We start from the raw sequence: 69,857 nt of genomic DNA, 5'->3' as shown, positions 1-69,857 counted from the left end.
TTTTGATAGCTGCAACTGAAAAGGACTTGAGCATGATGATTTGTTTTCGGGCCTAGGGAAGAGGAAGATATAGAATTTCCATACAGAAGTGTATTTATAAAGTCAACCGCCAAAATTTCAATTACAAGGCATCTTTTATTGACCTTGATATGAAACCGTGGAATAAGACGGAACGCAATTATGAATTGGACCAGAAGATACTAGATAGTCGGCTGCAATGCTCACCTTATGAACAGAGAGCATCAAAACGAGAATTCTGCGTACATTGAAGCTTATATAGCTGCACATTCAGATCAATCTAACACCGTGGAAGATGCTTCTGATGCTAGAGATCCTGCTGGTAACATGTCTTTGTTTCAGGACTCTTTTTCTGCATCTCCATCTTTATTTGTATTACTGTATACATACGGGGATGCACGTTGATCTTCTCCTCTCCTTTCCATCCCCCCCACCGCCCCAACAACCCCCCCGCCCCCCCTTTTTTTCAGCCCTCTTCACCCTTCATTGGTCCTTGGTTCAATAATGAGGGCATTGAGTTAGAACTTAGAAGTCTGGCTGAGGGTTGCGTCGAAATTGCCTTTCGAAAATCAGCCCAAAAATGGGATTATTTACATCTCTGTCTTTTCTCTCATTTGGCATGAGTCACATGGCATATATTTCTGATTTGACGCCTATATTTGAAAATCATTCTAGCTTATAGGACTTAAATTAGTTGGTGGCTAGAACAACTCTTGCAGGATCTCTTTCCTTCTCAAGTTCTCTCGGCCTATCTTGTACCTGTACTTATCATTAAATTCTTGGGGGGTTGGTACATCATTTAAACTTTCTCTAAGAAATTTTCGAGTATATTTATCGTATTCGGTTTCCTTTATAGAATTTCTTGACCTACGCATGAAGTAAAAAAACGTAGTGTCCCCCATACTGAACTGACTGCCATTATTAGTATCAAACCAATAGCGATTCATATAAGCTAAATTTTCAAATCGATAATTAGGCCAAAGAAAAAATTTGCATTTTATGACTTGATCTCTATATTGACCACAATATTCTCCCTCTCCCTATAGTTTTGTGAGGCCCTTGAGATACTGATATCGATGTTGTAGTTATTTTGTCATGGCTTATTTTCATGCATATCAGCTGCAGGTATGTGTGAGTGGGAAGGACACTTCTTTGATCATCCTTTTTTTAGGTTTTTAGTATAGAGGGCAAAACAGAATTGGAGTTTGTTGATGCCTTTCTACTTTCGCAAGGCGGTGAATCTTGTCTATTCGGCAGTTGCTAAAACCACAGAGAACTATGCCTCGAGGTTTATGGATGGTTAGTCTTAGACATAATGGAACCTATTCGTAAATGCTAATTTATTTTTTCAACTCTACAGCCTGCCGCTCCTCTCTGACCACCATTGTTCGCACACTCTTTTCAGTTAAAACCGCCTAAAATTCGTTGATTTCAGCTTCCAAGTCAAAATAACTAGCCAACCCAACAATTTTCAAAATTCCTCTTGTATGCCACATCTCCTTTCCTTTTAGGCATTTTGATTGTTTGAGGTGCATACGAAATACGCCTGTAAATGGGTGCTACTAAATGACTCAAGGGGTATTAAGCTAACCAATCACAGTTTTATCTCCTTACTGCAGTTATGAGAGCTTAAAAGAAGTCACAAGGAGAAAAAGACATCAAACTCTTCCTCTGCAACAAGGAAAGTGACTTATCAACTACTTGACACCCTTTCCCTCTTGAATCCATATGCCCTATTTACTCATACAGCTGGATTCTTGAGTAACCTTGTGGAAGTGTTGGGTGATACTAATCAGCAAGAAGATTTATTTACCCTTTTGCTGGTGAAACTTATCAGAAAAAGGAAGAAGTGAGGAATGGGACAATTGACAAAGCCAAATATGAGCCCAGGTTTTGCAGATTTACACAATGTTTGGAGTGCTTTTCCTATGTCGCATTTGTGCCACCATGGGGCTTATTCAAGCAATGACATGGTGCTGATGAGCCCTACCCTGCTACCACCACATCAACTTGATACGATGAGCAAATTATAAACTTCTACTAATGACATGGCATCCTAAGCTACGTTCTCTAAGTAAACATTTCGAAATGTGCTTGTAATCCCTCGTTTCTTTTCCATTTCAAATGGTAACAGAAAAAGGTGGCGCCCTCTTGTTCGACAAAGCCAACCCAAACATCGATTTGGTAGAAGTTCACGAAAAACCTAGTTCAATCAAATAGAAAACTTCATTGGATTATGTCTTCACCCATCCAAACCCTCTTTATCTAAACCCTAGACTGAAGGTTTAGGACAATGCACTCCATGAGTAAATTCCATAGTGCTCAAGATTCCACACCCTTCTCTCCTCAATATTTATAAGCTCATGCTTCTTTGTGTTGGTATTATGGAATGCAAAGAAAGCGTGTGATAGCATAGAATTATAGAAAGACATACTGATGCCAGGAAGAGTTTAAGAGATGAACAACATAAACTGTTAAAACAGTTGATACCAAATTCCCGGCATATGCTTGTAAGTTGGAGGTATAATTTACCTGACCAGGCCCATGGTACGTAACTTCACCACCGCGTTCCGTTCAGTAAACATCATAAGGAGCGTTAAATCAAAATTCAAGTAGTCTTCTGACCAGTACCCAACGTATAAACCGGGTGGTGTTGTAAAACAATCACGGAGTCAGAAAGGTCTTGGTTTATTTCGACTAATGCCTTCCTCTCCTTAACTATGGACTTCTGCCAAGACCATGCTTCAGATTAAGGAACTAGCACATTGTGCATGTCATAGCGGTCACACCTGTAATAACCCAATACTAAGTATCACAAGATGCAAATAAACCAAAGGTAAAAATCATGCATCGCGGCAATTTTTAACCTTCTTTTCTGTCTACAGCTTATCGAAGTGGCCTCCCATTCTTTGAAATTTGAGACTCGACTACATTGCAACGAGACACTAAAGGGACTAGATTTATACAATCTCTGTGAATTTTTTCCGGTAGTGCATGTTTGAATTGAGGCCAAACTGAGATTTGGCACAACAATCATGCTCTTATATACTCCACCAAGCAAGGGATGTCTCAAGCTGGAGAACAATGCATAAGAGCACAAATTACCAAATCAATATCAGCGAACCCATTGCAATATATATCGAAACAAGAATTGATCTTTATATTGCTTACCAAAGAAAATTATCAAACCCAGTCATTGATTGGTTGTAACTCAAATAATTATCATAATTATCTTTATATTAGAACAAAAATTGAACTTCAGGAACACCGCAGTAAGTAGTATCTTTTAACCGTAAAGACCCACTAACATTCAATGAAACAGAAAACGAAAAGGCGAAAATCTAAAACAATCTTAAGAAATTAAAGGGAGACTGGGGTGAGAATTCGCAACCAAAATTAGAGGAAACCCGTTTCTTCTTGAGTACGTAATTGGAGCGGAAATAGTTCCTTGATAAATACTATCGAATCCAAAAATTGGACAAAGGACTGAACATAGTAATCGAAATTGAAAACTAGTGTAATTAAAATATTGGGAAAGGAGAGAGTTACCAGTTCCTCGTGTGGAAGAAGATGGCGCTAATGTTGTGAAGATCGCGATATCCATACGACAGCGTTGAATATGACAGGGAAACGGGTTTGATGGTTTTCATTCAGTGTATCTGAACCTATTTTAAGAAACAAATATAGACAGAAATACATCAAGATCAAGTATCAATCTGAATCCAATTGACATGAATTTTAACATGGTGTACTCCTATAATGATTTCTACAAAATGACTGTCTCAGATCATTGAAAATTGAAGCATACAGGTAGAAATTCTCTAGGAATTGAAGACGCCAGGTTAAGGGAAGGAGACGGGTTCGATATTTTTCATTCAGTGTGGCTAGACCTATTTTAAGAAACACAAATAAACACAAATGCATCAATATCAGGTATAATCTGTATTCGATTAACATGATTTTATATATAATTTATGATTTTAGTAATTTATACATAATAAACATCTCAAATTGTTGAAATATAAAAAATATAGGTAGAGATCCTTATGTTTAGTCACCCAAGAGCTCTTTGAACTATCGTCTCTTTAAAACGACGATGTTTTGAGGCACTTCGCATTGTGAAGATGAGAAGTCTGTTGAATTTTATTTTTACTCTTAAAAAAATCCCTTTTTTATCTGCCGCCTATCTATAAAGCAAAAGCAAGTAGCGGCCGCTCCATAGAACAGTTGCTATGGTCCAAGTCCAAGAGTCATTTCTTTGAGGTATACTTCTCATGCCTCTACTCTTTCTCTTTGATTAGTTTTATGGGTTTTACCCAGTTTCAAAAGCGTTTCTGATTTCAATTGATCTGTTGATTGCTGGATTAGAGTGGGTTTCTCTGTGATGATTAAAATGATGACGAGTCTGATCTCTATTTATCCATTCCGTTCACCCATGACGACAATGAGGCATTTGTCTGAGAGAAAATCCCCTCTTTTCTTTAGCCTAGTGTGTATGGCAACCTTAATGAACAGTTACATTGAGTTTTATTTCTTTACTCGTCTGGCAAGTCGTTGAACGTTATCCTTAAATGTGTTTGGTTAATACAGTGGGATCTACGATTTTAGATTGAGCTTATCTGTTGTTTTAATAAATCATATTGGAGGGTAATGTTTACCCACTTTTCGGTGGATGAGGAGATTTATTTTCATTCAAGTGGGTCGTTCTAACCCAGCTTGCACCCATACAGAAAAATCTGATCCTAAAAGATTGTCGCAATGCACTGTGCCTGCATACACGTATAGTGCATGATGACATGGTTGTTTGGATGTTGGGTGGGTATGGACTATGGACTCTGATTTTGTTCACTCACTTGGCATGTCGGGGAATGAAACTCCCTCTTGTGGCTGGTTAAATTAGTAGGACTTGCCTTAACATTTTAATCAATTGGTTCTGTTCATTCTCTTGTCAAGTGGTTGGACAAAATCAATTTTAGTGCATCTCACATGAAGCCATAGTTTTATCTTTCATGAAAGTATTATGAACTTTGAATTTCGAATTTGAAGATAGTTTAGATCACGTTTGCTGGTTTTATCCATTTTCAATCACTCAGACTGAAAATGGCTCCAAACTCTAAGCCTATCGCTTGTTTTATCAACTTGTCAGGTGAATGAGGAAATTTGTTTTCATTCAAGTGTTCTAAACAAGCTTGTTGAGTGCATTGCGATTCTGATTTTTTTTTTTTGTTTCTTAGCCATATTGGAGCAACATGAGACCGACCCTGTTATTGTGCTTGTGTATATAAGCAAAAAATACTTTCTCGATGTGTTTACATGTTTAGTGCATGATGACATGGTTGTTTGGAAGTTGGATGCTTATCGACTCTAATTTTGTTTACCCACTTGACATGTCGTTGAATGAAACTAACTTTTGTGGTTGGTTAAAATAGTAGGGCTTGCCTTGACATTTTAATCATTTGATTATGTTCATTCTTGTGCAAGTGGGTGAACAAAATCCGTTTTAGTGCATCTCATATCAACGGCCATAGTTTTCTCTTACAAAATCCGTTTTAGTGCATCTCATACCCACGGCCATAGTTTTCTCTTGCATTAAACTATTATGAATTTTGAAATTCAAATTTGAGGAATTGAGATCAGGTCATAGTAGCTTGTTTCATCTATTTTCGATCTTTAGAAGGAAAAAGGCTCCAAACTGTAAGCCTATCACTTCTAATGGATTATATTGTTTGGTGTCCTTTGGTCTTTATGATAGAATGTAGATTTAAGCATGTTAAAGAATCTACAGTCGTCTTGTCAAATCTGACATATCGAGGCAAACCCACTCTCATAGATAGGAAGGATAGAATGGCATTTGGCATCATTGTTGTTTAAGTATCATGTTTTAGAAATCAAAATGTAACATAGGAGTTTCTTCAACACAGATGTCATCTTGGGGATGTCAAGTTCTATTTAAAGGTGCTTATATTGCAATTGAAGACTTAGATACTTGGCATCTCCAAAATCTGAACTACTTGTAAAAAAAATCTGAACTTCATCTGGAAAATTACGACTACTTTTACTGAAACTTAGCACCAACATATTTGTCCTTTGACTTTCCAAGTGGGATGACTATTAAAATGGGAATCTCCAATAGTCCTTTTTCTTCGATCGATGCTATGACATGGGACACATGTATATATATAACAACATGGTATATTGCTTTTGCTATGCCAAGTTTTACACCCAAGTTTATATGTCAAAAAATCCCCATGGAGACTGACATTTAAATGGGAGAGAAACAAACTATCGTTTCTTTACCATAAATAAGGGTGTCAAACAAAAAATGAAATCTTCAAATTTGGAGATTGCGAAATCTTTCTCGGACTTAGGAGCAGCTCCAACACTGCCATCATGATCAGCTTAGAGTGGATAAAGACAAAGTAACCAATGGAGTGCTAGATCACCTGTTTCTTTACCATAAATAAGGGTGTCAAACAACATATGAATTCTTCAAATTTGGAGATTGTGAAAACTTTCTCGGACTTAGGAGCAGCTCCAACACTGCCATCATGATCAGCTTAGAGTGGATAAACACAAAGTAACCAATGGAGTGCTAGATCACTCCAACGACCGGCCAACTTGAAAGAGAAATCTGTGTTGCCATTTGGAATATGAATTCTGCTGCCTAATTTGGCAGTTCAAAAATTGGTATGCCAGATGATAAAGTTCAACATTATTTTGTTTGGCCATTCCAAAGTTAAACCTTGAAGTTTGAATTTGGGGGATTGTTGGAAATGGGGGTTAAAAACCTGTGGTAATATAAGGAATTTGGCACTTCATTTAAAGTCTATTTTGCAAAGCTTGTTCTTCATTGTATTATGCAATGCAGGTTACAATGCTTAACAAAAGCAAATACTTTAAAACTCTACGAAGTCCATTTTGCTGAATGCCAAAAGTTATTTTAGCGTGAGGATGCAATGTTGGTTGTCAAAATCATTCTCATTGGACATCTTCAAGAAATTAATTTGCAAGTCCTTTTTAGCCTTTTAAAATTTGTTAGTTAAGAACTCATGCAAGCATCGCCTGTTCCTTACTGATGTAGAACCTTATTTAGCCTTACTTAAGAACAGCTCCAAATGAGGACAAACTGCGAATTCTGCCAATTGTTGAGGTAAGTGTAACTAATGGGATTTATTAGGTTGGAGGACAAGAAATTCTTGCAATGAGAGTTGTGTCGAATGACCTCTGTCCTCATTTGGGCTATGTGTAACTTCCAAAATAGGATGCCCATATCCCTCTGATTATCTTAGTGGGTGAATTTGAATTTTGAAGACATTGGTTGGTGTTTGTTTCGACGAACAAATTGGAAGAGTATGGATTCAAGGGATGTTTATGGAGGTAATGTAATTGCATCCTTTACACTTGCTTTGTATGAGCACTTCCATGTTTGTGCATTGGATGGTTTTGTTCCCTCTATTAGCCGTTGTTGGCTTACGCAAGTGAAATAACATCTGATTCTGGGATTATGTCTCATCTGCCTCTTTATGCCAGTTAGCATTGAATGGAACATAGAGTGCCTGAGGATTTGTCTATCAGTAACAAACCAAATTCTTTTGTGTCTCATACTGGGAAAAGCCTTGCATTAACCATTGGTCTGGCCCTTGGCTGCTAACGAAATTACCTTGAGCGGAAAGATTACTCATAGTTACCAGTGAATGGAGAGTCCTAAAATGACATTTATGGTTTGTGAATTAAGTGCAGGTTTGAATTCCAAAGCAGTGGAATTTACTCAGTTTTGATTCTTTTGGCTATTTGGTTATGCAGAAATACGTCTCTCGTTGCCAATCTAGCCTTTGTACTGTCTTATGTGATTCAGTTTTACAGGGGAGCAATATGGTAGCTTGTATTGGAGACTAGAAATCGATTCTCTAATATCCCCCTCTCTGAAGATTTGTTTACTGAAGGAGAGGATAAAAGTTCACGTGTCTCAAATGTACCTGTCCATTGCTGCAAATTTGAAAGCTTTGACTATGGAGGGATATGCATGAATATATGTCCAAGTTGCGTTGCCCGATGCTAGGGGTTGAAGTGCAAGCACACTTGGTTAGCTTTCTCTGCTTATATCACCGAAAGCAGTGATTGGTCTCTTACCTGTAATTTTTACTCTATTTGTTGTTGGCAAAGTTTTCAGAGACGAAAACGTTGGGCAAGGCTGTTGACGTCTCATGAGGCAAAGCGTTGATTCGAATATTTCTGTATACTTTCCACATGTTCCTCTCTGCCTTTCCATTGCAATTCGTGTCAATATTTGTGTGAATGAAGAATTCATGTTGGTATTAAGCATCCAATATCATGCGCCTCCTGTGTTTTTCTGTGCTATGATCTCTCTCATGGGACCGTAGATTTGTGGTTCGGCAACTACTGTTTTGTGGTTTTTTTGCAAGCTGTTGGATGTGAACAGCTCCTTATGTTACGCCGGTAAAGGAATAAACAAAAACTTAGTATGTTATGCTACTATAGCTCGGATTCATTATGTTCTGTTTCGATGGAATTGGAGTTGGGACCTGTGCTGCGCCTGAAAACGACACTTTTTGAGGTCAAATTTGGAGACAAGCCAAGACACCACATGCTACTATAGCTCGGATTCATTATGTTCTGTTTCGATGGAATTGGAGTTGGGACCTGTGCTGCGCCTGAAAACGACACTTTTTGAGGTCAAATTTGGAGACAAGCCAAGACACCACTTGGGCCGTTTTGAGGCCAAATCCCGAGCCGTGGCAAACTTACAACCACTTGAGCTTCTTAGTCGAGCTAAGACTTAACTCATGCGGTACACAATGTGAAAATTCTAAACCTGACGAGCACACAAAAACAACGGTGTGCCTTTCTTCTCAATTCTTTCCTAAGCGCGGCTGAAACTCGAGAGTTTGCTACTTTCATACTATGTCTTAGTTTTGAAATCCTCCGGGTGCTTTCAATTCTTATAGGACCAATGCATCAAAGCTTTGCTCTAAAAATATAGGCCGGTGTTGAATTGTCTAATACATGGTTCTGTTCGTAAATTTTGTCTCCATTAGCGGACGATGGAATTGGTTCTCGAGATTTAATCAAAGTGCTCGTAAGTTATAAATATCGAAAAAAGATTCGAACTTTGTCAATTGTCGGTTCACCTGTCTTTTGTTTTTTTGATCCGCGTCGGTTCACCTGTCCAAAAAGCAAAAATAGAAAGAGTAGTACTCCTTCCTACTACAAAACAAAGTAGTAAAAGAAATGAGGCACCAGAATGATCGTCCATTTTGCTTTCTCTATGTACTATAACTATAAGCATCAGGAACAGTAGTCATCCTGACCAACGGCCTCGATTAATTATGACAACTGGTATTTGACTATAACACTCCACGAGGAAAAAATATCCAATGCCCCTGGGATACTGTCAGTTCTCTTTTCAATCGCACATTTTTGTGGAGCTCAAGATTAAGTACGAAGATTCCACAACAATGTATGGTGGAAAGAAGCTTGGGGCACCGCTACGTGGTGTCCCAAAGACATTGAATAATCTCTCATCAAATTTACGGTTTGCAAGAAAGGCTAGAGTTTTGGCGTGTACCGGTGTACCCTGCTTTCCTCCGTGGAGGCAGGAGTTCAAGCCCTGCAAAAGGCACGGATGGAGTTCAGGACTATGAATAGCTTTTGAACTCCTATAAACTCTATAAACTAATCCCCTAAGAGCATCTCCAATCCATCCAAAATAGAGGATGGATGTAACACATTGAGGGGAGATTTTGTAATTTATTCCATTTTTTCTTCACTTTTTGTACTTTTTGGGAGAATCTTTGAGGGACCCATCGTCCTTTTTAGAGTTTTGGAGGAATTTTGTACTCCAAATTTACTTTTGCTCCTCCATTTTTAGAGGACCAAATTTACTTTTGGAGGACCAAACTCTAAAAAGGACGGTGGGTCCCTCAAAAATTTTAGAGCATCTCCAATCCACCTCTATTTTTTCAAAATAGAGGATGGATGTGACACATTGAGGGGAAATTTTATAGTTTATTCTCTTTTTTCTTCACTTTTTGTACTTTTTGGGAGAATTTTTGAGGGATCCACCGTCCTTTTTAGAGTTTGGTCATCCAAAAGTAAATTTGGTCCTCTAAAAATGGAGGACCAAAAGTAAATTTGGAGTACAAAATTCCTCCAAACTCTAAAAAGGACGATGGGTCCCTCAAAGATTCTCTCAAAAAGTACAAAAAGTGAAGAAAAAATGGAATAAATTACAAAATCTCCCCTCAATGTGTTACATCCATCCTCTATTTTGGAGGAAATGGAGATGGATTGGAGATGCTCTAAGAGTATCCACAGTGGAATAATCAAAATCAAAATGTTGGTAAGGTTAGCAATATTTGTTCAAAAAAGTACTCACATTGGAATAACCAAACTTAATAACCTCTTAGCAACTCATCAAAATTTGGCCTTTGAATAATCAAAAACTAGCAACATTTTGCCAATAACCAAATTTTTCTCTCTCAATCAAGTACACCATCATTACACAAAAATATTCTCTCTCTCTCAACAATGTTTTCAAAAAATAATTTTAAAAAATTGTATTTTTCAAAATTTTTTGTATTTTTCAAAAACCTTTTTTTTTATTTACGAAATACTGTTTTTTTTAAAATTTTAAAAACTGTAAGTAAATAAAGTGTGTGTTTTTAAAAAACAGTTTTTGAAATTTCAAAACTATTTACAAAACTGTTTTTTTGGTAAACGGTTTTTGAAATTTCAAAACTCTTTTTACACAAAATCTGTTTTAAAAAACTCTATTTATAGAAAACTGTTTGTTTAAATACAATTCTTTCAAAATTTCTCAAAATTGTATTTATAGTTTTTAAGTGAACAAAGTGCGTTTTTTGAAAAACTGTTTTTTGTTTTCAAAAACTTTTTTTTATACAACTATTTTTAACATAAACTGTTTTTTTCTTCAAAAACTGTTTTTTCAAAAAATATGCGCGAAATGAAGGGAAAAAATTTGGAGGGCTCATTGATTTTGATTATGTGCAAGAAATAACCAATGTGGGATTTAACATTGCTAATTTTAACAATCTCTAAATGGATAATCAAAATTTGATATGACATATTTTGATTATTCATATTTGTTTATTTCACTGATACTCTAACTCCCCGCTGATGATGTATAAAGTATAAACTGTGAAAAAAAAGAAAAGGGAAAAGGGAAATAGAAAGGTTAAAGCTGTGCATGCCGCCACGTGCGCGGACTAAAAACTCTCTTCGTTCCAACCCCGTAGTCCAAGGAAAGGAATCAATTCTTAAAGATTCTTCCGCCAAGCCAACGTTGGAAAATCGCCCACCAATAAAAAAAAGTCCGTGGAAAGTTCCGGGTAAAAGCTCCACGTGTCCGGCTTATAACTTTCCGCAGTTGGACCCACACGCTGCCCTCAGCACAAATACAACATGTGAGAGAGCGTCATTCCAATGCAATGCCGGAAAAATGGCGAAACGGAAAGTCAAAACCAACCTCTCCAAGTTATCCTATTTGATTTGCACCATACGTACATCGGGTTGTATAAGAATAAGGGTCATTATTTAGCCCGAACATCCCACGGTCCGTCCAAAGCCCGCACAATCCGTTGGGCTTTTACCCAGTTCGAGCCCGTCCGCTAGCCTAGTTCGTAATTTTCAATGGATGGGCTTGGGCCTAAGTATTTTTGTTTGACCCATGCGTGAGGCCCACCCGACAACTCGTCTATTATACTAATTTATTATGCTTCATTTTAGTCCACTACCACCAACTATTCTAATTTATTATGCTCCACTAAGCAAATAAAGAAAAAAAGTTCACTTACTGAGAGAGAGAGACAAAATTCTAGTCTTGAAAAACTAGAGAGGTGTGTGGGGTGCTCTATACATTTGTGGTTGGCTATAGAAGCCTCGTCGACTGGAGGAGTTCTTTTTATGCTCTCAATACTATAATATATAAGATATACATATACATACAATATATAATGTGTATGATTGTAATGAGTGTGAGGTGCTAATATTATATACATTTTTTTATCGTACTAATATAATGTACTTTTTTTTTTGTGAGGCTCGACCCATGAGCCCGCCCGAACTTTGGCTCGCCAGCCCGGCAATTGGGCCAGCCTATAGGCGGGCTTGGGCTTCAACTTAAGAAATACAGCCCGACCCGCAAAAAGAAAAAACCCACTCAGCCCATCCCGCGAGCAAGCTTGGGTAGTGACTTAACGGGCTGGGCCGGCCCGGCCCAACCCGATAATGACCCTTATATAAGACTCATTTTGAATTTATTTAAAATATATTTTTTCTAAGTTTCATATAAATGATCAAAATTACTTAATTTATTTAAAAAAAAATTTAAGGAATTTTTTTTAAAAATTAACTCAGTCAAATGTCGGTAAAAATTTATCAAATATTTGTTCATTCTTTCATTAAGAAGTTGAGTAAATAAGACCCCGTTCCGCTTTCTCCCAAAACTTTCTTTTTGCAAAAAGAATGTAATTTCAAATTTAAATATAACGAAAATGAAAAATGATTTTTCAATTTTTTTTTGCACCGTTTAAAAGATTTCAATAAGACCTATCAAAAAATATCCATATTAGTAAAAAAATTATTTGCGTAAACACATGATTTTTGACCTTAAAATTACCTTATTTTTCTCAAAACCTTCTTTTTTTAAAAGTGAAACAGCTCCTAATTGATCAAGTCATTATCGATATCTTACTAAGTTAATTTTTCTATAAAGACCCTTCAAAAATACTTCAATAAATTTAACGGTTCCAATTATTTGTGTTAGATTTCGGAATGAGTCTCGCACAACCCAGTTTACAGCCAACGGTGCACCCATAGTCCGCGAAAGGCACCTCCCGTCCCCATGTAAAGACAAAATTCAGCTCATATGCCACGAATCTTCTCTTTCTTCCACACGCTCCTATATATATACACCTCTCTCTCTTCACATGTATACAACCCGACCAAACAGATCTAAAGTCTAACCTAACCTCTGGGTCTTCGTCTTCCTTCTCCTGCCAGCAGTTAAATCCAAAAATGGCAGCCACTAGATTGCTTCGCAGCGGTAGGCCTCTGGGTCTTCGTCTTCCTTCTCCTCCTTCTTCTTCCTACTCGACATCGTCATCGAAGAGTAAGATTTTTATGAACCTAAGCAGAGGGGATGAGATCAGAGAGAAGAGAATCGGCGGCGAGAAGAAATCGTCAGGGACTGTAAAGGCAGTGGCTGTTGCCGAGAGAATCAATTCTGTTTTGGAACCACAAACGAAGAACATCGAAGGCGTGGATTTGGCTTGGCTCCTCCTGAGGAAGGTTACTAATGCGGCGCTTGTTATCCTTCAAGTGGCTACCAAACCAAGGCCACGGGTATTGAACCCACAGATGTTCATTGAGAGAGTACGTTCCAGCCTTTTCACATTCTCGTTCGTTAATTCTTTTGTCTCTGTGAAATGATTTTCACATTTTCCTTTTTATCGTTATAATTATTTCCATATGTATAACTGCCTTGGGACAAAAAAAAATTCACTGTTTTTTTGTTTTTCTTTTTTTAGCAAGCAAAAATATCAATTTTTGGGGCTACTTGTAAAGACGTCACAAATCCAGGGATGTTGTCAGGCACCCTCGGTCAAGCGGGTGCCGAGCGCATCCGGCCGCTCATCTCATGTATTATGTCTTTTACATAAAGACATTAATGGATTATTGTCTGCACATGCGTGAGAATCTCGTGTCAAGATCTTGAAGGTGCATAATTGCATATTTAGTAGAAAATGATTTTAGCATTCTTTTTTTATTAAGTGCACTTATTCATATAAAATTACAAAATTGCCCTTTCACATGTGAGGAAACAATTCAAAACTAACTATATATATAAAGAATCGATATTAAACACTTATATATATATATATATATATGTGTGTGTGTGTGTGTGTGTGTGTGTAATAAAAAAAGGCCAGCTAATTAACATCGTTTCCCATATTCAATTCCTGCTAAAAAGTTGGTACAATTTTCATAGAATTTACAGTACTATCAAAAATATATTTTCCTACTTTGTCTTTTTATATGAAAGACTAATACATTTACGTCATTTTCCAAAAAAAAAAAAAAACATGCACATGCATGGAACACATGCAAGACGAATATACGAATAATATCTCTCTCTTTTTTCAAAATTCTGCAGGCCTTAATTGACTGCCGATTCTTCGCACTATTTGCTGTTGCCGGATCCTTACTTGGCTCAGTATTGTGCTTCCTAGAGGTAAAGATTCATAATTTTATTTCTACCTCTTGTTAATTGAACGAAGAAAAATTAATTTCCGTGTTATTTTTCCATTCGAAGAACTATACATCCCAACTGACTTCACAACACGATTAATTTGCAGGGTTTCTTCCTCGTTATACAGTCGTATGTCTACTACTTTAACATGTTATCGCAAAACTTGGATCAAGGACATGTGGTGCAGCTACTAATTGAAGCTATAGGTATGCCTGTGATCTCTCTCTCTCTCTCTCTCTCTCTCTCTCTCTCTCTCTCTCTCTCTCTCTCTCTCTCTCTCATGGTATATATGTGCTCAACTAACCTTTTGTGATTCTACATATCCAATGCATGAAATTAATAACAAAAATGGATACTTATTTTTTATGCAGATATGTTCCTGGTAGGAACAGCACTGCTTGTTTTTGGAATGGGCTTGCATGTCATGTTTGTGGGAACGAATCATCTACAAACCAAAGGCCCACAACTCCCCGGATCAAACTTGTTTGGGCTCTTCCATCTCAAGGTGATCACCCTGGTCAACTAGGCTCTTGTTTTTTCATAAACGAAAAACAAAAAATTGACAACTTTACCAAATAGAGCCCTAATGTTTAGCTTTGCTATTTATTGAATGATTAATTAGAGAATAAACAAGTGTTACTCTAAAGAACAAAATGCAATTGCACAAATGATTCTAAACTCTCTGAATGTAATAATTTTCAGACACTTCCGAGATGGGCGTGCATGCAATCGATAACGCAAGCAAAGTCGAAAATCGGGCACGCCGTGGTTATGATACTGCAAGTGGGAGTGTTGGAGAAATTCAGGAGTATTCCTTTGGTTACGGGGTTGGATCTGGCTTGCTTCGCGGGCGCCGTGTTTGTTTCTTCAGCTTGTGTTTTCCTACTATCCCGGTTATCCGTTGGCGGTACCGTGCCCACATAGGTAGCCAAGAAATCTCCAACGTTTACATCGATAACTGACCAAGGAAGCATATTATATATACATACCGATCTGAAATGGCGAAGGACGGGAAGCTACTCAACGTCAAGGAAAGCAAGCAAGTCTTTTACTAACGTACGTGGCAAAATACGAGGATGACCTGTCTGGTCTGATCGTTTAACGGCTCTTTCTAAAGGAAGCATTGTACACACTTATAGAATTAGAGAAGAATAAAAAATATAAATCAAAAAAAGCTATACATAGAGAGAGCTTTCTAAGAAAAGCAAGAAAGAAAGCCAAAAATCACCCGATAAAGTTTGTTCATTTCTTGTTTTTGTTTTTATCATATTCTTTCGTAGTATTTGTATTGCGCGCGTTCGTAAGGATCAAATTTCTTTTTTCTTTTTTATTTTGCTCGGCGAGATCCAATTTCTTTGTATCTTATAGATAGATATTTTGATTTGTACGCAAATAAGATGTCTGAAAGTAATTACTTGCCTATTGTGAAAATCTGTCTGGAATTGTTTTCCAGATACACGAATAAAGTTGGGTGTAAATTAAATTGCGAGTGAACCTGAGGTGTTACTTGTTTAAATGATGGGAAGGCATTAAAAAGGTGGGGTGACATTAACAATAACCGGAATGTTTAGAAGGAAAGTGATTTTCACATTCTCTTTTTATACGCTTGCATTCCTCTTTTGTTCTTATGCATGTAAAATTATTAAACTATCTTTTATTCTATGTTCACTTTCTATATGCGAGGGTTAATTTGATAATTTTGTAAACAAGAATTACAGAATCAAGAATATTATGTATTTTCACTATCAAATACATACTGTGAAAATACATAAAAGGATTCGCATAAAAACTACCTGGATACATGTAGTTATATAAGATAAGAGTAATTAAGATCCAAGCCCTTAGTAGAAGAGATAATAAATCCAGCCAGCAATTCAAGAGCAAAGCAAGCTCTTGGGAAAAAAAAGTCTCTATCTTTGGAGCCTCTTTCTAAAGTAATATTCAAACTATCTTACGTAGATGGGGTAAGTCTAAATTTTTTCAGTGCGTACTTGGTTGAGAGAGGACCTCCTCCTCAAATAGCCTAAACGTCATCTACCCATCATAAATAAGTTCAGCAAATAATTTCTAGATCTAACCACATTCATTTATTCCAGAGGCACCACCGCAAACACTTGCACGTGATGTTTGCTAACTAATACCCTGTGTGACATAATCACTTAATGAATTTTTCTTACAAATTTTACATAAATAAAGACAATAAAAGAAGTGCAGATAGATAATAATAAAAAAGTGTGTGGAAATCGTTCATTAAAAACTATAATCAACAGTAACAAATGAAGTGGCCGGCCTTTTCAGCAGTACTTATTGGGGACCAAAATGAAAGCATCATCAAGAATGAGCATGATCTAAGTCTTCATGAAACGACCCAGAGTTATAGCTTAAGCGGTACAAGCGAGCGCTTAGGTGCCGGTGTCAATGTGTGAGATCTTAGGTTCGAATAGATGCAACGACGTTGGCATGTGCCGTAGAAATTTTACTCTGCCACGGAGTAATATTTTAACATCCTACTGTCCCCAAAAAAAAAAGAAAAAGAAGCAGCGCTTCGTGGAACGATTCGGAAACTTCAGAGTGCTTTGAGGTTTTCTTGTTCGTCATTTGCCAAGTCGTCGATCAACTGCTTTCCCGTCAGGTAAGAGAAAGTCCTAGGCTCTGTTTGGAAACTACTCCTTTAGGATCATCTCCAATCCGGTCCATGTTCGTCAAGTTAGTCCTGTTTTCTTTCTATTCAGGATCAATTTTGATAATTCAAACAGTTCACATAATTGTGTTAATTTCAGTTGTTTAATTCATTTGCTTTTTCGTGGATTCACACCAAACGCTGTATTCTTAAGTACTAAAAGCCGGGGGAACATGCGATTCGTGTGCAAATTTAATTTTGACAAAACATGCACGATAGCTTCCTGCTTATTGTTTGTTTTGATTGAATTTTGACAAAATATTGACAAGATATGCACAATAATTGCCCGCGTATTGTTTGTTTGTTTGATTGAATTTTGACGAAGTAGGCAAACTTCGACTGGTACACATCGCGTCTGTCTATTCGGCTCTTACATAAAATTGGAAAGACCAATCTTCTCTCCAAACAATAAGATGACTTGACTAGCAAAGACACAAAAACATGACCCGTTTGTTTTCGAATCTGTCTTTTATTTTACGTTTTCTTTCCTTTTTTTTTTTTTTTTTGGAACGCCTTTATTTTAAGTTTTCAATTTTTTTTTTCAAAAAAAAACAGAAAACTCATTTGGGGATTGCTTGGCAGTATTAAAAAAGAAAACCGTAAATCCAAGTAAATGGACTATTAAGGAGGTGAGTAGTGATCTCTTTCCCTCACTTTTAACGTGAATGAATATTGTAAAATACGTGCTCATTTAATTTTATTACTTGTTTCTGCAACACGGTGAAGACAACAAGGAGAATAATGTAATTTCTCAAAGCTTTTTCTTTTATGGTTGAATTTGTGCAATTAAGAACAGAGGGAGTATATCATCTAATCATGTACTTAATTAGGGGTGCAAAAAAGCTAAGCCGAGCTAAGTTTTGCAGTGTTCGAACTTGACTTGTTTATTAAACGAGCCGAGTCTATACAAACGAGCCGAGTTGAGCTTTTGAGTGTTGAGCTCAGATCGTTTATACACGAGCCTAAAATTCAAACTCAAGCTCGACTTGACCTCAAGCCTTGTTTCGTTTGTAGCCCTACATATAACTAGCAATGTTCGGTCTGATTTTGGTAAGGATACGTTTAGTAGGCCTAAAGATTACGTAGCTGCATTGTGCAGAGAGAGTTTGTGGTTCAATTGAGAGAGAGTGTGTGTGTTAATACCTTTGCTGATAAATTGGGTTGAAACTCGGATATTCCCGTTCCACTAAAGTTCTTATTTTTTTATTTTACGAGACAGGTCATTTTTTCAAAATATATCACATTTAATTCAAAAAATAAATACTTCCTGTTAGCGGAACGGAGCCTCAAAATAAAATTCAATCAAAGGATCGAATATATCAATGGTTCCCCATAGCAGATGCGGAGGAAAGCAGCATCAAGCAAATACATTGGCTAAAGCTCCGTGCATTTCTCTATCTTCTACCCGTTCCTAACTTTTATGTCTTTGTCTAAAAGATTTGATACACACAAATTTACCACATCGCGCGGTTAGAGTTATTTTCCTCAATGTTACCAACCTATGCATAGCACGAGTTTTATGCTAGTGATCAGTGAAAGAATACCATATAATTGGCCATACTGGTTGAAAATTTGATCGGCAATTTTTTTTTAAATAAATCATTGACGGAATTACGACGATTAAAAGAGACTCGAGCTTAAAAAGGCATCACGATGGAAATTAACCTAACATCCCAACGAGGTTGGCACCTCAGGCCCTGACAAAATTACACGTCAATGCCATCTGAAGTTACAAATGTCTGATTGACTATTGGTTTCATTGAAATATCCTGGATAAGCATATCTGTTAAACAAGTGTAATTCAAAGTAAGCTCAAAATAAGTCAATAGCCATCAACTGAAATGCCGCTAAATAAGTTACAGTCTCCATTTTGCCAACTGATCGGTTCAGTTCGACAATAAAATCATAGCAATGTAAAATAGGAATAATAATTAACTAAATGAGAAGTACTACCATACACACACCTCTCTAAAAGTGTTTCGAATTCGTGACATTGTGTATAAAAATTCATTATATTTTGTATTGACATTTATAAGATTTGTAAAAAAAATTCATAATTGTTTAAAAAATTCATAATCAATGCCTTGACGAAGATACCCTCACGTACGGAATTTCTCGCGAGCCAATCGCAGTAAATTGAGTGGGCTAAATTGAAAATGAAATTATTGGATGACATGCATGTCCCCTTTCTCTTCCAATAAGCACGACGTCGGCCGTGTTAATTTGTTTGAGAGCTTTATTTTGATATTTCGACTTCTGATTTTAAGTAAGCAGGCTTTTACCAAATATAATTCCAGTTGCAATGATAAACCTCCACACTTATTACTCCCTTCGTCTCATAATATTTGTTCAATCCGCAAAAACAATTTTTGCAAGAAAAATTTAAAAAAAAAAAATCAATCGTTTACTAGATAACGATGAGTACTTTTAATTTATGAAAAAAAGTTTTATCTTGAAAGAAATGCATTAATTTTTTAGTCCTCTTTTTACAGACCGGACAAATATTTTGAAATGAAAGGAGTATTACAGAGACTCTTCTTGTTAACGACACCACTAAAATTAATAATTGGGTGAGTCTCTTGTCCACTCAAAAGCTCTCTGCCCCTTTGGCTCTCGCCAGGAGGAAACTCCCTGAGCATTTATCTTCTGGGTTTGTCCGTCTTCTTTGGCAGGCTTATCAAGTTGATGGTTTGGAAACAGGTTTCAAAATTTGGAAAGGCACATTTGGGAGGCACGCGACTTTCTTTGCCACTCTTTGGTCATTAGTGAGGTGGAGGATTTGATCAAGACTAGGATAGCTATATGGATGAATGTTAAGTTCAATATAAAGGTATACTCTATGAAGGATTTTAAAATCTTTTTACATGGAATTCGTAAGCTGAAACTATAGGTTGATGTTGAAGTGTTGTACCGTTCAACTTTCGGTTGGATGCTTTTTTATCTTTTTTCGTTTTCTTTTTCTTTTTTCACTCTTTCCGTAGGTGAGCATTTGTATGCTCATCTGCATGCCCCGTCCTCGATGTACCCCTTTTTAGTTTTATAAAATGTTTCGATTTGCCGAGAAAAAAAAAAGTAGTATAAAAGGGAATCGAGAAGCGTAGATTCCTTTATAAGCTTGTGATTTTGAGTAAACTTTGCATCGATCACACCGAACATGTCCTCTAATTGATCTCTAGTATCCCATGCACCCATCCTCTTTTAATTGTAGTCATGGCAGCTTAAACTAATGTTTGATCAGTTTGAGCTGATGTTGAAATTTCCAGGGACTTCTTCTTCTTCTTCTAGCTTGTGACATGGCTGATGATTCAGCAATTGTAAGAACAGGTGCAGGATTAGAGTCATGCACGTGAATTGCAAGCCTAGGCGCGCGGGTGATTCTCGTCAGCATTCGACTTCACCGGTATGTCTTAAACGAGCAACAGTATTGCATGTCGCTAAATTTCGATCCCGGGCCTTAGATCATGTCGTTGTATAGTTAGATGCTTATACTCATGAATGTTCTGAAAAATTCAAAATAATGGAGCAAAATCGTGACAAGAGTCGACTACGGTCTTTTTCTCACATCATATTGGTCTTCTTGAGTTTGTGGCTTTTCTTTGTGCATTCACAGAGAAATGTGGTGAATCTTGGAACACCACGGCCTTCTCCACCTTCTCAACTGCCGCCACCGCCTCCTCCACCTCCCCCGCTGCCTCCGCCTTTTTCGTTTTCTTCGCCGCCTCCACATCGACGCTCCAGCCCACCGGCTGAACAAAAGATCAATTTGCCGAACTATGAACTTTATGATCATCTGGTTGAAAAAGCCATGGCGGAGGAAGATAAGTCCCTGCGAGAGGCATTTGAAAAATCCATGAGGCATAGGGAGGCCTTAAAAGATGCCGTTGACGCTGTCCGCATGGTACTTTTATTATTCTTTATTTTGGTTTAATCTTTTGTTTTTAGTTTCTTCGCTATTTATTTATTTATGGATAAATTCATAAGGTTAATTTGCAAATAATCCTACAATAGAGCCTATGGGTTTCTGAAATGGGCAAATTGAGTAGGAGGACATACTATAAGGGTTTTTGCTATAATAAGGATATAAATATTTTTTCGTAAAGTCTATTAGACATTCTGTCCATGATTTACAAAAAAACCTCTCTATGATTGATTGGCGTTGACCAAGGTTGACCAGCATAAACCACAGTTGACCTGCGTTGACCAAGGTTGACCGGCATAAACCACAGTTGACCTGCGTTGACCAAGGTTAACCGGCGTTGAAAGTGTCTAAAACCCTAGAGTACAATATATGAAAGTGCCTAAAATCCTAGGGTACCCTATGAAAGTGTCTAAACCGCTAAAATCCTATAATAGGAAAGTGCACCCTAAAACCCTATGAAAGTGCAACAAGCTCGAAAAACACGAAAAAAAAACATTTTGTATTAGCCAAACAAGGTCATTGTCTCATTTAAGACAATTTAAATGAAAAAATACATTTTTTGTGCTTGTCTCATTAATGGCAATTTTTTCTTATCACAGACTCTAGACTCTAAAATATTTTTATTAATAGACTCTACACATCACAGAAACTTAAACTAAACTAAAGCTCCTATGTAGTTGTTTCATTTGGACTTTAGACTAAAATGTTGTTCTGAAAATTAAATTCCCCACTGTCTTGACCTTGCTCCAGTGTCCGTGTGTGCACAGGTTCATCAGTGCACTCACCAAAGACCCAAACTAAGCGGGAGAGTCACCTCCATTTTAGAAATCAAATCTCTAAAAAAATCAATAGGTCTTCTTCAAGATTCTCTCATATAAAGTACGAAAAGTTAAAGAAAAATGGGAGTAAATCACAAAATCTTCCTTCAATATAGAGATTTGGAGCATTATAGAGCTTGATCGGAGTTTCTCTTCAAGGAATAGATTTGAGCGATCATATATCGCGCGGTTTAAAGACTGATCCTTGATCATATAATTATAGATCTTCATGTTTTCTAAAAGATTATAAATGAATATCAAGGGTATGTTTATGTGGAATTTGTTCATGAACTTGAATAGATTTCAACAAGCAGCTCAATATTTTGTTTGGTGAGAGACAAAATTGGGTTAGTTGTGTATTTCTGAGAAGACTCTGAGATTTCCTGTATAGATATAACGGTCCGTTTGATTAGCGAGATAATGGTAAAAAATGCAAAAAAGAAATTTTTTGTTTTTTTTTGTGTTTACTTAGCAAAAATATCCTAGAAAGTAGTAGAAAGTGAATTTTCCAATACAATCCTCTGAAGCATGAAAACTTACTTCACTTTTTCTCACAAAATATGCAGAAAAATTTGATTTTCTTGAGAAAATCAACAACAATTACTCTAAAACTTCCTCAACACCACTTACTCTAAAACTTCCTTCTTTATGATCATCTTCCTTTTTCTATTCTTGAAAAACTTCCATTGTAATCAAACGGATGTGAGGGAAAAAAAATTCTCTTCTTTTACTTCACTTTCTATCATTTTTACTTTTCATTTTATTTTTCTTGCTAATCAAACAGAACCTAAATTCAAACACTGAGAAGAAAAAAAATGTGTAAAATATCTGTCCACAATCCTTTCTTTTCTTTTCTACCCATGACCCATTACAGGAAACTAACTGTAAAGTCTTTGACTAACCTACAGAGAGAAAGGAAAGATTTTGAGGAAGCACTAGCAATGAAAGCAAAAGAAGTTGAGAACATGAGACAGCAGGTCAAAGAAATCGCGATCAATCTCTGCATTGCCTTGGACGAGAAATTATCTCTACATATCGAAATCGCAAAGTCCAACCAGATGGATCAAGAGTCTGAACAGAACATGCTCTCTGCTCTGGAAGAGTTGGAAGAGTGTAAGATGGAACGCGACGATCTGCAGGAGCAGGCCTCCAACATGATCACGCCTCTGTCTTTCTCCCTCCACGAGATCGAAAGAGCGACTGGCAACTTTGACCCGTCGATGAAGATTGGTCAAGGGGGTTATGGACCTGTTTACAGAGGTTTCCTTCGTCACACTCATGTGGCTATAAAGACTTTGATCTCTCAAAGCATGCAAGGCCGCTCAGAATTTCAACAAGAGGTATACTGGGTTTTTTAGACTGTAGTTTCTTTTTGTTGAAAATTATAAGTTCGAATAGAAGAGCTGAATTGATTTTGTTATCATGGAAGCAGGAGTTGGATTCTAACTAGTTATCCATATACTTTTATGCACAAAGTTATTATCTACCGATAAGGGTATCGATTGAGACATCGAGTGTAGTCCTCCCTCCACAAGATACCAGGTAGTTACCGGCCTATGCCCTAGATAGCCTCAAGGGTCCTTTGAGCCCAGGGCTTCCTCATACTTATCACATTCTCTTCCTACATGCCCATTCCACACATACTAGGTCAATACCAGAACCGGCCTAATCCCTAGGTAGCCTCAAGGGGCATGCGAAACGGAATATTTGCCCATTGGTCCACTACTTAGGCTCGAGCTATGTCTTCCCATGCTATTGCATTTTGCACGTATCGATATTTTGTTGCCTGCAAAATGTTGTGCTATTTTGTTGATGTCGTACTAGAATCGAACTGGTATGGTTCTTGTGCATTTGGAAACGGCCTTGTTTGTTCCGGCTTGGACCATCGTCTCAATAAAGGGCATGGAACAATTAATTGTTCGGGTGTTATGAAAATGGGTTTTTGTGTCTTTGTTCATTCATGCGCTATAAACAACAAAAGAGGATTGTTTTGATGCACCAAACTGTAAGTAAAATTTACTGTCACATTACTCAGTATATTCGACCTTCATGTTTGCACGTTGTAGTCGTCTCAATTCTTCTTTAGTTGCTACGTATTTTTTTATCAAGAGGGAACCATGTCAATTCGTGGCTTCTCTTCGTTTATTTAGGTCCATATTCTGAGTAAGTTGAGGCATCCAAACCTTGTCACGCTCATTGGAAGTTGCCCGGATGCTTGTATTATCATCTATGAGTATCTCCCAAATGGAAGCCTTGAAGACAGACTCAGCTGTAGAGACAACTCGAACCCCCTATCCTGGAAAACTCGAATACGTCTTGCAGCGGAGCTCTGTTCTGTTCTCATCTTCCTTCATTCTGACAGCATAGTACACGGTAATCTGAAACCTGATAATATCCTTCTAGATGCTAACTATGTGTGCAAACTCAGTGACTTCAGGATATGTCGTGTGGTAAATCGAAACAAGGAATCTAGCGACACGACAGGGTGTTACGTGACTGTCCCAAAGGGCACTTTTGGATACATAGATCCTGATTTCGCAGGAGAGCTTACCCCGCAATCAGATGTATAGCTGCAGAGACAACTCGAACCCCCTATCCTGGAAAACTCGAATACGTCTTGCAGCGGAGCTCTGTTCTGTTCTCATCTTCCTTCATTCTGACAGCATAGTACACGGTAATCTGAAACCTGATAATATCCTTCTAAATGTTAACTATGTGTGCAAACTCAGTGACTTCAGGATATGTCGTGTGGTAAATCGAAACAAGGAATCTAGCGACACGACAGGGTGTTACGTGACTGTCCCAAAGGGCACTTTTGGATACATAGATCCTGATTTCGCAGGAGAGCTTACCCCGCAATCAGATGTATAGCTGCAGAGACAACTCGAACCCCCTATCCTGGAAAACTCGAATACGTCTTGCAGCGGAGCTCTGTTCTGTTCTCATCTTCCTTCATTCTGACAGCATAGTACACGGTAATCTGAAACCTGATAATATCCTTCTAAATGTTAACTATGTGTGCAAACTCAGTGACTTCAGGATATGTCGTGTGGTAAATCGAAACAAGGAATCTAGCGACACGACAGGGTGTTACGTGACTGTCCCAAAGGGCACTTTTGGATACATAGATCCTGATTTCGCAGGAGAGCTTACCCCGCAATCAGATGTATATTCGTTCGGAGTCATATTGTTACGGTTATTGACTGGAAATAAATCGGTGGTGGGGTTACCGGAGAAAATGCAAAAGGCATTAGATCGGGGAAGATTGAAAGATATACTAGATCCTAGAGTGGAGGACTGACCTTTTGTGCAAGCCCAGCAGCTGGCTCACTTAGCAATGAGGTGTTGCGAGAGGAATCGTAGGAGCCGGCCGGACCTTGCCTCGGAGGTGTGGAGGTTGCTTGAGCCGATGAGAGCTTCATATGATATCTCGTCATTCCAAGTGAGTTCCGAGGAGAGTCGCCCGACTCCGCCGTATTTTATCTGTCCTATCCTTCAGGTTGGTCCCTTGGTTCTCATCTCAATTTCTTTTAGTGGTTTGTATTGAACATTTTTTGCTAAATTCGCCCATAACCCTTTTTACAAAATAAGTGATTCTTTGTAGTCTTTATAAACCAGCTTTATACTGCCATTGTTTGTATTGATCCCTCGCCACGGAGCCTAATAGTTTTGGTCTGTGAAGCATTGACACGCCTAAGTAGTTGTCGTATGCGTGTCGGAAAGGCCGATCGAGGACACGAACACACATGCCAAGTTGCGTGCCCAAATGATTTTATTAACTTTCAAGTAGGAAACACGCAAGAGACACAACTTGGACATGCGGGAGTGAAACATGTATTGGGACATGGCGGAGGGATTTTGTTAACTCTGTAAACCATATACACTGAAGTGCGGAAACAAGTGGTTTGGGTTACCTCTCACAAACTTTAACCGAACTGGATTTTGATGGATGGATTACATACTTCGGAAAACTCCTCGTGTAAACAAAACCTGTTGTTCTTGGCCAACATGGTTCATCTTGCGGTGGCTTAAACTTGCAGGACATCATGGTAGATCCACATGTAGCAGCTGATGGCTATACTTATGAACTGGAGGCTCTGAGAGGATGGCTCGACGAGGGCCACAGCACGTCGCCCATGACCAACCTCCAGCTGCCACACTGCAATGTCGTCCCGAATCACGGTCTCCGTTCTGCAATTCAGGAGTGGCAGCAACTGCAGCGGCGATGAGCTCGCGGTTTCAAATTTTGTCCCACAAGTTTTTCTGTTTTTGGGTTTTCTTCTCGTTGATTTGTTGGATCTTCATACTTTGCACCAGAATCATATCCAGTCATCATGTGTATATAAGAACGTACAAGTGTTTTTTTTTAAAAAAAACAAATGTGTATCACAAATGTTACTGCCAAAGTATGAGATTCATATTGTTGGCCAGAGACAGATTTTATAACCTGTGACTACGTTATTAATGTCCAAGGTTGCTGTATGTATAAGGTTGTGTTACACTTAGAATTGAATTTGTGAAGGGAAAGGATCGAAAGTAGAATTAAGATAAACAAAAGTACTAGTACTCCGGCCTCCATCATTTTTTCTTGAAATCGTGTCATTTTATGATAAAAATATCATGTCCTCTCTTTTTTCTCTTCTCCTTATAACTGAATTCTACTCCTGATAGTATAACTTGAAAACTATGTAAAGAAATCTAAGGATGTGTGCACGCTCCAACGCGCATTTAAGCATTTAAGCTAGGGATGGCAACGAGTCGGTTCGACCTAGGTTTTGGAAGAATCAAAACCAAAGCCAAACACGAAAACTAAAACCGAAATCAAACCCGACTGGACTTGAAAAACTTAAACCCCCCCCCCCCCCAAAAAAAAAAAAAAAAGACACAAGTTTCGGTTTTACCCGTACCCAAATCGTTGCCCGCCCAATTCCTCTAATTATCATCGACACAGAAAATCCAAAAGTATCAATCCAAAACTCTTTTTTGTTTTTGAGAAAAAACTTTTTTTGAAAACTGTTTTCAAAAAAGATTTTCGAAAAAAGAAAGTTTGGAAATTAGTTTTTATAAAAAAATTTAAAAAATCAATTTTGGAAATCAGTTTTTTGAAAACATTTTTTGGAAATCAGTTTCAATTTTGAAAGTACTTTTTGAGAATAATTACAATATCATGGATAAGACTTTTTTTTAAAATAATCCCCTCTTTGCTAATTCTACTCAATCCACCTCCCCCTATATAATTTAGTACCCCCATATAAGTATCAAAATAATACCGGGACTAATAATCCTGACAGTCATCTTAGAACCAAATGTAAGATAACTCAAAATTAAGTACAATTAATTCTATCTCAGGCAGTTAATCCACGTATCGAAGATGCCTTGAGATTAAAATGTAAAGGGAAGAAATCAAAGATTATCATTGGGCCCAAACCATCGTAGCCCCCTCCAACCCAAGCCCATCGTGTTGGGCCTGAAACCACTATTGCGCCGAGTGGGAGACCCTGAAAATTTAACAAAAGAACCAAGGGCCTATGTTGGCAAATAAATATTTAACGGACAGGATCAAATCTCAATCCGGTCTCTCTCCTCAAGCATGTCAAAACCCTAGCTATATATATTCTCCGTTCCTACAATTCTCAACCCCTTCATCAAAACCCTAGAGCAGAGCAGTCTCTTCTTCCTCTCATTAAGCACCAGATCCGTATCTCCACAACAAGTGCTCTCTCTCTCTCTCTCTCTCTCTCTCTCTCTCTCTCTCTGGTGATACATAAGCCTAGTTGATTCCTTACTGATTGTGGTTTTTTGTTGTGCTTTTTCCCTGAGCAGGAATGAAGGTGGTCGCTGCGTATTTGCTGGCCGTTTTGGGAGGCAACGCCTCGCCTTGCGCCGATGACTTGAAGGACATCCTCGGTTCAGGTACCGCCGTTGTTGATTATTTTCACATTTGTGCTTTTGTTTTAACATCTAATTGGTTGATATTTTTTGGGTTGTATACGATCTTAATATCATTTCGATTAGTTGCTGCCTCCTTAACTCAAAACTGAGTCGATCTTTACGGTTACGACCTACGGGTTACTTGTGAGTAGATATACGTTGAAGTTTGGTTCCGTGAGATCTGATTGTATAGACTCCGGTACCTACTTACCGGCGTGGATATTTTGTTTACCTGATGTCCGATTATTGAAAGTTGATTTTGGAATGTTTTTCTGTTTGAGTTACTGTCAATTCGATGTTTTCGATACAACGTGTATTTGTAACCCTCGTTTCATGTGGGGTGGGACCGTCGCGTACACGGACCCGTGTCATATGAGAACTATATCAGATGAAGATGCTCTGCCAGGAATATTTACCATGTTTAATTAGGTTTTATTGGAGTGCTGGTGGCTTAAGAGTTAGGACTCATCTGGTCAAGTCCATAGCTTAGAACTTGTCTCCTGATTTAATTGTTTTGTAGTATAAGGGCAGATATTACAGTTATCTATTGGGGTATTGTGTTGTATTTGTCTGTTGCACCCACAATTCATTCCGAACACGGTTTGGACATAGTTATATATGTACCGTCCTTGTACTCTGTCTCTCTCTATTTCCACTATGAGTCCAATTTCATGAAGAGCAGGATGTCTCTGTGGTAGATACAGTTCTTTATATTATGAAATTTCTGTTTGTTTCCTAGTTACTTGTGAATTTTATTTTTAAAGTGCATGACTGGGGAATTGGTGGATTTTGAAAAGCCATTGAGGTCATGATGTTTGGATGATGAAATAAATCAGACGGATTCCCAATGATATCTCTTTTTCCAAGGGATGATTACACAACCAGCTACTTCTGACACATCATCATGTTCTCTCCCCCATTATTATTTTTGTTTTCTAAATTGTGTAGCATTATATTTTTGATGGTTTGCCAAAACTGATTTTGTTTGTGCCAAAACTCTTGTGCATAAAAGCTGTGTACCTTGCACATGGTACAAATGTTTTATGCACTATAGTTTTGGCAGTAACAAAACCCTTCAATAGAGTTTTTAGTCTTGCTTTAATCTCGAAAGAGGAAAAGAAGATACGAGAGGCCGATGATGTGAGAAATATTTGCTACTCTTGATTGGAATTCTTTTTAATCCCACATGATGATTCCTATCCACCAAGATCTCTGAGGCCTCTTTTCACTCAACTAATACAACACAAACAAAATTTGCAAATGGACACAATCATGAGATCCTCGTTGGCTAGCTGGTAATGAATTATTTTTTGGTGGTTTACAGTTGGAGCCGAGGCTGATGATGAAAGGATTGAGTTGCTATTGTCTGAAGTTAAGGGAAAAGATATCACGGAACTAATTGCCGCTGGAAGGGAAAAGTTGGCTTCAGTTCCTGCTGGAGGTGGTGGCGGGGTTGCCGTGGCTGCTGTGTCCGCTGGTGGCGGTGCTGCTGCTGCTGCTCCTGCTGCTGCAGAGTCAAAGAAAGAGGAGAAAGTTGAAGAGAAAGAGGAATCCGATGATGTAAGCCATTTTTTGATACTGTTAATTCTATTTCCCACATTTGAGATGTATCATTAGCTTATTAATTAATTTTCACTTGTTGCACGTGATTTCCATATTGCCTGACTTGTCTACTCTTTTGGTTGCAGGATATGGGCTTCAGTCTCTTTGACTAGGGGGTCATGGTGTTGGTTTTATGCGGAGCCTAGTTGCTATCTTTTTTGTTGAATTTAGTAGTTCTTCTCTGTTGGTTATCCGAGTAGTAGTTGGAGTTTTGAAATGCTTGTCGAAATATAATTCCGGATTTTGTATTGATCATTTGTGGTTGCACCTGGGATTGAGATTATGGTGTTTGCAAGTTGCAACTTTGCCATGCTAGTTTAGTTCACTTATTGCACGTGCGTGCTTGGTTCATGTTGGTTTGCTGGTTTAAATTTTATCTTCATACGAATGCTACGTTGTACTGATTTTACCGCCGCCACAGCTGCCTAGTGTGGTGGTGTTGAAGATTACGAAAGCTTGGCGTTCCACCAATGATAGGTGTTGGCTGCAATCATAGGAATCGGTCTTCTTCCTAGTTAAATAGTGGAAAATGTCACTGTTACTTCTGAAGTAATTATTTTGCAAACATCAAGCTTATGAAATTATGACCAGATCGTAACCAAAAAAAAGGTGACATGCATTTCGGGAGAAATTGTATGTGTGAGGAGTGATATTTGGTTGTGCATTTCGGACTCAATTTAGCTAAATTTTGTATCGCTATTTGCCTGCGTGATTTTCAGTGTTATAGCATGGTACACTGTTTTGATATGATGGCAAGATTCTTGGGGGTGTTTCGCCTAATAGTTGGTTTTTTTTAAAAAGACAAAAAAAAATAAACAAAGTGGCTTATTTAGCCAAAATACTACCCGGTCATTTCACCAAAAATAGTATGGGGAAATATTTTCCTCCTAGATTACAGGGCAAAATGATTATTTGGTTAATTAAGTACGGTGGGTTGCATGGCAACATCAATCATTCTAGCATCACAAACATATATACAAACACATGAGTTATGGGTTCTGCAAACACTACACACTTCTAATGTATGTGGGCTCTAACAAGTACAAATGATGAAATAAACACATCTAAGAGCATCCACAATGTAATAATCAAAATTAGAAGATTTTTAAAGTTAACAATGTGTCCTTAAAAAAGTGCTCACATTGTAATAATCAAAGTCAACCTCCTAACCAATAATTAAATTTGGGCATTTGAATAATCAAAAGTAACAATGTGAGATTTTATATTGCTAACTTTAGCAACTCTCTAAATGAATAATCAAAAGCTGACCTGACAAATTTTGATTATTACATTGCGGATGCTCTAACAATGTTCGTCTTATGTCGTTTGGTGCTTACTGGAAGATGCACATTCTTCTTACGTCAACATGATGAGGGCTAACACTCTTGGTTCGTAGTAGTAGTGAAATAGAGGGTGGGGCAAAATCCTGTGTTTATCGTTGGATACTACAGGTCTGGGGTGAGAACTTGAACTGCTATATATGGAGGGTTGTCATCATTTTTAGAGAAGTCCAATGGTGCAAAAATGACTTGAGTCATTGTAAAAAAATGATAGAAATGGAAAAAACTAGTGGCCCCACGGTTCTACATTTCTGATGTCATTTTTTACTTCAGCTATTTGTGCCACACCATCGGTTTCAACAACTAATTTTAAATTGGATTGCACCATTGTACCATTAGTGGGAGTTTGTTGAAAAAATGATCCAAAGGGAAATTTTGTATAAAAAGAAAATAGCATTGCACCCACAATTAGGGGTGTGCATGGGTCGGGTCGGGTTTGGCCTGTACCCACCATCCGACCTGACTAGTCGGGGTGGAAATTTCTGGAACCGAAGCTGTCACGCCCCGCCCTGCGCACGACACCCTATGCGGGCCCGAGCCAGTGCGGCCACGTGCCCACGACGATCCCATCCATCTTTGCACAATATTGTCCGCTTTAGACGCCCAAAGACCGTAGACTTCCCAGTAGGCCGCCGGTTGAGGGGGGGCAAGTCACAATTTTATAAGGAATGATCCATCTTACTTGTACAAGACCTTTTAAAGCCGTGAGGGCGGGCCAAAGAACGTAGAGACCTAACAGTTAAGTGTGCTCATCCTGGGATAGTCTAGGGATGGGTGACCCTACTGGGAAGTCTACGATTTTTGGTCCGCCCTCACTGCTTTTAAAAGGTCTTGTACAAGTAAGATGGATCATTCCTTATAAATTGTGACCTGCCCCCCCCTCAACCGGCGAGTAGGTTGTCACAGAAGCCGAACCGAGTACCTAGAAGAACCGTCCGAAAATCGATTCTTGTCATCGGGTTGGGTCCGTCGGGTTGGACCAATAGAGCCAGAAAATGCAAACCGGAGGAGGGACATGAAACGCAGAAAAGGGGAAAAATCTGTTCCTCTTGTTGCAATAAAGTCAAGAAAACACAAATCTGTGGAAGAAAGACAAGAAAATACAGAAAACATACCGGACGGCTTGAGTCTGGCCGCCGGACGGTGTACATCTAGCGGAGGGAAAGAGAGAGAGAGGACTGGACAGTGTGCGATGGCAACGAGTCGGCGGCATCAGATCTGGAGTGGAGGACCATGGAGCGTCGGCTGAGTCTCTAACGATTGGCTGCCTTTGGTGTTATGAAAAACTGAGAGAATAAGGGTTATTATGTATATATATGTGAATTATTTATGTATATATAATATGGTCGGGTCGGGTCGGACCCAACGGGTTATCTGGGTACAGATTCGAACCCAAACTGAAAATCAAAAAAAATTGTATATTCCAACCCGTACCCGTCCGAAACAGTTGGTTGAAAACCGCCCGAATCCCTTCGGGTTGGGTTTGCAGACCCGCGGGTATTTTGCACACCCCTGCCCACAATGCTAGTTTTGGGGAAAATACCCAATATTCATGGCTCAAGTAATTTTGACTTACCTCATGGTTTTGCTCTTAAATTAGCAATCCCGTGACTTCGAATTGAAAAATGAACAACTGAAGGGAGCAATCTGTGACAGGGATCAAACTATTGGGTTTTCTTTGTAATGGTCGTCGCCACATAGTAGTATATCGAAATTCCCCGCGATCGATTCAGAACCAGCCCAAAATCGAGCAGGTACGCTTCTCTCTCTCTCTCTCTCTCTCTCTCTCTCTCTCTCTCTCTCTCTCTCTCTGTATCTGTTTGCTGTTTGTTATGCTTAATTTAGAAGCCTAAACATGGCATGTTTTGGGGTGTCCTTGAAAGAGTGTTGGGATGTCCGACCCTCCCACGAGGAGTGAATCAATCTAACGCATATGCACTAGTACCATTCTTCTGACGGCACCTTATTCGTAGCATTATCTTTCGGGGGCCTGAAGCAGCTGCTTTCTAGGCACCCAGGGCCGGCCCTGCTAGTTGTTTGCCTAGTTGGTGAATTGCATTTCCTTTGTTTAGGTTGCGTCTTCTAGTATATTTTCCTACGTTAGATTTTTTTTTTTGTAGATTCACGCACATTACTAGAACAGGTTTTCATCTGGTTGTTTTTCTATCTATAACAAATAGAATAGGTTATGTGGAGATGGATGTGTAGCAAGATTTTGCGAGTTAATTAAAAACGAAAACCTCCACAAAATAGTAGGGGTAACACAGTTAGAAGATGAGATGAGGGAATAACTTAAGTTGGGTTTGACGTGCCTATTGTAAATCAGTTGATGCTATAGTTAGAGGCGTAATATGGTTACAGTAGAAGGTAGCATTAAGGGGAGGGGTTGACCAAAATTAGTCCTTTAAAGGTGGTAGTTTGAAATGATCCTGGTTTTTCGGATATCGTGGAACACGATGCTCTCGATAGAGCTCAACGGAGAAAACAAATTAATTTGGCGGACCCCAATTGTTTGGGACTTAAGGCTCGACTTGGTTTGGTTTTAAGCCTACCCCACAACGTGAACTAATCGTCACTCATTTTGTTCAACAAATTCTGTGAGTCAGAATATAGAGTATAATGAAAACACATTTATGTTATGCAAGATCCATTTAGATATGCAAAGTTTTCAACTTTCACGTCGTTATCCTCTTCCTCATGTTTCTTTTCCTCGATTTCTTTCTTTGAAGTATCAAATCACTAGTAACCTTGATATTTTTTCTCTATTTGGTTGAATAATCTTCCAGGTATAGCAGAGCCTTTGGGGGGGAATAAATAAATGGAGTGTGTGGTTCAGGGAATCATAGAGACTCAGGTAACGATGAAAAGTACTAGGGTATTATAACCTGTTGTTGTCTTGCATTTTTACATGATGTGTCTGCGGCATATGATGGTCTGGAAAATCTCAGTTCTTCTCTTAATATCAATGGGGAACAAGATAAAAAGAGTTGAATGTAGTTTTGCAAACACATTATATGTGCCCATGCCTGAGTGACCTAACTACATTTGACATAGGTTTGTGTCTTCGGGAAATATATTCGGATGCCAGTGTACAACATTTTTGATAGGGTCTTTGTGTTTTTTGTTATTATGGAAAACATCTACATTAGCTTCATATCTTACTCAGATATATATAAATAAATAAATAAAAAAGGAGCTTCATATCTTACTCACCAAAGAATAACGGTGAAGGAAAATATCATATCAAGTAAACAAGGATGATTAGACCCGTTACGGTTCCAATGTGTGTACGTTGACTGAAAGTATACCTCCCCAAACTTGCACGAGTGTTCACGCCACCAACACAGACAAACATAATACGGCCATTGCAAATGATTATACTATGGTGGATCAATACATTTTTTCGCTGGTAATAACAAGTTTGGTAACTAGTTTGGAAAGTGAGTAGTGGAAGAGAAGGGAGGAGGATAGGTTTGTTTAGGGCGGAGGATGTGTTTATTCAGGGTGGAGAATTGAATGTCTTTGTGATGGTTGCCTTCATTTCAATTAATAGGTATGTATCTTGCTTTTATTTTAAGTTAATAGGTATCTATTTCTTCTTATTTTGGATCTATGGTATTGAATGGCACTTAAAGGTTGGAGGCTTGGAGCCCGACATACTATAGTTTAAAAGTTTTTCAAGTTTGTGGAGAGCAATGTTTCAACTTTAAACCTAGATAATATGATCAACTCTTGTTATGTTTCATTTTTAGGGCCATAAAGGCTCTCTTAGATAACTTTATGATTATCATCTGCAAACGGGATAAGTCAATGAAATCTCATCGATAATGACGTTCTGTAATGGGCATCACATGGGAGGGGAAGGGCGAGTGCCTTTAAGAAGTAATCGTGTTAATACCTCCCAAGGTCTAGCTAGAAGCAGTTTGCCAAAGATGAAGTTCAAGTAACAGATAGAGGTTATTTAGCAATAAAGGTACTGAGTTCAATTTTTTGGTCTATCCAAATGTTGAGAAATAATCGAGTTATTCATGTAGTTCAAACCTTAGGGGTACTTATTATGTGCTTATTTTGGCCTAATAGTTTACTACCTTGCATCTCTCTTGCACCTCCACACCTCCTTGGGTACAGAATGATCTTTAGGCAGCTGGTGGCTCTAAAAATAAAATGTAGAGCACCTTCTTGAAAAAGTTAGACATAAAATCTCAGAGAATTTAAGTTGATGTTTTAAAAGGATAATTGTTGTATAACTTGAATTACACCATCCTTGTGGTATCTTATCTTTAGGTGTTTTTTTTCCCTTACAGCATGTTGAGGCCCTTGAGATTCTTCTTCAAGGTCTTTGTGGTGTTCATAAAGAACGTTTAAGGATCCACGAGTTGTGCCTAAAAAGTTCCCCAAATCTTGGTAAGTCCTTTTTTGCCTCAATATTGGACCCTGGGGCCTGCAGTGAACCATCTGAGCAAACTTTTTGGAGACGTACAAGCTTTAGGGTAGGGATTTTCAGTAGATAAAGGTACAATCAAAGTCACAAACAGAACGTGAACATTTTGTGGAAAAATCATGTCAGCTCAGAACATTGTATTGATGATAATTGACAACTTATTGTTTTCAATTGAGAGCTATCCGGATAAAATTAAGTTTATGCTCTCTCATTTTCAGGAGTTGTATCTTCAGAGGTTCGACTTTTATGCGATCTTGAGCAGCCTGAACCTACTTGGTGAAAATTTGATTTCTCATGCCCTGTTTTTCCCTCTTCTGTTTTTTTTCCTGAGTGCTTGTGTAGTTGTACAGTTGTACTAATGGAAAATTTAAACGTGCGTTCTCGAGTAGGACTGTCCGACATGTTGGGGGTGCAATGAGAGGTGCTGGTGCAGAACAAATTTCAGTCCTGGTGAGGACTATGGTGGAAAGTAAAGTAAGCAAGAATGTGCTCCGCTTGTTTTATACACTGGGCTACAAGTTAGATCATGAGCTGCTGAGAGTAGGATTTGCCTTCCATTTCCAAAGAGTCGCTCAAATAACTGTTACGGTCTCTTCAGTTAATAAGATGCTAAAACTGCATGCTACTGATGAGGCTGTGCCCGTGACACCTGGCATTCAGCTTGTTGAAGTAACCGCCCCTGCATCATCTGAAAACTACAGTGAAGTTGTCGCTGCCGTGTCATCCTTCTGTGAATACCTAGCGCCGTAAGTTCTTTTATTCAATTTTTTTGCTTTGCCCTTCATTTTTTTTTTATTATTTTGCTTGTATAATGCATATTAGAAGCCTTAGTGCATAACTGAAGCTACCTTCTTGTAAATTCAATAAATTGTCACCGTTGATGGCCAAGAGGGAACTCTACGGTACTCTAATTGTGCTAGGGTGTGCAAGAGGGAACCTTGCAGTACTGTAATAGAAGACAAAAACTATAAGATGAATCCAACTCAAATATAAAATGGACAGGGGACCCCATTCGGCACTCCCTATCCAACTCCGCCACACAGAACCCTCCTTCGCCTCTTCCCCCAAGACACTTCCCCTACCACCCCAGCGGTCCCTGTCTCACCCATATATTTTCAGGAAAGGTTCAATTGTCATAGACGTGATTGGTTCGATGATGCCCAATGGTGATGACTATTGTTGGAAAAAGAGAGGAAGAAGTTGGGTAGAGATTTAAGGGTCCTGCGATATGGGTTGGGAACTCCTCCCCACATATTGGGGTTTCGCGTTTTAACCTCTCAAACCCCCCCTTTCCACTAGCAGTTGGTATGGTTGGGAACTCAGAGACTTGGGTTTTATACATCCCTACCTGTAAATTCTCTCCTAATCAGCACAAGTAGTTTAGAAATTTTCTCTCACCACATGTTATAGGATGGATCTCAAAAGATCTGACTTCAAACTATACATCCTAGGTTCATTTGAATACTTTTTTCTTCAGATTCTATACGTCGCTACGAGATTTAGCATGAACTATGTATTAATGTATACTCTCTTCAAATCGAGTATCTGTATCATTGCATAAAAATGAGTAACCTAGTTGTTGTCTCTTCTCAGGTTGCTCCACTTGTCAAAACCTGGTATTTCAACTGGGGTTGTCCCTACTGCTGCTGCCGCTGCTGCATCTCTTATGTCGGATGGTGGAGGCACGACTTTGTAGCAGTGTTCTAAAATAAACAACATGGAATACTGTATCCGTGATGCCAATTATAGGTTTTAGATACTATCAGGCCTGAAATCTGCTAGCATTGAACTTAAAGACTGCTGTAAGTCCTCCAAGTAGGCAATTTTATGACTTGTATGAAGCACAGTTCTACAAACAATTCCTTTGTGTGTGTTTTTTTTAGATAAGTTGTTTGTACATGTGTAGTTGATTCCAAGTTCCAAATTATGGCTTGAAGCGATTTATTCTAACAGCATCTGGCTTATCTGGGCCATATTTTGAGGGCCTTCAAGGCAAGTTTTGATGCTTCAAATGCGCTGGCTACTGCAGTGGCATGTATTAGGCTTGTTTTTCTTTCATTCTCCGGGTAAGCTAGCTGGTATTTATCGCATCAGTTGCCTTTGAATAGTTATAACTTCTCTTTTCCAAATTTCGTAAAGGTGACTCTATTATCAACATTGCTTGTGAATTCTGATTCTCCGATTATCAATCCTTTTCGTAAAAGCCACTAGACAAAGAACACATTGCAAAAACCTTTGCCCATGCGAGTGGAGCACGCCCTACCCCTCCAATTGCCAATGAGGCTGCACAACATTGGCATATGGTATAATGAGGCGGTGCTATGTTGACATATGGTGTTATGCACAAATTACTGTGTTAGTAGACTTACTTCCATAGGCAGTCAGGTGGTCAATACAGACGGCTTGCTGTCTCCGTAAAGCTTCCCTCCTACTTTCTCTGCAGAACGGGGTACATGTAGGGCTTCCCGGGATGAGAGCGCAGAGCTGTGAATCTACTCTCTCTCTCTCTCTCTCTCTCTCTCTCTCTCTCTCTCACAGCCCAAATGTATCAAACTGGGCTTATTAACTCGGAGATGAAGCAAAAAATCGAAGACACTATACCATCACCAATCTCTTGACAATCTATGAGTATTCACATTATCATCAGTTCCATATCAATTAGAACATCCAACTTTCAGCACGTGGTTCACAACTACATGGTAACAAATCCACAGCAAAGTAACAAAACAATGGCTTTCCTGGGGAAAAAAATAACCTTCCACAGGTGATTGTCAAAGGAAGTAGCAATATTGACAACAGCACTTCCAAATAAAAGAAGAATGACTGCAGCCACTTCACCGCTGAGACTCAAATTCAATATACAGAATTACAGTATACAAAAATGCCTACGAGTCTAACTTGTTAGAGGCTTAGCCTTGCGTATGTGGCCCATACTATTGACAAGATCTTTGCGGGTGCAAACCGGGAACATATTGATGTTCTTTAACACTTTCAGCCGCCAGAGAACGTATGGGAAACTAAGCTGATCCCGAGAAGTGAAACGGACCACTTCGTTGAACCAAAGGCAAGTGAACAGATTAGTCAATGGAGTATGCTCCCTTGCAAGAACAGAAGCTTCAGCTAGAGCTGTACAAGCCAAAAGAAAATTAACTGAGCACATAAAGAATAGTTCACGTAACAGGGCAACAAGAGCTGTGCAGGCCAACATATTAAAACAGCCTTTCAACCCGTTGATTACCCAACATCATCATATTTAACTATAAACCTAAGAAGATCACATCTCTTACGTTTGATTAAACTTTTGCAGTAAGGATTAAATATCAGACAGAGATAAAATCCCACAAAATATGGGATTCATATTACCCAGGGGATGTGACATTATTTATCTCATAGTTCAACGGAAATACAAATCTGATTGGATAAAATCATAAAACTACTATTCAAGTCAAACCAATAGGCTATATCTAGTTAATAACATGCTTCCACAATAAGAAGTGGATCTTAGTAAGACATCATAACTATTGATATGATACTCCACCAGCAAAGTGTTTGTGATCTTAGCAGATAGCAAAGAAAACAATAAACAAATAATCCACTTAAAGTATTTGTGCATTGGTGTAGTAACACATAAGCACAAAGCATAGTTAAAATTAGTTTTTTGCCTTCTGCATTATTAACGATTACTGTTTTTACTAATATAATCACCTTGACAACAAGGGGTGTGTAAAATCTTACCTTTCTTTCCATTAAACCTTTTGTCCTCAGGGAGGCCATCATGGCGATATTGCCTCAACTGGACCTCAACTTCTTCAGGGGTGGCTTTGTTTTTCTTCACAACAGCCTTCGCCTCATCATACACACTACTCCTAGCCCCATGTTCTGAAATTGCAAGTACAGCATTTGAACGCCAAAGAAGTGCTTCCAAAACACCCAAAGGGTCCCTTCTGAATTGGGACTTTGAGTCTACCCAGATAGAATATCTTGCTTGAGGAAAGAGCCGATGACTCAGCATCTAATAACAGCAAAAATGAACAAAATGCATGCAATTCAGAGGTTTCATGATAGCTTAAAATCACAGCCACACATACTTCTATAGGTACTTTTTCCTATAAGTTATCCTGCTATATGACGTGACCTATTCAAGTTTATAAGGATTATTGCTGAGTCTAACCCATTTACACAACCACCAAGAAGGAGAGACATCAGCCACCACAACAATGTGTCAAAATCGAGGTCTGGACTCTGGGGGAACCCACCTTTAAATATGATCAGAGATACCTTCACGACAACTGAGTCCTAAAAGCATAGTGTTGCAAGTTTTCATCTCAAATCTTGTGCAAAAAGATGAAAGCTGCAAATTATCAACAATATGAAATATCTGCATAGCCTAATTTGTTGGCATAAATGCGAGTTTAATTGTAGTCATGTTTGTTCAGATGAAGAAAACATTGCTTTATAATTGCAAGAAAATCAAATGGAAAGATAAATGACAACAAGGAAAACACACCATCACATGTTTACCTTAGGAATTTTGCCATTTAACCTTTGGTCTTTGAAAGGAAGATTCTTAACAACAACGATGCGCCATTTCCCAATATATTGGTTCTCACCAATTCTACGTCCCTCTGCTTCCTGTGCAGCAACAGTGATTTCATCCCAAAATGCCACATAGCAAACCTGCATCAATTCAGTATTCTAAGCATTAAGGAACAGAAGTGGCCTAGAAAGAAAATAGACATGACTGTTGCTTCCTAGGAAAGAACCTTTCTAAGTGATGCCTCTGACATTCCAATGGGTTGATACAAATCATCACCACCGCCAAAAGCACAAGTAGACACTGCAACTTGACAGGTTTGCAAGAACTTTTTGTCCTCATCAGATATCTTGAACCCTCCATTCTCACTGTAGAAACCACAATGTACCACAGCTGTTTCCCTCACCTGCAACATTCGTTTATGTACAGCCACCAGTGTCAGATGAAATGGACAGATACAACATCTAGACTACCAAGTAAAGGCACGAGACTAAAGACAAAACAAGAAGCCCAAGCAAGAGTTCCTCGTGAGAAGTACAATTGAGTTACAGGAAATCGGAAGAAGTAATTTGCATTGAACTCTGACAAGACTATCTATACCATGTTAATGATGTCAAAATGTAGCTTATAACCTTGTAACTTTTCTCTCTCTGCTCTAGAGTTTGGTTTCCAGTAAACAGATTAAATCTTGTGGCTTCCGTATGCTGTTGAGATATGGTAATGTTCCCTTGTACATAAGGTGTATCATTCTCTGATATGTAAACCACTCTTTTAATAGGATTCGCGGTTTCTTTTCCCTTGGGAATATCCAAGTGCTGAAGTTCTTCAGGAGGTAGGAGCTTCAAGCAACCTGATATAATCCACAAAAACTTGTCATGATTTGAACTGCCTTTAACATCTGTATGAGGTAAGATGGAGGAAACAAAGATACAGTACAATATCCCAATGAATCACATTGTTCACGTATTTCAAATCCCAACATAAGCTGAACAAATTTACAAGTTTTGAAATCACTACAAACAATGGCAACCAAATCCAAGACGATCAATTAGATTCATCTGCCCCTGATATTCATGGCATGTTAAGATGAAATATTTTACTCCAATTTAAAATCAACACAAACAATGAGTCAATGACAAACAAATCCAAAATGATCAATTAGCATCTACCACAATAACCATGGCTTGTGTATCCCGTTATTTGATATTTCTTTACGCATCCAAATAACAATATAGTTCAAGACAAAAGAAAAGGGTTGGGTGTGTGTGTAGTATGGGGGCTTTTTTTCTTTTTTTTGGTACATCAGTAAACTATTTTAGTACATTTTCCCCAGGCCCCCAATTCCAGAAGTTTCGTCTTGCAATTGCTACCCCATCAATTACTTACAAGTAACAAATAGTCAAAGCTACATACATCATTCACCTATGTTCGGCATTACCAAGTTACTAACATACTTAAGGACCCAATTTACTTTAAGTGTTCCAAAAACACATAACATGGCAATGCATAACCGTGGATTATTACCTATTTCACTGAGGATAGTGTACATGAGTTGTGTTGATAAGCTAAATGTGCAGAGAAAGATAAGCTGGAAAAAGTTTATGGGAGATCAGTCAAACTCAAACCACTTTCCTGGTAAACCCAGGAAAACAAGTTTTTATTTGATTCAATGGATCTCCACAACTCTAGGAAGTAATCTTTGAAGATAACAGCATGTATAGCCCAATTCATTTTTCTGAGAAGTTACAGTAGTTAGCTGCAAAACAAGGACAGAATCCACACATACACGCCAACAACTTATAAATAGCTTAACGAGTGTTGGGTTGTTATGATTATAAACTTTCTTTTATTTTTTTTTATAAGTATGATCATTATTGAGAGACCATCATAAGAAAATCAATTGAGATCATGTGTGTATCAATAGAAGAACATTATAAAAGTTCTGATCTTTACTGGAAACTTGGGCCCCCAATTAGTAAAGTTATACTATGTAATTTGATCTTTATAACATGAAATCAAATCTTTCTTTCTTTTTTTGGGTAATTAATTCTTGGTTTATTTGAGAAAGGGGACCTTTTGGAAAAATTGGAAAAGGCAACAAGAGGATGTTTAAATCTTGACAGATTTTATCGAAATATCAATGTTCTAAAAGTTGGCTGCCTAGTCCGACTAGTCCCCTCCTAGGCGCTAGGCTTGGACCAATGTTCTAAAAGGGAAAAACGAGAATGTGAAAATGAGCCTCCCAAACAGGCACTTAGATTAGACAGCCACTTGTCGGCGCTAGGCATCCCTTTTTCAGCCTAGCGATTTTTAGAACATAGCTAAATATCAAAATTATTGAGGATGAATCTTCAATGCCGTAACAGCAATAGAGCACATATTTTCCAATTAATAAACTAGTATAGTGCTGCCGTTAATTTTATCGCTACAAGTTATGAAATAGATACAGCTCCATTTTACGAGCTCGCTCTGGGCCCTGAAAAACTCTGGACGGTCCTGGCCAAAACCTAAAAGCCCCAGCCAGTCATCTCAAGTCTAATGCTCAAAGAGAATAACCCAGCAAAAATAGCCCTCTTTTCCGATAGTAAACAAGTAGATGCACGAACTCAAGCGATTAAAAGATTCTGAGAGAGAGAGAGAGAGAATTACGTTCTCTGACGCCACCGACCATACGCGTAAGCGGATCGAGTCGATTCAAGTTCCCTTCCGATTTGCTTTCCAAGGCCGGTCCGGTTTTCCTATGAGAATTACGCTCCGAGTCGACCGGTAGAATCGGTCTGCGGCCGATTCGTGAGGCCTCGAAAACGAGGAGAACGGCGAAGGGGAGGAAGAGCAAGACGGGCCACCATCTCAGCAGTTCCCTGAGGAATCGCTGGGCCAGCTCGTTCTTGCCTCGTGGTTTCTTGCGCTTTCTGCGGACCCGGGGTTTCGTTTTTCCGGCGACGTCGTCGGAGTCGTCATCGGAGAGGGAAATTGGTATGCTGTTGTTGTTGAACATTGGGGAGAGCGATCGATATCAGTGTGATGTCGACTGTGCTTTAGAAATCCGAGAGAGAGAGAGAGAGAGAGAGAGAAATTCCTTGTTAAAACGATGCCGTTGCCTTCGGGGAGGCTCCTGTTCGAGATCCAGTTTGGGCCTTTGCGGGCGCCTATTGGGCCCACAACAATGAGCGGCATAGCATAGTTCATTTTGTAAAGCTCGTCAAATTTTTTCATATGGGAAAATAACGGTCATAGTTCATTTTGTAAAGCTCGTCAAATTTTTTCATATGGGAAAATAACGGTCAATGACGTATTTTGATAATTAATACCCGCTAAAGATATTTTTAGCATTAACAATTGTTCATAGCATGTCCTAGACCTAAAAATATTAGTTTGGTCGAATACGAAGTTGTCTAGTCTAGAGAGAGAAAGTCCCACATCTCTCTAGAAATCTCTTCCAGATTTGCCGATTGGGGGAGGCTGCCGCCTCCTCGCCTCCCTCCCCTCCTCCTCTTCCCCTTCGTCCCTCCTCGCCTCTCTCCTCTCTCACCTTCATGCTTCCGGGTTCCTCAGGTTATGGGGCGAGGGTTTGTTTAATGGCGAGGTCTCCTCGGGGTCGGCAGCACCAACAAATGGTGGTTCTTCAAGCTTGTTTTGTTCCTTCGTCTCCAGATCTGAAGGCCTCGATCCTGAGGTGAGGTAATAAGGTGTGCAGTTGGGTTTCGGGGGGGTTAGGGGTTTTCTGCTTTTCGTTTCTTTTCTTTGTTTTGTTCTTCCGGCGGTTCCCGCTAGATTTCTACCGGCTGTTTAGGGTTTTTCCCAAATCAGTCCGATCTGGTACCAATTTGGTTGTTTCCCCAAATCTGGTGTGGAAGAGGTGGTGGGCGAATAATTCATGCGCCTATTGAGGAATAGTCCGATGAAGGTGGGTTGATTGTGGTCTGATCTTGCTCTGTGCGCTTCCGGCCTCGCTCCGGTGGCTGTTTTTCGGGGTCCAGATTTCATAGGTGCTTTCTCGAGTTTGAACTGGGAGTCCGGTCTGTTTGGGATTCTCTTCTATCTAGACCTAGATTGGTTCTCTTCTGGCGATTTCGCTGGTCTTGCTTCTGAAGGGGGTGTCTGTGTTAAAGTCTTTGTAGTTTTGGTTCATTTTTGTATCTTTTGATGAAATCTTTATTGCCTTCGGGCTTTATTATGAAATGAATTGACTGTGTTAGTATATATATATCGGTAGATACACGATCGAAAAAGATTTGTACAACTTATACAAATCTATTTCAATCATATACTTATTAATGTTCAATCAGGCAAATTTTTTACTTATCAATGAATGATTAGGAAAAAATGTTGTGAGCCCGAGATGGGTGAAGAAAGACCCAAAACTGGACTTCGAACTGGATAGAGGAAACTAGACCAAGCCTCCCCCTTGCTTTCTCGTCTCACTCAAGTAGGAGAGTTCAGAAAATACAGCAAAGCTATACACACACTATCCAACCACACTCTCTTATATATGTGCGGAACCCGCACGTATAATTGTGAAGCCCACACATGACGGAAATCACACATACGTAAGAGATTTGTGGTTGGTGGGTGTGGGCACGCGCCCCAAAAATTTTCCATTTTTAGTCTTAAAGAAAATCGGTGTGCGGCCCCCTCTTTGAAAAAAGCGCGGCGAAACGCTTCGATTCAGAGTCGCCACTCGGGTTTTAGCGATGAGAGCACCCAAGGAACCAAACTCGAAAACGTTTGCTACGTTTGTTTGATTTTGAAAAGGCGTAAACTGGTCCGTCGCCACCTTCGATATCTGAGGTTCGGGAGTCAGGTTACGAGAGGGGAAGGGTTTTATGGCACCCCTCTCGCCCAATCCGAAGATCGATCTCTACTTGAGCATTTTATAAAACGTTTGTATTTTTCTCTCATTCATCTTTTTTTTTTTTAGCCAATTAGGGCGGGGAAGCAGTTAATGGGGATTAAAACTGTAACAAGTTGTGATTTATGCGGCAAAATGGTTTATGAATGACTTGATTGCAATGCTAAATATAGATTGAGAACAAGCACTGAGCAGCTTGAATAAATTGAAGTACGCTGCCTTGAAGGAACGCAAGCAGGTTCTGTCAGCATGCACTGGCCGAGCCACTGCATGCTGATTGGACATGCGCACGCCACCTCATAACTGGCGTACTCCACTTGTTTGGTTGCTCGGTCTTTGTTTGCAATCCTCTGGGCTCTGGAAGGGGACCAGCGCACACCCAGGACAAACCACGCAGTTTAATAGAACATAATATATGCAGTTACAGACAGATGAAATAACTGGAAGCCATAAAAATAGACAGGAAACCCCCTAAACAGAGTGGAGACATAAAAGAGGCCAAGATTAAGCTAAAATGCAAGGGCCAGCCACTGGATCCTAGTTTTAACTGTCGTACGCCAGTCATGGACTGCCGTACGCACATTTTACCCTAATCCAGTGCTTGGCTTTTGCTTCACCTGGGCTCTAGAACATGACCAGAAGGATCCCAGAGGCCTTTTGAATAGACGATGAGCAGGCAATAACTACCACATCTAAACAGTTCTAAATATACAGAAAGCAGTAAACTGGTTATTTAGCATGCTAAGGTGATCGACTGAAATGTGAGATAACAGAAATGAGAGTCCATGATCCCCACGCCAGTAATGCTCGTACTGCCATGACTGGCGTACGGCATAAACGTACTGGTGCGCGCCACTTGCCATCTCATACGATTCACGTATTTCACCAGTTTAAGACCAGGACTAGTATTGTTTACTAGCCTGGGCCTTACTGGTCCCCCTCAGGGGCCGAAAATAAAAAAAGACGTAAATGTGGTATACCTTTTTGTATTGAAGTTTGAAGGTTGTGTTGAGCTCAAAGGTTGAAGATGGAGGATGAGATGATGACTGGATGTCAATAGGGTGTATGGAAGTGGGTTGCTCTCCTTTCTCTTTCAATGGAAGAAGAGAGATAAAGAGCTAGAAGAGAGGAGAGGAAGGTCTTTTCCTTCTTAATGTGTCTAACCCCTTGCAAATGAATGCAAGGGGGGTATTTATAGAGGAGAGAGGGACTGAGATCAGTTGAGGCTAGGCCTTGTTTGGCTGGTTGGGGCAAGGTTGGAGCCTCCCATGCATTAAATGCATGGGACTTGCCTTGATGGAGGGTGTAGGAGAGAGAGGGAACGGGCCTGGACGATATAATCATCAGGGGCTACTGTGGCCGACGTCAGGGTGGCACAAAAATCCCGCCCAAGTGGCTGAATAAAGTTGATTTGACTGGAATTGACTGGCGTGCGCCACATATGTACTGGCGTGCGCCGGTGATAGCTGAGTCAACGGTCGATGACTGACACGTGGCAGCTAACTGGCGTACGTTATCAAGGTATTGGCGTAAGCCAGTTTGGGTTTTGCTGGGGCTGTTTAGCTCTGGTTTGAAGGGTTCGACATGGGTTTGAAAGAGGCTCGGGCTGCTCAAAGCTCAAACACACCATCATCCTCGGACTGTTCTCGACCATTAATCATTATTGGAAAAATAAAAGATCGACAAATAACGTTATTTGGACAGTCCGAAATGGGGTATCTACAGTGGGTGTGGAAATTTATCATTTTCTAAAAAATAATAATAATAATAATAATTACACTTAAACATCCAACAATCTAAAGAGTCGTCGGTTCCTCTTATTTAAAGGACTATTGTTAATCCAGTGGAATCCTTTTTCTTTTCTTTTTTTTTGGTAATGCAAGGTATTCCGGACCAACTTGCCCACGCCTCGGACTAATTCCTATAGCCCATCTAACGGTTGTTTCACACGCTTACATGTAGGGTGATGAAATAGCCCCAAGAGTTGCTGGAAAAAACAATCGAACCTGAGACCTTGAGAATTAACAAACTCCTTAGCATTAAAAAATATATTTTTTCTTCTCTCTTATTTTAAGTACTTTTTTCTTTATAAAATTTGAAATCCATCCAAAAATCTCAGATTCGAAACCGCTAAAAAACCTCAAACAAACCATCGGTTTGGAGGTTGCGCAGGTTGAATATGAACTAAAAAATAGTACTCCATATTCAAACCCACCGAAACCGATCCGCAGACCTCCCTGGTATCCAGCACTATATTTTTCCCTAGTGGAGCTACATTTTAGCTTCTGCAAGACGAATTGTTGTTGAGGAGTCGAAATGTTTTTTTTGCTAGCAGCCAACGAACATGATTTTTTTTTTTTTTTTTTCATGTTAGAACCTCTCAACGACTCTACAAAATGAACGAATCCAATCATTGTTGCTGCGGACCCAGAACGGGGCCCAAAGAAATTGTAAATAGACGGAAATGGACCATAACAAACTTGACAGGACCATTCCCCCAGAATCAGTGCTAAAGCTACAAGTTAGAGAAAAGAAACAAAAAGGAGAAGAAAATAAAATGTTTCCCTTCTTTCATTGTTGGGATTTCGTCGGAGGGAGATGGAGAGATGAAAATGTAAGAGAATTTGGATAGAAACTTATTTTGTTTTCCTCCTAATTTATTTTCCATTTCCCCTCTCCTCTTTATTTGTGTAGTTTTCTTGTTATTTCCTGTTCAATTTCTTCTTTCTATCAAACAAAAGAAAATCCTATTCCTCGTCACTTTTTTTTTTTTTTTTTGATCTTGTTAAGAGTCGCGCTGAGAACAATCGTCAACGAAATTTGAAACTGATGCCTCTACTGCACTTATTTTCCTGTAAATTTATTACTCATTTTAAGCATGTTAACAAATGATCTGAAGATAATCATCCACAAGATTTTTTGTTTTATTTTTGACCTATCAAACAACCGAAACTAACTACTTTCTCTAGAGCTTTTTTTCTCTCATTTCTTTCCTATTCCGATCGCTTTCCCTTTCACATGTACTATCAATCAAAGGAACAGAGCAAAATGCATCTTATCCCTACTCAGCTCCAACGGGGAATAGAGCTCAACTCGTATCATCGAGCTGTGCATTGGACGCGCTTTTATTTGGAAATGACAATGGCAATATGCTCGGCTTTGGATATGTAGCATTCAATCAGTTCCGCTACATATTTATCATACGATTCCGATCAGTATGACTGGCAATTTGGGACCGCTGAATTATGCTGGATTGCATTTGTAGTTAATGGAGATATCAGGTCAGAGTGTAAAACCTAAGAAACTAAACTCAAGTAGAGAAAATCCAGTCAAAACAGCAAAACTATTATGGTTATGTAAGGATAGCATGATCTTCATTTAGGACAGATCCAACTGAAAGAATGCGCACATCTTTCAGCATATAGAACCCCCATTTAAAGGTTAAACGAAGGTCTGCAACTGGATAGCAAGAACAAGCCATCACCTAAGGGCCTAAGGTTGCAAACGAACCGAGCCGTCCGCAAACTCTTCGATGTTCGACTTGGTAAAAGATTGTTTGAGTTCGATTCGTCTACGAGACAAACGGAACTTGAGAATCATTTTTAGGCTCGTTTTAATAAATGAGCCAACTCCGAACATGACAGTATTTGGCTCAGTTAGACTCGCGAACCTCGAGTATATCCCTATAGTGAAAATTTTATGTATAACTTGAATATGAATATACTTATATGACATTAATATGTATACACATAGTATAGGGACGCAATGAAAACTAAGGACTCATACATGTACTATAAACTTATAGGTGTACATCTTCTATAATTTTGTATGCTTATGAACGTATGCGTATATTTTTTATCGTTAAAGCTCGTCAACAAGCTTGAGCTCGACTTGAACCTAGGCCAGCTTGGCTCACCAAATTTTTATTGGGCTCAAGCTCGAGTTTGTTAAAACTTAACTAACCAAACCTGAACATTCTAATAGAACTCGGCTCGGCTCGTTTGCAACCCTAGGGCATCACCTCCTCTCAATCGGACCCACTCACAAACTGAGAACTATATAGGCTTTTCACAGATGCTTTACGGCTTCCACTTCCAATATATGCATGTCAGTAGCTTTTCTGTTTCCACAGATGCATTACTCAGCTATCTTGACATTAACACTGACTTGAACTATGAATAACGACTATCTGGACATTAACACAGACTTGAACTATGAATAACTACAGTGCACGAACCGTCAGGTAATGGCATATAGGCTTTTCACAGATGCATTACGGATTCCACTTCCAATATATGCATGTCAGCAGCTTTTCTTAAGCAAGTTTGGATGCTTTCTCTCCACCGGTTGATTAATACGGGGCTATAATGTGGATTGCTTGCTGGAGAGGGCCCAACAAATCATTTTCAATGTATTCATACCTGCAAATGGCATATCTGTAAATGAACTTAAAAACCTTATGGGAATGCTTAACACAAAGGAAATTAACTAATTAAAATAAAGCAACTCCTATTGCATTTTCAGTTTAATTCATTTTCTCATCGCACCTAAAATAAGCTCCTCATGATACAAGTTTTAATGACTCATTCAAAACTTAGGAACAAAACAATATCGACTTTGACAAGATCCATTAGGTGAGTTTGGCAGTATCTATTTAACATTAAGGCCTAATAAACCCAAAAGCGTAATACTTATGGCTTTAATCGAAGATGAACTACTAGTGCACAATTGCTCCATGAGAAAATTTGGGGTTTAAGACTTACAGTGCTCTGCAGAGGTTATCCACCACTTTAGACAAACAAATGACCTTCATTCTTGTTTCTGCAAATTCATCCTTTGCATACACCTTAAATGGCTCTTCCAAAACCATAGATAGCTTCTCGACATATGCCTCAATTTGTTGCTGCTGGTCCTCAAACAAGTTCTGTTTTATTTCCCTTGTCTCCTTTGTCATTTCATTCTGGAAGAGATCGTGGCCAAACATGTAATACGCAAATGGGTAGGAATAAGAGAGAATCCGCCTTGATCGGAAGAGTGTGTAGATTCCTTTTTCCACCCAACTGAGATCTTGCAATGCTGGTTCTCCAGTTTCCAATTTTGAAATCTTCATCTTTAATTTTTCCTTCAAATGAACTTCAGCTTCCAAGGAAGCTGTATGAACTTTGTAGCGACTGTGATAGTGCATGAAACGCCACAGGTACGTTCTGGCACACTCTAAATTTTTCTCCTTGTCTTTTGTATATCGGGCACAAAGGTGACCTTCAATAGAGTACCCTGTGTGACCTGCACCTGTGGCTGCACCACACAGCCAACTGAAAAAAGAGAAAAGAAACAAGAAAATTAAACAAGCACCCCTTCATGATCACGAATTTTCCAACTGCTAACATTTTTCATCATAATGCGACAAGAACTTTCTCCCATTTAAATGTAAGCAAACTGTTATTCTGCAATGTTCAAATAAAGAAAAAAAAAATCCAACAATCAACACCATCTCAATGCTAACAAGTAAAACAGGTCATGGTAGTGACAGTTCCATTACATTTCTGCGGAAAAAAAATTCCTAACCGCTAAAGACTGAAAATCAATGTAAACTAAAATGGAGAATGGTCTTTTGGGCCCATGATAAGCAATTTAGTTGTTCCAGAAATACATCTATGAAAAGAAGATGTCGCATGCAGCGGAGAGCCAATGTGGATCCAATGGGGGCACATTTCTTCAAGAACTTCACCGACATAATTTTTCTTAGAAAATTGCTCCTTCCAAAGCTCTTACTAAAAATCTTTTTTAGCCCCTATAGTTTATTCAAAAGTTGGCGATAGCCTGGTGTATGCACAGAAGAACATCTTTGATAGCTATACTAAAAAGACTATAAAGCAAACTTTTAAAACATGAAAATTCATCACAATCCATAGTAAAAGTTACATCAGAAACTTTTGCAACTAATGCATTTGTTTTTGCTTATTTTATCTGCAAAAAGGCTATGGTTTTCGTGACCTCATTTATCCCCAATTTTCTTTTTGTTAGGATTGTGTTCAATAGCTACCCTCAGTAATGTAAAATCCTGCAACTAGTTGCCTTCATTTCTTTCGTCGGACAGTCTCCTACAAATACAATGCTTGCCATCCTGAGCTATATGTCAGTTTTTTCCTTGTTTATTGATGGTGTTTTGCTGCTTCTCTGATGTTTTAGTAGCGGATTAGGTAAAGCATTACAAGAAGAAGCACAACACCATCTCTAAACAACAGGATTGACCAGCAATAGACCTCCAGGAGACTATCCAACAGAAGAAGTGCATGCAACCCCAACCCCCCTGCAAATGAAAGGAAGAACCAGATTAAATTTCTCACCAAAAAGGTTGTCCACATACACAACGTACTAGGTTGCATCCTCCATTCTTCTCCACTGCTTTGTGACATTTAGGGCAGGATTTTGTGTGGGCTGTAATCCAATTAACCGTCTCAGATTCTTTCTGGCACTTGCCCATCCAAAGCTTCCACATCAGACATGAACAAGGTGAGTGTGCTTCTGATGAACAACTAAAACAGAATTGCATACCACAGTCACATTCAACCTCACAATATTTATCATTCTCAACACGTATCGCATTTCCGCATTGGGGAACACTAGGGCACCATTTTACCCTCTTGTTATCGTCAATATAAGATTCTAGGAGAAAACGATCAAATTTTTTCGCCAGATCAGGATTCCTCGTACACACAAGGTTTCTGATTTTCCCTTCATCACAGATGGTATTGCACCTGTGCGCCATGCACCTAATGCGTCTACTCTGGCCCTCGTTTATCTTCACAATGAAGTGCTCTGTCCAACCTTTACAAAGAGACAAGTGAACAACTTAGATTGTGTTCTTAGAAAAACTGAGGTGAAAATAGTAAGCGGACCAAAACATAAAAACTGGAGAAGTATAACTTTAAGTTCAAAGACACCTAATTACTGCAGTGTATCATTAATGCCTTAAAACGAGCTTGTACCCCGCAACTTGAGCAAGGCTTAAAGGAAATATCCTCATTCAAAAAAGAAAGGGCGTCACTAACGTAAAACTGCGTCAGCAACAATGTCAGAAGTAGTGGGCAGTAACCATGCCAATTACTTCTATCCGATTATATTGGATCTGGAATTCTCATGTATCCATTGTCTTAGGCAAGCTTCATTGTTAAAGGACACAATCCAAGTGCCTGCTATATATTTACATCCTTTTGTACAGTTACAAGCGCACTATTTCTCTTGATTAAGTAATTTAGATTCATCCTTAGTGCAAGAGTTGCCTTTTGGAATCTAGAAAAAGAAGGTACATTGAGCAGTTGCTACTCTGGTAAATTAGTAGTCTAACGGAATACAGAAGGCAAAGGGTGTTCAAGATTGTTTCTCGAAATCCACCCTATGTCAGCAGAATATGTGTAGAATCATATTTTCCTTCTCTGTAGTAGTTACTTATGTCAACGGACAACTTTACAATAAGATCCTTCAATCCTTCGAAAGAATCTGTGATTGAGGAAGAGAAAAGAAACAAATAATGAAGTGCTCACACTTGTTGCAGAAACAATGTCCACAGTCCATTGTAGTTGTCCCATTAGCAGGAGTATCCTCCATGCAAATGTCGCACCGTATGTCTTCAGATGAAGAATGACCCGAGGATAGGTCATTATGCTCCTCCATCATCACACCAGCTTCCTTAAACAACCATTCTTCCCCTTTGTCTACAAACACGGCAAAGACTTTATCGACATCCCAGCGATAATGCATAAGCAAGGTCCGTGCATGCTGTTCCTTCAAAGACAGCAAGTCCATTACTCTTTCCAGGTCATCCATCTACGCTAAAGAATACCAGCGGTTCACATCCATCACAGAAAACAAAGTACAAAAGCACATATGTACATGTGCTCTATTAGAACAATCACACACTAGAAGTTTTGAACGTTATGTCTAACCTGTACAGCCAAAAGAGAATCTTCTGTGATTACCTGCAGAAGATGAAGGAACAGCGCGCGATTATATGCACTCTTTATGCAAAGAAATATCATAAGAACACATAAATCTCAGGAATTCTTTGCTCACATAAAAAAGATAGAAACAATTATAAGAGTGGGAACTAGATTACTCACTAAAAACTCACAAATTCGCTACAATTGAACTGTGACCCCACTTTTCTTTAGCATGAAATAAATTTTCAAATATCGTATGTTGTAAAGTTTAACTTTTTCCTCTAGCAAAAGTTCATAAGAAAGAGGGAGGAACCAAAAAAAAGTTAAGCAAATCTTTTGTTTCGAACAAATAGCATTTGTTCGGATGGTAATTATGGCAAGCTACAATTTCTTCTGATGAAAGTCCAGACGGATGGTCCAGAACACTTGGTTATATTTGAAAACATATATTTGACCATCCAAAACACTTAGTCATGACCCCTAACAGTATACAACATACATGCATATCTCTTACTCAAAATGGAACTTTCAAGTTCAAGATTTAGTAGCTATCCTCTCAATAGTTTCAAACTCGAAACAAATTCTCTACAAACTATTTTGAAAGAACATCATATCTCACAGTTTCTCAAATGAAGAATACATTGAACTGGGAAAAATACAAGGTATCCTGAAGCTCGTTTACCCATCTAAATTATTGAATATCCATATGCACCTGTAGATGAAACGGTGAGCATGATAGCTCGTAGGGACAACACTAACAAAGCTAAAAACTGACATGGTGGCATGTGCTCTCACGTTAAAACAATAGCAAGGTAAAATAATTCCACCGCATAAAAGCAGGTTCCCTTTGACTTTCTCATTTTCTAACATTTCGATATAGAATCATAGATTACCAACCCAAGAAACCAATATATAAGAAAAGAAAGAATACCTACCAATCCAAATTCCTCATAAGTAATTAAGTACTACAAGTTCTACATCAGGGTAGTTATTCAAACCATGTGTACATTCAAGAAATCAAGTCACTAACCCAAATGAAATTTCACGATAATCCATACAACAAACACTTCAAGAAAAGGAAGTACTCCCATACCAACACTCAAACTATAGAAATGAAGAGCATTTACCTAATGTAGTGTTCAGTTCAACACATTAGTAAACTATGACCTTGGGTGGTCCATTCTGACCCATTTCAATATTAAGTCTAGATATTGTGCAGATACATATTCATAGCAGATTCATCAAATTAGTATCATCGTATTATCAACTAAAATAACATCTTCCACAATCTCCAAAACCAGCTTGCAATCTCAACCAACTTGAACGTGTAATCGAGAATAATTGGGTACTAGTATCTCCCCATCTCTCAAGAGTCTCGATGTAATCGAGTACAAGCACCACTCTTATCCTTGGGGTAATCAGGTACAAGTACCACCCCAATCCTGGGGAAATTGGGTACAAGTACCACCCCAAATGTCTTCACTTCCGGTCTGTCACCGAGGAGCGCGCTAAGCCCAACTTGTCCTCTTAGGTACTTTAACCTCAGTAATTCTGCAAATTTATTGACCATAAGGTTCTCTCGATCCCAGCTTATTCCAATGACTCCATCAATTTTCTAACTCATAAGGGCCCAAAAGACTCTAGCTTGGACATCAATAAACAAGCCTAAACGCAAAATTCACCACATAAATAATGGAAATCAAAACAAACGTTTCTTGCCAAAAGCAAATTTAGATTTCCATTGGACCATCTCTACAAACATATGGCAAGCAAGGTGAAACAATGAAGAACCTTGAAGTTATCTATCACCAATTTCTTCACATGTTCAAGTATCACAAGTAATCATTGTTGGATTCGGTTTGCATACGAACTTTACATTTACTGGTACACACACATCTCGAGGGAAAAAAAAACCAATAGGAGTCATGATTATATTTTGCAAACTTAAGCAACCAACCCATATTCCTTTGTCCAACACAACCAAACTGGAGAAAGCTAGAATTCCCCATTTGGTAACGTAAAGACTTATCTATCAACCTTTTATCAAGTAAACACTTAGCGTACATCATGTGGAAACTTTATATCCATCTCAAAACTAATTTGGCAATGAGTGAAAAGGCCCCAAATGTTACTAAGTGATCACTCACTCCACACCCAAGCAACGTGGACTCTAGTTTAACATCCCCTCACATGTAGCCACGTTTGAGGTCTGTTACGTGTATCCTCTTTTTAGGACTCTATTTCCTTAACACATCAAGTATATACGCTATGTTTTGGGGTTTTCCACGATACCATCTTGTATCTATATTCAAGTACTTTTAGAAACAAGTTGGAGAACTTAAACATCTTTCATGTAATCTTTTCACAAGATCAAGTACAGTTATTATACACAGTACGAGGCATTTCTTATACTCTTCTATGGAATTTCACTCTAGCATAATTAACACATCATACAACTTCGAAATTATCTCATGTATCTATAAACATGGGTAAAAAGTTGAGATGGCCGAGTTGGTCTAAAACGCCAGATTAAGGTTCTGGTCCGAAAGGGCGTGGGTTCAAATCCCACTCTCAACATTCTTCTTATTATCATGTGCATACCAATGCTCTGGACTATCAATGCAGGAAGCATGTTAATGTGCACAAAAATTGAATTAGGTATCTAGGCCTGCCCTCTCTGATGTCATTTGGCTTCTATTTGGGGGCATGGTTTCGCAGAAAACAGGCATTCGGGAACCATTGTTTCAGTGGCATTCTTAGAGCAGTCACTTTGTGTATGTTGCCAAAGGTTGGGTTTGTCTCCAAACCTTCCCCGCCCATACCCTCAATAATTGGGCACAACATGAATTCTGTTGTTGTCGTTGATCTATAAACATGGGTATTGTTCGTTACCCAAAAAAACTTTTCTTTACCAAAAAACAAACATGGGTAATGTTACCAATGCATCAATTTCAATAGCATCAAGTTTCCCAAAATTCCTCGTATTTTATTCATTAAAAACAAATATTCAACTCATGTAAGTCAAATAAAACATATCATAATAACTTAGTGGAACCGTACCTGAATTAAGCAATCCGAAAATGTGGCGAACTCCAAAGTGGTCTGATGATGACTTTGCTGGGAAGCCTGGGATGGTTTCGAAGCTCTCATTGTAGAACAACGTTTCTTCTTGGCTCTTTTAGTCCTTAGATTAGATTGATCGAATTTGGCATTTGGGTTCCCAAAAACTAAACAGAATTATAATCTCAGAGAGAGAGATCAACGTGAGAGGGAGGGAGGGAGGGAGGTACGGACTGAATGGAAAGTCAAAATTGATATCCTGCTGCTGACTACTTTTTCCACTGCTACTCCGTAATAATTACAGTAAATATTACAAAGAGCCCCCTCAGGTTTTATTAAACCTGCTCTTTGCTATAATGTATAATACAAAACTCGCACTTTAACCCCAAGTTTGTTTGTTTGTTTGTTTTTTATTTTAATTTTACTTAAGGAGGCCTGGTATAGTGGTATAGTGGTATAGTCCAGGAAGAAAATTAGATGGCTTTGAACCGTCCAATTTTTTTTCTGAACAGTTTCTTGGATCCGGTTTTGTGAGTCCTATCATTTTTGTTTACTTAATGTGACGCTCATTCCTCGAGTAGTTCCACCGTAAAATCATTTGATGTTATTATTGGCCATACAGAATATTTGGTATTGGGGCACAACATATCGGTGCCAAGGCCACTGAATAACTACTCAGGTTCTATGACCCTCTTTTAGTTGACCTCTCGCACTCAGAAGGAAAACATGTATCAAAGCATCTCCAAGTACAATACTCTACTTGAGAGTGTTCAAATAATGTAAGTTATTCAAAAATTGAGTATGAATGAGTCTACTATTCATTTTGTTTATAAACTAACCCAATACTCTATTTTCTACCTTTATTTTTAAAAAAACCCCAATTTAAAACTCAAATATTTCACTCTTTCCCTCTAAAATTTGAATTTTTATATTTCAACATATTTTCAAAAATAGTTGAGATTTGTCCCAATTTTAAAGCTAATGAGATTATCTTTTGATTGGTATGAACTTTATAACAAATTGATGACAAATGTATGCAAATAAATTACTACAAGCTATACTCATTTTAGAACATGGAGAAATAGTGATTTGGAGGTTCACTTCTACATTTGTGTAAGCCCAACACACTTTGTGGCGTGGACCACACAAATACTCCGTATGTGATAGAGAAAAGATTTGAGCACCACGTGACGATATCCATAGGCATTGAATAATTTTCCCTCAAGCATGCACATACCAATTTCACGAATACCACAGCCAACATGGCCCACATAATACTAGTAAAAGGCTGCGTAATCACTCAAAACGATCGAACATTAGATATAAATTCGGGTCTCTTTTCATTTTTTTTTTAAACCTGCCTTGTACGGCTAGATCGCGATTCGCGACACAATGTTGGCCTTGTTCAAGTGCAAGAAAAATTTACTCTAACTTCTTTTGCTGTAACCTTTGGTGTGTTTATTTGCCAAGAAACTGGTGGAACTCATACCTTCAGTTCTTTCCAGCAAAATGAATCCTCATAAAAAGAAATGAATTTTTATTCTTCTGTAAAAAAATTTATCGTTAGAACGCAAGGGAAAATAATTTTATTTTCTTTTTACTTCACTGTATTTCACTTTTTCTGAAATTACATTTTCCACACAACATTCTTTACAATTGAACGAAATTGTAGACCTCTACTTTGATTTCACGTTTACCCAGGTTCAACCAAATGTATTAAGAGACCGATTATGGTTCGGGGGGGTTTGGCCTAGTCGGAAATTTCAAGGGACCTCCAAAACCCAGTAAGAACAAAAAGAATAAATCAGCTGGGCAATTTTTCAAATCAGACAGCAATCAGGAACAGTAACACATAAATGTGGGTCGCAGCGCGACACAAACTTCGCTTAAGTTACAACGCGCTTCTGTTCTTTTATACAAACTCTACATGAAAGAAGCTGTACACCAGGTTTTCGATCGTAAAAACATAATAAGGCAGTTTCTGCACCTGGCGAATGGAACATGAAAGTCCTACTTCAAAAACACTATGACCAGTGATTTGGGACTGGTGAATTTTGCTGGAGGCATTTTTAAAGTCATGGAAATCAGGTCAGAGTGTAAAACCCCATGAAGTTCTAAACTAGGTACATATAGATTATAGCCATTAAGAAATAAGCAACTACAGAAAATCCAGTCAGACAATAAAATTATTATGATTATATGAAGATAGCATGAGCTCCGTAAGAACAGATCCAACTGAGAAAAACCTAACAAGATAAGGCAAAAGCCACAAAAAAAGGACTGCCAGCGGTTCAAACCTTCGGGTAGAAGAAACAAACTTCTACGGGATCCCCGTGTCTAATTATTTTGAACTAAAAGGATATATGCACATCTTTCAGGATATAGACCCCCCATGTTAAGGCTAAATAAATACTATCTGCAAACTAAATAAAATCGCTAAGGAGGATACGCAGACTATGTTAACCCTAAACAGCCGGTGATTCCTTTGGCCACAGTTCTTCAACTGAATAACAAGAACGAGCCATCACCTCTTGTCAATCGGATCCACTTGCAAATTGAGAACAATATCCACTTCCTATATATGCATGTTAGTAGCTTTTCACAAATGCATTACCCAGTTCTCTTGACATTAACACGGACCTGAACTATCAAGTTACCATTGAGAACTGACCGTTAGGTAATGGAAAATTCCAAAGGGCAGAGGATTTTATACAGCCATCCATACCATTTTTGCAGTCATTTCTTAAGCAAGTTTGGATGCTTTCTCCGCACCCGTTGATTTATAAGGAGCTATATTGTGGCTTCCATGCTGGAGAGCGCCCAGTAAATCATTTTCGATGCATTCATACCTGCAAATAGTCTATCTGTAAATGAACTTAACAAACTTATGGGAATGCTTAAAACACAACAAATTAACTAATTAAAAAAAATCAACTCCTATTGCATTTTCAGTTTAATTCACTTTCCAATTGCACTTAAAATAAGCTCAATTCCTCATAAAATTAATTATAATGGCTCAATTAAAAATTTAGGAGTGGAACAATCTCTACTTCGAAATGATCAATTAGGTGAGTTCAGCAGTAATTCTCTTTAACATGAAGGCCTATTAACCAAAATCCCTATTATCATTGGCTTTAATCAAAGATAAACTACTATTGTGCAATTGGTTCATGAGAAAACATGGGTTTTAAACTTACAGTGTTCTGCAGAGGTTATCCACCAAATAAGACAGATTAAGGACCTTCATTCTTGTTTCGGTAACTTTATCCTCAGTATACTCCTCAAATGGCTCTTCCAAAACCATAGAGAGCTTCTCCACATTTGCCTCAAATTGCTGCTGCTGGTCCTCAAACAAGTTCTGTTTTATTTCCCTTTCCTCCTCTGTCATTTCGTTTTGGAAGAGCTCATGGCCAAACATGTAATACGCAAACGGGTAAGAATATGAGAGAGCCCGCCTTGATCGGAAGAGCGTGTAGAGTCCATTTTCCACCCACTTGAGATCTTGGGATGCTGATTCTCCAGTTTCCAATTTCGAAATTTTCACGTATATTTTTTCCTTCAGCTGAACTTCAGCTTTCAAAGAATCTGAATGAGCTTTGTAGCGATTGTGATAGTGAATGTAGCGCCACAGGTACTTTTTTGCAAGCTCTAAATTTTTCTCTTGCTCTTCTGTATACCGGCCACAACTGTGATTCTGAATAGAGTCCCATGTGTGAGCTGACCCTGTGGCTGCACCACAAAGCCAACTGGAAACAAAAAGGAAAAGAAACAAGAAAATCAAACAAGCAACCCTTTATGAATTTATTTTCTGGCTACTAACAGTCTTCATCATAATGCGACAAGAGCTTTCCCCCACTTAAATATAAACTGTTAATCCGAAATCTTAAGAAAAAGAAACAAAGTTCTCCAAGAATCAACACCATCACAATGCTAACAAGTAACACGGAGTGATAAGAGTGACACTGCGACAGTTCCATTAAGGTAAAGTGACAAAAACTGCACTGACATCTATGAAAAGAAGAGTTTGCATGAATGGAAAGCCAATGTAGACCCAATGCAGGCAGATGTCCTCAGTGAATCAATAACTGCACTGACATCCAATTTTCCTTGGAAATAATTTGCTCCTTCTAAAGCTCTTACTGAAAATCATTTTTAGCCCCTGAAGTTTAATCCAAAAATTGGGCGATAGCCTGGTTGTATGCATGGAGGAACATCTTTGATACCCTTGATAAAAAAAACTATAATGCAAGCGTTTAGAATGTGAAAAGTCATCACGATGTATTGTAAAAGTCTGCCTCAGAAACTTTTGTAACTAATGTATTTGTTTTGCTTATTTTCTATGCAAAAAAAAAAACAACTGTGATTTTCATATTCTAATTTGTCCCCAATTTTTTGTTATCAGGAGTCCAGGACTGTGTTCAATAGCTGCATTTATTTCTCTCTTCTTTTTTGAACGGCAGTTGCATTTATTTCTTTCGCCGGACACTCTCCTTCAAATGCAGTGCTTTCCAATCCAGAGCTGTAAATCACTTTTTACCTAATTTATTGATAGTGTTTTGCTGCTTCTCTGACGTTTTGTTGTGCATTATTTCTTTCGCCGGACACTCTCCTACAAATGCAGTGCTTTCCAATCCAGAGCTGTAAATCACTTTTTACCTAGTTTATTGATAGTGTTTTGCTGCTTCTCTGATGTTTTGTTGTGCATTAGGTAAAATATCACAAGAAGAAGCACAACAGCATCAATAAACAACAGGATTGACAAGCAATAGACTTCAAGGAGACTATCCAACAAAAGAAATGCATGCAGCCCCCAACTGCACTGCAAATATAAGGAAGAAAAAGATTAAAATTCTCACCAAAAAGTTTGTCCACATATGCAATATACTAGGTTGCATCCTCCATTCTTCTCCACTGCTTTGAGACATTTAGGGCAGGGTTTCGTATGAACTGTAATCCAATTAACTGTCTCCGATTCATTCTGGCACTTGCCCATCCAACGCTTCCACATCAGACATGAACATGGTGAGTGCGCTTCTGATGAACAATTAAAACAGAATTGCATACCACAGTCACATTCAACCTCACAATATTTGTCTTTCCCAACGCGTATCGCATTTCCACAGTGGGGAACACTAGGGCACCATTTTACCATCTTATTGTCCTCAATATAAGATTCTAGGAGAAAACGATCAAATTTTTCAGCCAGATCAGGATGCTTCATACACACAAGGTTTCTGATTTTCCCTTCATCACAGATGGTATTGCACTTGTGCGCCATGCACCTAATGCGTCTACTCTGGCCCTCTTTTATCTTCACGATGAAGTGCTCTGTCCAACCTTTACAAACAGATGAGTGAACAACATAGATTTTGTGTTCTAAAAAGGTTGAGGTGAACCCCAAACCATAACATAACATAAAACTGGTTAAGTATAACTACCAATTACTGCAGTGTATCATTAATGCCTTCAAAAGATCTTATACCACAACTTGCATCATCGCATGGGCTTACAGGAAAAATCCTCAATCCAAAACTTTAAAAGGCATCACTATTGTAAAACTGTGTTAGCATTAGCAACAATGTCAGAATTAGAGGCAGTAACCTTGCTCGTCACTTTTATCCTTCCATATTGGATGTGAAATTCCCATGTACTTACTCTTACAATTATGAGCACTGTTTCTCTTGACTAACTAATTTAGATTCACCATTATTCCAAGATGTCTGAGAGAATACATACATATCCCTGTACGGTTACAACTTACAAGCACTATTTCACTTGATTAAATGATTCAGGTTCACCATTATTCCAAGAGGTCTGAGATTTATCGTTTGTGCATATATTCCAAAGGTTAGGTCTGCCTCCGGTCTCTACTGCCCAAACCCCATTGATTGGGAATTACATGGGTACTAGAATGGTTGCTATTATTGTTATGTTTATTCCAAGAGGTTGCCTTTTGAATCTAGAGAAAGAAGGTACATGGAGCCCATACCCCATTGATTGGGATACTGTAATGGTTGCTTGCCTTTTGGAGTCTAGAGAAAGAAGGTGCATTGAGCGGTTGTTACTCTGGTAAACTAGTAGTCTAATGGATTACAAAAGGAAAAGGATGTTAAAGATTGCTTTTTGTAGTCCACCCAATGTCAACAGAATATGCATACATTTCTGTTTTCATTATGCATCTGTAATAGCTACTTGTGTCAACTGGTAAGAATTTTGCAATAAGATATAATAACAGAATCTACGATTGAGGAAGAGAAAAGAAAAAAGTAGCGAAGTGCTCACACTCGTTGCAGAAACAATGTCCACAGTCCATTGTTGTCGTCTCATTAGCAGGAAAATCCTCCATGCAAATGTCACACCTTACATCTCCAGATGAAGAACAAACGGGGGATAGGTCATTATGCTCCTCCAGCGTCACACCAGCTTCCTTAAACAACCATTCTTTCCCCATCTCTACAAACACGGTGAAGACCTTATCGACATCCCAACGATAATGAATAAGTAAGGTCCGTGCATGGTGGTCCTTCACAGATAGCAAGTCCATTACTTTTTGCAAGTCACCCCTCTGCATTGAGGATACCAGCGATTCACATCCATCAAAGAAAGCTAAAATATGAAAGGATAAATAATTAAATATGACGTGTACTCTATTAGCATAATCACACACTAGGAATTTTGGGCATTACGTCTTACCTGTGCAGCCAAAAGAGAATCTTTTGTGATTACCTGCAGTAGTTGAAAGAAGATAGCACAATGGTAAGCTGTCCTTGTGCAAGAAATATCAAACGAATACTTAAATCTCAGGAATTCTTTACTCAAACATAAACAGTAAAATTGTGGGAACTCGATTACTCTAAGTTTGCACTTTGAACCCATTAAACTCACAAAATCGAAGTTCAATCGCATCATACAATAAGGGGAGAAAAAAATAAAAACACTCCGACCGAGCTTTGCCCCGGCCGGCTTTAATTGAGACCCGCAGGTCCCGCAGATTAGTCGAGGTGGCGCTTAAGCCCGGACACACCCGAGGTCATCAAAAAACAAAGGGGAAAACCCTCCATGATATTTCACCTTCTGTATATCTAATAACAAAACCCTTAATCCAAATTTCCTCTCCATGTTTCCAAAGAAAACAAGAATCGCTAAATGACCCATCTTTTTTCCAACAATTTCTTTTCCACTGGACCAAACAGATAGTTTTGAAGAAAGCGAAATTACATTACCTGGCTCGACGAAGCTTCCTCGTTCGGCCGTCGAGATTCGCTCTCTGGTTCTTCGAATCCATCCGAAAAGCCACAATCATCGTCGAAATGTTCGTCAAAGCCACAATCATCGCCGTAATGTTCGTCGTCGCTGATCGCGTAATCTTCCATTGAAACCAAAACCCCCCGTATTTTTATCTCTCTCTATTATATATGTATAGGTACATATATCTAAAACTAAAAAGATTGTGACACAATGTAGAGAGAGAAACTTCGAGAGGAAGGAAAACCCAGCAGATAGAGAGAGAGATTGAATTGAAGTTTCCAAATAGTATGAGGGTTTTGTAAGGGAATGGTCACCCAATTGGAACTTTGATCAGTATGAGTAGAGAGAGAGAGAGAGACTGGGTTTATATAGTTTCTCGGTTTAAGGTGGACTTCTGTTACCCATAGGAAAACGAGTGCTGCTGCGAGTACCGACGCCATCGTACCGAAGGCCGCGCCGGGCCGTCTCCGGCCATTGGAAGGCTTATTCGAGTCGTCCAAAAATTCTAAAAAAAATCCTGAGAGGGCCTACGCGGAAATCAATGGCATCCGATGTGTGTATACATACATACACAAAAAATAGAGTGTTTAGATCAAGTACCCTACACACATCGGATGCCGTTGATTTCCGCGTAGGCCCCCTTTGTTTTTTTTTAGAATTTTTGAACGGCCCGACGCAGCCGTCGGTACGATTTCCCTCCCACGGCGTCGGTACCTGTATCATTTCTGTCGGAAAACTACTCTGTTTGGTACCAATTGGAAAATTACAAACGAAAATGTCAGAAATTGATAGAAATATTTATGGCATTGATAATGCCAATCTCCAGGGAGGGAGTGGCAAAATCAATTTCATATAAGCATTGATAATGCCATTTTTTAAATTGATAATCGCACTCTCTTTTGAGAGTGGTATTATAAATTTGAGAACTGACATCATAAATTTCTAAAATTTATGATGCTAATACTTTACTAGCAAAAATGACTTAAAATGTGTCATTGTATACAAATGGTACCGAACTATATGGTGGAAAACACAAAGAGATTCAAAAAGAGGAAAATAATTACAATAAATAGTTCGAGATAAAGAAAAGATGAATCCATATTGAATAATCAGATCGATGGCATATATTTTTTTTAAAAATATATATATATATACTTTTGTCACATTCATGTGCGACCATCACAAGACGCGTAATATACGCTTCCTTTCGTACTTCAGTCCAGCTGCATTCGAATTCCAAGCATTAGATTAGATCCAATTTGCGTTGAACTAAAAATCCTGTCAAAAGGAAATACATTCGTACTAGTACAAAATCATATACCAAAAAAAAAAAGATATGATTAATTGAATGAGCCTAGTATCATCATCATGAAACAAACTCAACTCTGTTTCATATAAATATAACGTGAATCAAATTTAAGATGGACCATCCAAAATTCATAAAAAATAATTCTCTTTACTTATTGTAGACCTTCCTGGGGGAGTGTTGTGTAAGTGCGCAACACGATGTTGTGCAATCTTAACTATTCAAAAGTGTTTTAGATGGTTCGAATTTTTTAAAAAAACTTTTCCGACTCTTCGCTCCGTTTGTTTGGACGTAAAATATTTTTCGGTAAAATGTTTTATCTATTTTTTAGTGTTTGGTTGTGTAAAAAATAAGGAAAACATTTTACATGTAAAACATTTTCCATTAACTGGATGAAAATAACTTACACTTAAATCTTCCGTAAGTTATTTTCCGAAATGAACTCGTTGTCTTCTATTGCAATTCTCACTGCTCAGTGTCCTCGATCGTCAGTCCTAAGCCACGTTTAATTCTAATATTCTCAGATCTCTCCACTGTTTAATCCCCCTTCTCTCTCTATACTATTTTGTTGATTTCTGAAAATATTTTTCAAGTGTCAACCAAACACCAAAAAATAAAAATTTGAAGTTTGTTTTCTAATAAAACATTTTACACCAAAATAAACGGAGCCTATATTTCACGATGAATTTCATTTTACATCATATGACAACCCAACTAGAATATAAGAATATATGCATTCGCGGTCCATGAATAAAGTCAAACAAAATCTAGCTAGCCAACTGTTTAAACAAAGACTCATACTGATTAAACAAAGACTCCTGAATCCGGTCGAAAAAAGTGTTCACATGGAAAGAAGAAGCAAGAACCTTAACAAGAAGGGTTTTCAAAAGCCATGTCACGGTACCCACCAAAAGACACACCCAAACCCTATTCTCAAGCGGAAACAACAGGAGGGAATTTTTTTAAGACTTTTCTCCTTTTCCCTCGCTTTCTTCAAGTTCCAAACAGATAAGTTCGAAAGGGGAAAGACCTCTCCATATCCGAGCTTGAGTTTAACTTATTTATCACATTAGTCGATCTCGTACAATCTTCAATCAAGTCGAACACGAATTGATCTGGAGTAGCTCTGATTTGTTAAACATCATAACTCGAACAAGCCGAGTGATAACTTGCTTGTTTAAAAGGGAATGTTAACTATTGTAAAGAGCAAAAACCTAAAAAAACACTTGCACCAGATTAGATAAAAAGATTAGGTATTTTACGATTTATGAAGGTTAGCTCTCTACTTTTACCTAAGAACTATCCACAAGGTATCATAGAAATTGTACCTTTTTCACTAGTTATTTTTCCTATCATTGGAGTACATGCTCTGAATAATGGACCCGCTAGACTACAAGGGCTAATCCATTTTTTTTTTTCGCTATGCTGTTCTTATTGGATCGGTATAGAAAAGAATCCAAGATCCTTCCTTTGCCTATGGACCATGGTCCATGAGATGGGCCTCATCTTGGACTACTTAATATGAGCCCAAAGTCAAACCTGGTTCTTTTTAGGGGTTTTGTTAAATTAAAAACTAGGGCTGCCCATGGATCGGTTCGGTTTTCAATCCGATCCGCTCGCGGGGGATTATCGTATTTATAACCATTTGTGAGTGTTTTTTGGTCGGATCTGTTTGGATGTGGTTTAGGCAAATCGATTTGGGCAGTTTAGACGGATTTGAGCATGCAATTTATTTTTTTTATAGGTTTACCTACTTTTTTGTTCCCTATAGAATAATCTCGGTTTCATTTTATCTTTGATTTCAATTTTACCCTTGTATTTTCTAACCTATTTCAATGTTACCCTTTTCTGTCAAAACTTGGATGATAAATGCCCAAGTGGCTAACGGCTAGGTGATGTGTGTGGATTCTAGATCTTCTTTCATACATCTTCCCCACCCTCTTCATACCCATTACCCCACCAGTAAAAGCCCTAAATCCACAAATTCGTTTTCTCCGAACCCACCGATTTAGATGTTATTCGGTGGGTCCGAGGGAAACGAATTTGGTGATTTAGGATTTTAACTGATGGGGGTATGAAGATGGTGGGAAAGAAATATAAAAGAGGGTCCACAGTTCACATCACCTTGCCGTTATCCACTTAGGCATTTATCGTTTAAGTTTTGACGGAAAGAGTAACATCTGAAATAGGTTTGAAAATACAAGGGTAAAATTGAAATCGGAAATTTTGTGAGGACGAGAACGCAAGTAAGTCTATTTTGTAGGGACAAAAAACGTAGATAAGCCTTTTTTATTTATACACCAAAATATTAAAGGGGAGTGATTTTGCCACTCATCTTTTTGCTAATGTCACTCTCCTTTGTGTCTTTATTAGATGATTTATTTTGTGAGAGAAGGAGAATGGCGTCAAAGAAAAGAGAAGCGACAAAATTAATTTCCAATATTAAAAAATAAAATTTCAAAACTTCCAAGTCCAAACAAGTCTAAACATTCATCCACCGCAACAGAGGAAGACTCTGGTGCAAGACGAGAAGCCATGGTCTAAAAAACAGAACCCATTATTGTTTATCTTCTGTACTACAAATTCGGGTAATACATCCAGAACACAGAATTGTCAAATGATTTTTTGTATTGTTTTTTTCTTTTTTCAAGCACGGTAACTTAGTTTTCTTTTGCTGCTTAATTATAAAATTATCATTTTGTTTTTAACCAATGTTTAATGAAGAAAAAAAAAGGACAAATGAACCAAAATTCAATTAACTATTATGTGTACGAGATGTCTAAATATACTTTTGTTTATATCCGTTTTTTGGCACCGCGGATTGGGTGAGGAATAAATGGCCTGTTGAAAACCAAATGGAGCCCATGAAGGATGGAGCCGATTTGGATCGAAGAGGCTGAGCCCACGATTTTAGGGAAATTGGTTGTTTGCTGTGAGCAGTTATTTCCCTCCAAAGTTCAAAGGCTAATTGACTAGGTCAATTGGTTACATGTCAAGCTCATACAAAAGGAGGAAGTAGGGAAAATTATGTAAAAATGAGCACAAAATTTCAAAAAAATTTATTAGAATATGTTTAACATGAACATTGATAAGTTTTAAAATGATCGAAGTAGTTTTATTAATGATATTATTTTAAAACATTGCTCTTAGACAGTTACAAATAAATACAATTAAGAAAAAATCATTCGAAATAGACACACACATGTTCGGAAACCAACAAATATAAATGCACCATGTGACGAAATTGAAACATAAAATTAAGGCCTCATTCGGTTTAAAACCAAGGTACCAACAATTCGGATGAGATTATAATCTCTATGCTCGTGCAAAAATTTGCATTAATGACAAATACGTCCCTCAGGTTTGGTAAATGACTATAAGCTCCCCACTAATTTCCATCCTTATTTCATGGACACTCAACCAAGACAATTTGATAAATTACTATAATCCCCCCACTAATTTCAATGCTCATTTCATGGGCACTCAACCAAGACTTGTTCGATACACGTGATGGAATTAGTGCAAAGTGACTTGTATTGACAAATGCGCTCTTTGTAATGATATAACGCACATTAAAAAGCTTTCAATGCTTTCTCCTTGCAAAAAAAAAAGTACTTTCGAGTAAAAAAAATTAGTACTAGTAATTAGTTATTACTACCAAATATACCAAATTATTATTATTTTTTTGAAAAAAATCGAAATGGTCCTTGTAGTTTAATGTTTGTGTCAACTTGGTCCCTGCAGTTTGAATTAGCTCGATTTACACTCTATAGTTTTTATTTTGTTCCAACTTGGTCCAATTACTAACTGCCGTTAGACTCCAGACAGGAATGGACCCATTTTCTAGGGTTAAAACCATAATCTGTCATTCTTCTCTTGCCCTAATATACCTCTAAACCAGAACACATAGCCTCATTGTTCCATTCTTCATTTATTTTCACCTTCGGGGAAAATGAGCGAGAGGGATTAGGGCCTGGATAAGTGATTTGATTCCTATGGATTGCGACGTGGTTCTTGAAAAGAAAAGGAAAAATGAGGAGTTTTGTGTTTTATGAAAAGGGTTCGAATATTTTTGAAAAATGTTTGAATTTTAGAGAATGAAGTGGGTTTTATTTTAAAAAGGGACCGAGCTTTCATCAAGCTGTCTACATATCTTCGGGTAAAGGAGAATCAGGTTCGGCTGTGGTTCGGGCCACAAAAGGGGTTTAGAAAAAAACTTAGAGTCTCTACTAGTCATAGAGTTTAGGTGTGCATAGTCACCTCTTGAATATCGAAAGAATAGTTCAAGTATTTTAGAAAAAATAACACAGGCCAGAGAACCCGGTTTTTAGAAAAGATTGACCCCGTTTTGCTTTTTAAGAAAAGGCTTTAGGTCTGCGAGATTAGAGAAGAAAGGGTTCGGTAATTCACTAGAACATGGATCAATTTGTGTTTGGGGTTAACGGAGGCTAACGACAGTTAGTAATTGGACCAAGTTGGAACAAAATGGTAACTACAGAGTGTAAATCGAGTCAATTCAAACTGCAGGGACCAAGTTGACACAAATACTAAACTACATTGACCATTTCGATTTTTTTCCCTTTTTTTCTTACCAAAACAGCTCATTTAATGGGGAAAAAAAAAGTCATTTTGTCATTTTGCTTCGATTTAAGATATAGTTATTGAACGTTATGAGCTACTACTAGTATCTTTTATTTATCATCAGAAAAGACGAAATTTAAGATATAAGATGCTTTTGGCTGATTCCCTCACCTATGTCGACAAACGATTGTCGATTACGGTATAGAATTTAGGCCCCGTTTGATAATGGGTTTGGGGGTTGGGATTGGAGTATTAATCCCATGGAACTATTAATACTCTGTTTAGTAACAAAAAAAGGTCTGGACTATTAGTCCGTTAGGATATCCAATCCGGCCTTTAGGGAGTATTAGCAATACCCCGTGGGACTTGATATTCGTAGTCCCATCCCAACCCATTCTCATTACTAATCCCTTCTCATTACTAATTTCTTCTATCAATCCAATCCCATCTCAAACAAACATGATATTAATAATTTCATCATCTAATTCCATCTCAAACAAACATACTCATTATCAATCCCTTCTCATTACCAATCCCTTCTCATTACCAATGCCAATCATAATCTTATCTCCTTACGAATCTCATTCATCTATTACTGTTATCAAACGTTAGAGGTGAAATGGAAACTAGGTGAGGGGTGTATCCGTCATTAAATTAAACCTTAGGGGTTTCAATGAAAATAAATAAAGTACCAGATTTGTTTGATCCAAGGGTTTAGATGCATTTTTTCACATTTTATGAAAGTATCCATATTTGCCCATCATAATATATAAATGCCATCTACTCTCTTTTTCTGTGTGTGTCTTCCCCCATGGTGAAGAAAAGAGAGAAGGGGGGAAAACAATTCTCATTGGTTCCTTTCTACGAGACTTTTCCTCTCATTTTTCTAAATTGACTGTCTTCGGGGAAGGGGTTCCCTCGGTGGACTGCCGAGCATTGGGACTGTCCACTCCTCCTTGACAATCAAACCCCTCGGGAGAAATCAAATCGGGAGCTAGAGGTATTTTCTGTTGCACATCACGTGTTTGTTAAAATTCTCTCTTCTATTTCGTAGAGACTTGATGGTTTATATTTATGGGTTTTCTTGACTCTATAGAGACTTTGTGATTTATAGTAAAGTAGAGGGCACACTTTTCTTACTATCAGGCTTCTACAGATTTTTTTTCCCCTTTTTGATCGCAACAGATATATTTTTTATCTTATCAATTTTGTGCTGAGTTGCAGATGACTATCGCGGGGTAATCCTTTTTTCATAGCAATAAAAAAAAAATTGCCGTTAAAAAAAGAGGTTAATTTC

General features: G+C 38.4%; 5 protein-coding genes, 2 long non-coding RNA genes, 5 other non-coding genes and 1 pseudogene across 18 annotated transcripts in view; 10 read left to right on the top strand and 3 right to left on the bottom strand.

The window, feature by feature from the left end:
* Positions 1–3,925, bottom strand: part of LOC131331105 (uncharacterized) — a 5,014-nt gene extending 1,089 nt beyond the window's left edge. Inside the window, exons 1-2 of the long non-coding RNA XR_009201317.1 lie at positions 2,886–3,925; positions 2,551–2,807 (exon numbers count right to left, since the gene is read on the bottom strand). This is a non-coding gene — a long non-coding RNA (uncharacterized LOC131331105). The remainder of the gene's footprint in view (positions 1–2,550; positions 2,808–2,885) is intronic.
* Positions 3,926–4,200: 275 nt separating this feature from the next.
* On the top strand, positions 4,201–8,376 carry LOC131331103 (uncharacterized). 3 transcript variants are annotated; one of them, XR_009201316.1, is made up of 3 exons: positions 6,470–7,168; positions 7,280–7,395; positions 7,882–8,376. It is a non-coding gene; the product is annotated as an uncharacterized LOC131331103 (long non-coding RNA). The 3 variants fall into 3 exon arrangements; XR_009201314.1 differs by lacking the exons at positions 6,470–7,168; positions 7,280–7,395 and adding an exon at positions 4,201–4,281; XR_009201315.1 differs by having other exon boundaries at positions 6,470–7,395.
* LOC131331676 (small nucleolar RNA SNOR75) lies at positions 4,395–4,484 on the top strand. Its single transcript, XR_009201478.1, has one exon. It is a non-coding gene; the product is annotated as a small nucleolar RNA SNOR75 (small nucleolar RNA).
* Positions 8,377–12,973: 4,597 nt separating the features above from the next.
* LOC131331102 (uncharacterized) lies at positions 12,974–15,802 on the top strand. The gene is made up of 5 exons (XM_058364944.1): positions 12,974–13,431; positions 14,213–14,290; positions 14,415–14,514; positions 14,680–14,813; positions 15,011–15,802. Exons 1-5 carry the CDS (start codon positions 13,075–13,077, stop codon positions 15,230–15,232), a joined length of 891 nt encoding a protein of 296 aa, XP_058220927.1. The 5' UTR covers positions 12,974–13,074; the 3' UTR covers positions 15,233–15,802.
* A 4,733-nt stretch (positions 15,803–20,535) lies between these two features.
* On the top strand, positions 20,536–26,069 carry LOC131331101 (U-box domain-containing protein 33-like; annotated as a pseudogene).
* A 1,322-nt stretch (positions 26,070–27,391) lies between these two features.
* LOC131331100 (large ribosomal subunit protein P2z-like) lies at positions 27,392–29,573 on the top strand. Its single transcript, XM_058364943.1, has 4 exons — positions 27,392–27,435; positions 27,549–27,638; positions 28,981–29,216; positions 29,345–29,573. Exons 2-4 carry the CDS (start codon positions 27,551–27,553, stop codon positions 29,369–29,371), a joined length of 351 nt encoding a protein of 116 aa, XP_058220926.1. The 5' UTR covers positions 27,392–27,435; positions 27,549–27,550; the 3' UTR covers positions 29,372–29,573.
* Positions 28,470–28,556, top strand: LOC131331710 (small nucleolar RNA R12). The gene has a single exon (XR_009201509.1). It is a non-coding gene; the product is annotated as a small nucleolar RNA R12 (small nucleolar RNA).
* On the top strand, positions 28,787–28,876 carry LOC131331687 (small nucleolar RNA SNORD24). The gene has a single exon (XR_009201487.1). It is a non-coding gene; the product is annotated as a small nucleolar RNA SNORD24 (small nucleolar RNA).
* A 2,679-nt stretch (positions 29,574–32,252) lies between the features above and the next one.
* On the top strand, positions 32,253–37,035 carry LOC131331099 (mediator of RNA polymerase II transcription subunit 18). The gene is made up of 6 exons (XM_058364942.1): positions 32,253–32,352; positions 33,385–33,452; positions 34,903–35,002; positions 35,258–35,315; positions 35,429–35,785; positions 36,633–37,035. Exons 2-6 carry the CDS (start codon positions 33,417–33,419, stop codon positions 36,733–36,735), a joined length of 654 nt encoding a protein of 217 aa, XP_058220925.1. The 5' UTR covers positions 32,253–32,352; positions 33,385–33,416; the 3' UTR covers positions 36,736–37,035.
* A 616-nt stretch (positions 37,036–37,651) lies between these two features.
* LOC131331098 (probable hexosyltransferase MUCI70) lies at positions 37,652–42,681 on the bottom strand. Its single transcript, XM_058364941.1, has 6 exons — positions 42,223–42,681; positions 40,206–40,423; positions 39,803–39,979; positions 39,561–39,716; positions 38,775–39,051; positions 37,652–38,165 (listed from the first exon to the last, which is right to left on the bottom strand). Exons 1-6 carry the CDS (start codon positions 42,569–42,571, stop codon positions 37,933–37,935), a joined length of 1,410 nt encoding a protein of 469 aa, XP_058220924.1. The 5' UTR covers positions 42,572–42,681; the 3' UTR covers positions 37,652–37,932.
* A 5,809-nt stretch (positions 42,682–48,490) lies between these two features.
* On the bottom strand, positions 48,491–63,044 carry LOC131331097 (probable E3 ubiquitin-protein ligase ARI2). Of its 5 annotated transcripts, none has more exons than XM_058364938.1 (6): positions 62,649–63,033; positions 62,119–62,151; positions 51,970–52,252; positions 50,773–51,253; positions 49,189–49,737; positions 48,491–48,846 (listed from the first exon to the last, which is right to left on the bottom strand). In XM_058364938.1, the coding sequence occupies exons 1-6, from the start codon at positions 62,796–62,798 to the stop codon at positions 48,777–48,779; spliced, it is 1,566 nt and encodes a 521-aa protein (XP_058220921.1). In that variant the 5' UTR covers positions 62,799–63,033; the 3' UTR covers positions 48,491–48,776. The 5 variants fall into 5 exon arrangements, with proteins under 5 accessions (XP_058220921.1, XP_058220922.1, XP_058220919.1 ...); XM_058364939.1 differs by lacking the exons at positions 62,119–62,151; positions 62,649–63,033 and adding exons at positions 52,372–52,404; positions 55,426–55,688; XM_058364936.1 differs by lacking the exons at positions 48,491–48,846; positions 49,189–49,737; positions 50,773–51,253; positions 51,970–52,252 and adding exons at positions 57,602–58,274; positions 58,623–59,171; positions 60,282–60,762; positions 61,708–61,990 and having other exon boundaries at positions 62,649–63,044.
* TRNAL-AAG (transfer RNA leucine (anticodon AAG)) lies at positions 54,862–54,942 on the top strand. Its single transcript has one exon. It is a non-coding gene; the product is annotated as a tRNA-Leu (tRNA).
* On the top strand, positions 54,983–55,090 carry LOC131331650 (small nucleolar RNA snoR100). Its single transcript, XR_009201457.1, has one exon. It is a non-coding gene; the product is annotated as a small nucleolar RNA snoR100 (small nucleolar RNA).
* Positions 63,045–69,857: the final 6,813 nt, after the last annotated feature.

This window comes from Rhododendron vialii, chromosome 6a, assembly GCF_030253575.1.
Source record: "Rhododendron vialii isolate Sample 1 chromosome 6a, ASM3025357v1".
NCBI lineage: Eukaryota > Viridiplantae > Streptophyta > Magnoliopsida > Ericales > Ericaceae > Rhododendron > Rhododendron vialii.
The sequence above is the reverse complement of the archived record's forward strand: the minus strand, read 5'-3'. Positions and strand labels throughout refer to the sequence as shown.

Coding starts and splice junctions, on each gene's coding strand:
- LOC131331102 (XM_058364944.1), top strand. CDS start 13,075: ATGGCAGCCACTAGATTGCTTCGCAGCGGTAGGCCTCTGGGTCTTCGT. Junction 14,291..14,414: donor CAGTATTGTGCTTCCTAGAG/GTAAAGATTCAT, acceptor ATTAATTTGCAG/GGTTTCTTCCTCGTTATACA. Junction 14,814..15,010: donor TTGGGCTCTTCCATCTCAAG/GTGATCACCCTG, acceptor AATAATTTTCAG/ACACTTCCGAGATGGGCGTG.
- LOC131331098 (XM_058364941.1), bottom strand. CDS start 42,571: ATGTTCAACAACAACAGCATACCAATTTCCCTCTCCGATGACGACTCC. Junction 39,717..39,802: donor CAGAGGCATCACTTAGAAAG/GTTCTTTCCTAG, acceptor GAATTGATGCAG/GTTTGCTATGTGGCATTTTG. Junction 38,166..38,774: donor AAGGTTTAATGGAAAGAAAG/GTAAGATTTTAC, acceptor TGGCTTGTACAG/CTCTAGCTGAAGCTTCTGTT.
- LOC131331097 (XM_058364936.1), bottom strand. CDS start 62,798: ATGGAAGATTACGCGATCAGCGACGACGAACATTACGGCGATGATTGT. Junction 62,152..62,648: donor AGGAAGCTTCGTCGAGCCAG/GTAATGTAATTT, acceptor CAACTACTGCAG/GTAATCACAAAAGATTCTCT. Junction 60,763..61,707: donor ACATTGTTTCTGCAACGAGT/GTGAGCACTTCG, acceptor CTGTTTGTAAAG/GTTGGACAGAGCACTTCATC.
- LOC131331099 (XM_058364942.1), top strand. CDS start 33,417: ATGGAGTGTGTGGTTCAGGGAATCATAGAGACTCAG. Junction 33,453..34,902: donor AGGGAATCATAGAGACTCAG/GTAACGATGAAA, acceptor TTTCCCTTACAG/CATGTTGAGGCCCTTGAGAT. Junction 35,786..36,632: donor TTCTGTGAATACCTAGCGCC/GTAAGTTCTTTT, acceptor GTCTCTTCTCAG/GTTGCTCCACTTGTCAAAAC.
- LOC131331100 (XM_058364943.1), top strand. CDS start 27,551: ATGAAGGTGGTCGCTGCGTATTTGCTGGCCGTTTTGGGAGGCAACGCC. Junction 27,639..28,980: donor GAAGGACATCCTCGGTTCAG/GTACCGCCGTTG, acceptor GGTGGTTTACAG/TTGGAGCCGAGGCTGATGAT. Junction 29,217..29,344: donor AGAAAGAGGAATCCGATGAT/GTAAGCCATTTT, acceptor TTTTGGTTGCAG/GATATGGGCTTCAGTCTCTT.